General features: G+C 34.0%; 3 protein-coding genes across 3 annotated transcripts; 1 reads left to right on the top strand and 2 right to left on the bottom strand.

Annotated features, from left to right (window-relative positions):
* The first annotated feature begins 10,093 nt into the window (after nucleotides 1-10,093).
* LOC142230264 (CIMIP2 protein GA14893) lies at nucleotides 10,094-13,301 on the top strand. The gene is made up of 4 exons (XM_075300916.1): nucleotides 10,094-10,251; nucleotides 10,309-10,720; nucleotides 10,783-10,948; nucleotides 12,785-13,301. The coding sequence occupies exons 1-4, from the start codon at nucleotides 10,211-10,213 to the stop codon at nucleotides 13,090-13,092; spliced, it is 927 nt and encodes a 308-aa protein (XP_075157031.1). The 5' UTR covers nucleotides 10,094-10,210; the 3' UTR covers nucleotides 13,093-13,301.
* Nucleotides 13,302-17,332: 4,031 nt separating this feature from the next.
* LOC142231328 (glutamate [NMDA] receptor subunit 1-like) lies at nucleotides 17,333-27,353 on the bottom strand. The gene is made up of 3 exons (XM_075301941.1): nucleotides 26,986-27,353; nucleotides 26,386-26,923; nucleotides 17,333-18,319 (listed from the first exon to the last, which is right to left on the bottom strand). The coding sequence occupies exons 1-3, from the start codon at nucleotides 27,351-27,353 to the stop codon at nucleotides 17,333-17,335; spliced, it is 1,893 nt and encodes a 630-aa protein (XP_075158056.1).
* A 2,699-nt stretch (nucleotides 27,354-30,052) lies between these two features.
* LOC142231327 (uncharacterized) lies at nucleotides 30,053-44,661 on the bottom strand. Its single transcript, XM_075301940.1, has 6 exons — nucleotides 44,294-44,661; nucleotides 43,690-44,227; nucleotides 33,882-34,068; nucleotides 33,172-33,821; nucleotides 30,830-31,122; nucleotides 30,053-30,221 (listed from the first exon to the last, which is right to left on the bottom strand). Exons 1-6 carry the CDS (start codon nucleotides 44,659-44,661, stop codon nucleotides 30,053-30,055), a joined length of 2,205 nt encoding a protein of 734 aa, XP_075158055.1.
* Between the last annotated feature and the right edge of the window lie 27,428 nt (nucleotides 44,662-72,089).

The raw sequence follows: 72,089 nt of genomic DNA, 5'->3' as shown, positions 1-72,089 counted from the left end.
ACAATATTGTTTGGGAGAATTTTTTTTAAGCATATAATATTTTTGGGTGCAAAATGCTTCCAAACATATTATATGTTCACATAATAACATATTGTTTTTTGGAAGACAACATTATTGAATTTGGATGCAAAAATACAAAATGTTTGGAACTTAGACTACCCAAACATATATTGTTTAGACCAATATGCTTTCAAACATATTATATATTGGAAGAGATCAAACATATAAATGTTTGGACAATACCCAAAAATATATATGCTTGAAGCAAAATATGTTTGGGAGTATATGTTACAGAAGCGATTTTTTGTGAGCGTGTAGAGACAAAATATTTTAATTTGTAAAATATTGCTTGTTTCCAATGACAAGGATGAACAAATGTGAGCCAAAACAGTTCAATTATATCAAAGCTTAGCTAAAATGTTTTCTTTGAATCCGCAACATGACAAAGATACATTTCGAAGCTCATAGGGAACAAGCGAAATCCAAAGCCTTAAAGCCCTTACCTGAAAAGAGCGCTGTATGACTAGTGATCGGAACAGAGGCATAACAAGGGCAAAAGTTCTAACTGAATTGCAAAAAACAAATTTAGGGCTCAAATACAGAGGGCTATCGAACTTTATGGTTCTGTACAACAATTGGATAACTCTAAGGTCGATATATTTCTGGAAAGAGCAGCCAAGGCAATAATGCTCAGGGTGGGCCCTTGAGTCGATCTAGCCATGTACGTCAGTCCGTCTGCCTGTGAATACATTTTTGTGATCAAAGTGTAGGTACTGAAAAAACAGTGAACTCACCAGGAAGAAAACTTTCGGTTAATTTTAGAAAATTTTGAATATTTGTAGAAAATTTTAACCAAACAGTATTACAAACGTTGGCATCACCCCGATGTCATAAAAATAAGTAAATATTTTTCGACAAATTCGAGAAAATTTATTAGACATAACAAAATTTTTTCACTTGTTAAAGAAAATTTTGTAGTTTGAAGGAAAAATTTAGAGTTCAAAATTGCAAGAATGTCTTTAGTGACATATGAAGTTCATGATGGACGCATATTTGGTAAAATGTACAAATTTAAAGAAATTCTGAACTATTTTGTGGAAAACACGAATTTAGTTAATCTTTATGCTTCATTTGAGTATATTTTTTTCCTCGGTTTTAGTTAATTCAAAGCAAGTAAACAAAAAATTATTAGAGTAAAGGAAACTTTCTCCAAACATAATAAAAATTCCATGAACTAAAATAAAGTTAAATTGGCTTTAGTGCACTGAAAAAAAAGCATGCCCGGTTCCAAAGATTTTGTCTTTACTTTAACAATTTTGGTATTGATTCCGAGCCAAAGAAGAGGAGAATAAAAGTAAGGATACTTTTAAGATACAATTTTCTTTTAAACTTAGGTTTTGTGTACTTGCTTCTAGGAAGCAAAATTTTTTCGTTTTTTTCAGCTTCATATGCTATCAAAGTCCATTAAGAACGAGGTAACGACAACTTTACTTTCCACATTCAGACTCGACTTCCAGTAGAAATTATGCTATGTTTCAAGTAAAGAACGTCTTTAAAATAAAGTGTCGAAAAACATGACCTATTTTTGAACGATTTTTTGCTTTGTAGACAAGATGCAAAAAATTAAAGACAATTTCATTAATGTTAAAGAATTTTTCTTAATTATTAAAGTCAAGTTGGCCTTACCTCAAAAAATTTTTCTTTCATCTTATGATACCCATTTTTAAGTCAAATCACTTAATTATAAGGACAATATGACTTCATTGAAAAGTTTATCGCCTTTTGGACAAGGAAAAAAACTTTATATTAGAGAAATGCATCTTCTATGCTAAGCTAAATTTGCATTCGTATTTTAAAAACATGATATTTTAAAAACATGATAGAGAGTTCACTTTTTTTTAGTGTAACAGTTCTAGTCTAATTGACTTCAAATTTGGCACAAGTATGTGTTTTGGTTCAGAATAGGTTAGGTTAGGTGGCTGCCCGATGTATCAGGCTCACTTAGTCTATTCAGTCCATTGTGATACCACATTGGTGAACTTCTCCCTTATCACCATGTTAAGCTCAATGACAAGGGACCTCCATTTTATAGCCGAGTTAGAGAAGCTTTGAAACCCTCAGAAATGTCACCAGCATTACTGAGGTGGGATAATCCATCGCTGAAAAACTTTTTGGTGTTCGGTCGAAGTAGGATTCGAACTCACGACCTTGTGTATGCAAGGCGGGCATGGTAACCATTGCACCACGGTGGCTCCCTTGGTTCAGAATAGAACCCTCTTGATTTTGGAAGCTATCGCTTCAGATTTATATAAAGCTCCCATATATATCTTTCGCTTGATATGTACTTATATGCCCCAGAAGCCAAATTTAAGTTAGTTAGATCACTACCCCAATCGTGCTTCTCCAGAGTACTCAAGTTTAGAAGTATTTGGAGTAGATCTAAAACCTAGTTCCAAACATAATTTCGATGTGGATAAAATATGCTTACCACAGGGTTCCCCCCAAATGGGGGGCACCCTGGAACCTCGTGGTGCCCCACATTTGGGAAGCGCTGCAAAAAAAAACTAACCAATTTTAATAGGAAATATTTTGCTAAAATGTCTTTCAGTGTACGAAGCTTAAAGATAGTAAGTGAATATTCTAAGCATTAAATATGCAACACGCCCAGCGAGATAAAAGGAAGAACGATATATAAAAGTCTTAAAATTTATATCGTCCTTGAAGGTCGGATTCGTGCTATGCGACCAAACTTTGTAGCAGTCTTCTGAGGAAATTCCCAATTTTCTACGATACAAAAAAAAGAGTCATCTTTTTGTTGTAGCTACCATTGACTATCACTCATTACATGACCCTTAGCATTTTATTTTAATGGAAATCTTATCATGAAATAAATCTACTTGTATAACTTATAATTAGAATTGAGTTAATTTACTAGCAAAAAGTTTATGAATTTGAGTAATGTCATTCCTTAGCCCATAACCAAATACCATGTAATTTTGAGACAATTTTCGTGAAGGCGTTGCTAATTTTAGGTGTAAATTTATATGATAAATGATACATTTGTCATGCCATTCACTAACAGTTATAAAGGGGCGAAACTTTTGATATGCCTGTGAGTCTTGTATAAAGGAAATTAAGTTAGTATAAGAATAGTTGAAGTGAAAGTAAGACGTTTTGTGGAACCTATAGTCTGTGTGGATAATTATGAAAAAATGTGAAAAAAAAAACAAAAGAAAGAAACAAATATTAGGTGTTCTAAAAAGAAACGCATTTAGTTCCACTAGATAGTGTTATTTATCTGTATTTCGCGTTGTATAAGTCCATTCGGATATGAAGGTTGCACACTAGCAACGAAAATATGGCATATTGTATAGTTTCATGGATTCCCAGCAGAAAAAGCTTCCAAATCAGTAGTTTGGATCCCCAACATGCTATTTGGAAGAAGGGCAAATTTTGATCACCTGAATTCTGCTTGGTCTTATCATAGTACTCCATTTTGAAATCCTTTGTATTGCTTGGGAAATTAGGTATTTATAAATGGGTTCAACCAAATCTGTTTGACTTTTTTATTTTCACCAACTTTTCTTTCTTACATTTTTATTTTATTTGTTTTGTTTTGTTATTGTTGATTTATTCTTCAATAATTTTGTTATTTTTGATTTCAGCTTAAAACCATGCATTGACTAAACTACAAGTGTAGTTTAACCAACAGAGGAAAAGAATGATTGTCAAATTTATTTCTATAGACTGCAAGATGGTTGGATGGACGCACGTTCCGGAATTACCACATTCCTCATCAGCATCCTCTACTTGCAGAAAAACTATCAACCAATTATCAGAATAAATTCAGGCAGTTCACTAAACCCAAAGTGAACCACACTTGAACCTTCCGAAAAAAGGTTTATGATAGCCGGCCTTTGCCGAAATAAATTTGTACAAACATATCAATTATAACATAACTTAAAACAGTAAAATCTATCAAAAAATGTCATCTCTTTTAATGTCCATCAAAAAATGCTCTTCCATAGATGGGTTTACTTATAACTTCAGAAGAACCCAGCAAAAAAAAATTTGATGTTCTTCCAAAGACACAGCTTTAAAAGCACCCAGCAAAAAAAATTGGAAGTTCTTCCAAAGGCACAGCTTTAAAAGCATTTCCAAAAGATATACTCCCAAAGATATTCTTTATTTTAACTACACAGGAAGTTCTTTTAATTCAATTATTTAAAACTCGCTTTTTTCTTATTTTTAATGGGTAAATTTAATTTTTTTTTTGTTTGAAAAAGGTTAAAAATAAAGTATTGTCGAAAAAAAAATTCTAAATCCATTCAGGAAATATGGCGAATTTTTCGAAGTATTTTAATTCAAACGTTTCGCCCAAGCTTTAGATCATAAAAAAATTATAAAAATTTTTTATTTGGTAAAATATGACAAAATTTTTTAATTCACACCAAAACATTGAATTCGAATCACAGCGTAGGAAGTGATGCAAATTCAGTGTTGTTGAAATGGTGGACATCCATCCTATGACAAGCCCATGTTAAATCCATCGCTTCTGCGCCAATTTTGCACTACTTCCGTATCCAAAAGGAACATTTTCACTACATTTGTGGCGACGCTTGTTTTGCTGGGAAGTTGTTTTGAGCTTATATATAAAAATAATTTTTTAAGCATTTTTCATAATAACTTAAAATTTTCTAATCTTTACTGCATAAAAAATACAGCAATGATAAATACAATAATGGAAATTCCCAGAAAAAATTGATAGTGTTCCGATCCAATTCATGACAGACGTCAAACTTGCCATAAAATATGCAATATTGAAAGTGAAAAAGTAAATAAAATTTTTATTTTTGTAAGCCTTTTTTTTAAAATAGAGTCCGAATTTAAAATTGAGCCCGAAAAAGCGTCATATCTTAAAAATGAATACAAAACCAATGCAGCAAATGCTTAAAAATATGACTTCTGACCCAGGACAAACCTGTGTAAATCCCAGCGAAAAAAATCGTCGGCAAAAAAGTAGTGCAAAAATTTAGAAAGTAGTGAACATGTTCGGAAGTGGTGCAAAATTGAAAGTGAAAATTGAAAGTGAAAAAGTAAATAAAATTTTTATTTTTGTAAGCCTTTTTTTTAAATAGAGTCCGAATTTAAAATTGAGCCCGAAAAAGCGTCATATCTTAAAAATGAATACAAAACCAATGCAGCAAATGCTTAAAAATATGACTTCTGACCCAGGACAAACCTGTGTAAATCCCAGCGAAAAAAATCGTCGGCAAAAAAGTAGTGCAAAAGTTTAGAAAGTAGTGAACATGTTCGGAAGTGGTGCAAAATTGGCACAGAAGCAATGAATTTAACAACGGCTTGTCATAGGGCCAATGTCCACCATTTTAACAGCACTTGCATTGAATTTGTTTCACTTTTAAATGTATGATGCAAATGTGATTTAAACCATTTTCTGATATTTTAACAAATAATTTTTATACCCACCACCATAGAATGGTGACGGGGGTATAATAAGTTTGTCATTCCGTTTGTAACACATCGAAATATTGATTTCCGACTGTATAAAGTATATATATTCTTGATCAGGGAGAAATTCTAAGACGATATAACGATGTCCGTCTGTCTGTCTGTCTGTTGTAATCACGCTACAGTCTTCAATAATGAAGCAATCGTGCTGAAATTTTGCACAAACTCGTCTTTTGTCTGCAGGCAGGTCAAGTTCGAAGATGGGCTATATCGGTCCAGGTTTTGATATAGTCCCCATATAAACCGACCTCCCGATTTGGGGTCTTGAGCTTATAGAAATCGTACTTTTTATCCAATTTGCCTGAAATTTGAAATCTAGAGGTATTTTATGACCATAAAGGGGTGTGCCAAAAATGGTGAGTATCGGTCCATGTTTTGGTATAGCCCCATATAGACCGATCTCCCGATTTTATTTCTTGGGCATCTAGAAACTGTATTTACTATGAGATTTGCCTGAAATTGGAAATCTAGAGGTATTTTGGGACCTTAAAGAGGTGTGTCGAAAATGGTTCGTATCGGCCCATGTTTTGGTATAGACCGATATCGCGATTTTATTTTTGGGCTTCTAGAATCCGTAGTTTTTATCCACTTTGCCAGAACTTGGAAACCTAGAGGTATTTTATTACCACAAATATGTTAGCCGAATATGGTGTGTATCAACCAGGGCTGTGGAGTCGGAGTGTGATGATTTTGCTGGAGTCGGAGTCGTAAAAATTTTGCTCGACTCCGACTCCGGATAAACTATTTTTTTTAAAACACTTCACATTTTTGTAACTAAACAAGTTTTTACGCAAATTAGTTTCCATTGAGTTATTCATTAGATCAATGCACGGTATGACTGTAAGTGAAAAGCAACTTCCAATTACGGAGATCATTTTATGTTTCCTAGAATGTAAGGCTAGCAGATGGGCTGAATCGATCCATTTGAATGCCCACTACCAATTATTTGAAATATTTCGACCAACCGATTTCATTTTTTTTAATTTTATTTTAAGACCATATACCTATATACATATGTCGAATATTGAAAGAAAATTTGTTCAAAAATTTATTTCTATAGAAAATTTTGTCAAAATTTTTTCTATAGAAAATTTTGTCTAAATTTTTTCTATAGAAAGTTCTTGTAAAAATTTATTTCTATAGAAAAATTTTTCAAAATTTTATTTCTATTGAAAATTTTGTAAAAATTTTATTTTTATAAAAAATTTAGTCAAAATTTTATTTCTATAGAAAATTTTGTAAAAATTTTATTTCTATAAAAAATTTAGTCAAACTTTTATTTCTATAGAAAATTTTGGAAAAATGTTATTTCTATAGAAAATTTTGCAAAATTTAATTCTACAGAAAATTTTGCAAAATTTTATTTCTATACAAAATTTTGCAAACTTTTATTTTTATAGAAAATTTTGCAAACTTTTATGTCTATTGATAATTTTTTCAAAAAATTATTTCTATAAAAAATTGTCAAAATTTTATTTCTATAAATATTTTGGTCAAAATTTTATTTCTACAGAAAATTTTCGCAAAATTTTATTTCTATAGCAAATTTTCTCAAAATTTGAAGTATTTGAGATTTTATCGAAATGTAGATCTAAATACAAACTTGTGCAGAGTTTATTATAGTCGACCCGTCCAGCTTCAGACTTTCCTTATTTGTTTTTTACTAAAATTGTATTTGCAAACTTTTATTTCTATACAAAATTTTGCAAACTTTTATTTCTATAGACAATTTTGCAAAATTTTATTTCTATTGAAAATTTTTTCAAAAAATTATTTATATAGAAAATTTTGTCAAAATTTTATTTCTATAAAAAAATTGTCAAAATTTTATTTCTATAGATATTTTGGTCAAAATTTTATTTCTACAGAAAATGTTCTCCAAATTTTATTTCTATAGCAAATTTTCTTAAAATATGAAGTATTTGAGATTTTATCGAAATGTAGGTCTAAAATACAAACTTGTGCAGAGTAAATATATTATAGTCGGCTCGTCCAACTTCAGACTTTCCTTATTTGTTTTTTACTAAAATTGTGTTTCGTCCCATAACGTTAGATTTAAATTTTATGTACATAGATTTTGTACAAGTGTATACAATTTTGTCTAAACCGGTTCAGGTTCAAATTCATGCATGTGGGAATATAAACCTTTAAATAGCTCGCATTAACGGTACCCCCCACAATAGAAGTACAAATTAGTGGTATTAAAATGAAATTTAGTTATATTACCCGGAGTCGGAGTCGAGGCTTATGACAAATGCTGGAGTCGGAGTCCAGCAAAATTGGCTCGACTCGACAGCCCATGTTTTGCTGCCCTCCAAATAGACCGATCTCCCGATTTAACTCCTTGGGCTTCTAGAAACCGCAGTTTTTATTTATTTATTTAGTGATGGGTACTTAATATTCTACCCGACCGAACTAAATTTTTTATAAAAATAAAATTTTGACTAAATTTTTTATAGAAATAAAATGTTGACTAAATTTTTTATAGAAATAAATTTTTTTGACAATTTTTTTATAGAAATAAAATTTTGACAAAATTTTCTATATAAATAATTTTTTGAAAAAATTATCAATAGAAATGCAATTTTGCAAAGTTTTCTATAGAAATAAAAGTTTGCAAAATATTATAGAGAAATAAAATTTTGCAAAATTTTCTATAGAATTAAATTTTGTAAAATTTTCTATAGAAATAAAATTTAGACTAAATTTTTTTAGAAATAAAATTTTGACAAAATTTTCTATAGAAATAAAATTTTGGTAGATTATTTTTGGTGGCAACCATGTGGCAACCATGATTATGAACCGATATACACCAATTTTTGTGTGATTGGGGATCAGCTATATATAACTATAGACCGATATGGACCAATTATGGCATGGTTATAAGCGGCCTTATGCAAATTTCAACCGGATCGGATGAATTTTGCTCCTCCAAGAGGCTCCGGAGATCAAATCTGCGGAACGGTTTATATGGGGGCTATATATAATTATTGACCGATATGGACCAATTCTTGCATGTTTGATAGAGACCACATTCTAACACCATGTTCCAAATTTCAACCGGTTCGGATGAATTTAGCTCCTCCAAGAGGCTCCGGAGGACAAATCTGGGGATCAATTTATATGGGGGCTATATATAATTATGGACCGATGTGGACCAATTCTTGCATGGTTGTCAGAGACCATATACTAACACCACGTAACAAATTTCAACCGAATCGGATGAATTTTACTTCTCTAAGAGGGTCCGGAGGTTAAATATGGGGATCGGCTTATATGGGCGCTATATATAATTATGGACCGATATGGACCACTGTTGGCATGGTTGTTAGAGACAATATACTAACACCACGTACCAAATTTCAATCGGATCGAATGACTTTTGCTCCTCTAAGAGGCTCCGGAGGACAAATCTGGGGATCGGTTTATATGGGGGCTATATATAATTATGGGCCAATGTGGACCAATTTTTGCATGGTCATTAGAGAACATATACCAACACCATGTACCAAATTTCTGCCGGATCGCTTCTCTTAGAGGCTCCGCAAGCCAAATCGGGGGATCGGTTTATATGGAGGCTATATGTAAAAGTGGACCGATATGACCCTTTTGCAATACCATCCGACCTATATCAATAAGAACTACTTGTGCCAAGTTTCAAGTTGATAGCTTGTTTCGTTCGGAAGTTAGCATAGTTTCAACAGACGGACGGACGGATGGACATGCTCATATCGACTCAGAATTTCACCACGACCCAGAATATATATACTTTATGGGGTCTCAGAGCAATATTTCGATGTGTTACAAACGGAATAACAAAGTTAATTTACCCCCTTCCTATGGTGGAGGGTATAAAAATAAATCAAAAATATGAAAAAATTGTAAAAATTCAATGAAAAGAATTTCATGAGTAGTAAAAATAAAAAACATCCTTGGAACGATATTTTTGGAAGTACTTTTAAATTTTTGCTGGGATTTTTTTTTGCTGCTGATCCAAGTTTGCTCACACTTGTTCACACTTTAATTGCTGGAAAATGATGCATGAGAACGTCAATTGAAATGTTTGTGAAATAAAAGTGTAATGTGACATGAAGACATAACATTCTAAGTACTTATGAAAATGTTCTTTTATAATGATGAACCTGTTAAAAATTGCACCCCTGTGACCACACAAAATCTTGGAGATTGTCACAAAAAAAAATTCCAAAGTGTCGATTATCTTAAAACGACGCTTCGCCGGGAATGGCCCAAAATAATGCGGAACAGATTTGTGTCTCGTGCTAACAAATCTCAACTGATTCTGAACTTTGATTTTATTTCTAAAGTTTTTGCTTTTGAATAATAAAATGTGTATTTTGTTGCATTACATACCAGCCATCCTGTAGTTGGCTTCAACCGATGTATGCCCTTCAAGATTGTGAATTTTTAATAAAATTTCTTTTTTGTTGCATTACATACCAGCCATCCTGTAGTTGGCTTCGTCCGATGTATACCCTTCAAGATTGTGAATTTTTACTGCAATCCCTATATGACAAAACAGTTAATTGTCAATGTAACAAAACAATGAAATGTCAAATATTGTAGTAAATTCATGAAAGAATCGAAATTTTAGTAAATTCGAAGAAGATATTAAAAAAATATTGTAAAAATTTAAAGAAATTTTAGTAAAACCTCAAACAGAATGGATTTGGTTATAACTCCTGAACCGCATTACATTCCCGGGTAAGAAGCATTAAAAGCCAAATAAACTTCCCTTTTCTATAGAAAATTCTCTTGCAGCTACACCGGCCATTGCCCACAACTCGCCTTCCGAGAGGGTAAAACATATGCAAAATTGACACATAAACTTCTTCTTGATCCTTGTGCCAAACATGCAGAAAATTTAATATTGTCAACACCATCACAAACTCATCCCGTGCAAGAACCATCAGCGGAGGAAATAAAAGCCTTAGAGGATCGTTCATATTTTATAGATTCCATTTATCACCATCCCATTATTCCAGGTTATGAGGGATTTATCCCAAATCTGAGCAGTAAAATTGGCAAGCGTTATATTGCTGCAGCCACATCAGGTTTGGCAGAACATGAATCTTTAGCTGAACGTTTGCGATGTGAGAGTCGTTCAATGCAGCATCAAGATCTACTAGAAAGTGGTAAAGGTTTATTTGAGGCAAAATTACGTGAGAGAATGGTAAGAGATTTTTGTAAGAAATTATTAACTTTGTGATAGAAAATTGATGCACTTCCATTTAGATGCCCATGACTGTATATCATTCGCCCCTGATACCAGTCCGACCTAGGAGTGAAGCTATTAAAATGGAAGATTGTAATGATTTACGAGAGGAAAAGCTGCCTTATTCTAAATTTACCATTCCACATTTTATGAACAATGACAATGAAGAAAAATATATTGTAAATGGTAAGGAATTTCTAAAAATATTTTTGTATTGTATACAGAAAAAACAAGTAAGGAAAGTCTAAAGTCGGGTGGGGCCGACTATATTATACCTTGCACCACTTTGTAGATATAAATTTTCGACACCATATCACATCCGTGTTGGGGGCTATATATAAAAGTTTGTCCCAAATACATACATTTAAATATCACTCGATCTGGACAGAATTTGAAAAGACTTCTACAAAATCTATAGACTCAAAAGTTAAGTTGGCTAATGCACTAGGGTGGAACACAATATTTGTAAAAAATATGGGAAACATTTAAATCTGAAACAATTTTAAGGAAACTTCGCAAAAATTTATTTATGATTTATCGCTCGATATATATGTATTATAAGTTTAGGAAAATTAGCGTAATTTTTACAACTTTTCGACTAAGCAGTGGCGATTTTACAAGGAAAATGTTGGTATTTTGACCATTTTTGTCGAAATCAGAAAAACATATATATGGGAGCTATATCTAAATCTGAACCGATTTCAACCAAATTTGGCACGCATAGCTACAATGCTAATTCTACTCCCTGTGCAAAATTTCAACTAAATCGGAGCAAAAAATTGGCCTCTGTGGTCATTTGAGTGTAAATCGGGCGAAAGCTATATATGGGAGATATATCTAAATCTGAACCGATTTCCACCAAATTTGACACGCATAGCTATAATGCTAATTCTACTCCCTGTTCAAAATATCAACTAAATCGGAGCAAAAAATTGGCCTCTGTGGGCAAATGAGTGTAAATCCGGCGAAAGCTATATATGGGAGCTATATCTAAATTTGAACCGATTTGCCTGATATTGTGCAAGTTTTTCGAGACTCATAAAATATTCGGATGTACGGAATTTGAGGAAGATCGGTTGATATACACGCCAATTATGACCAGATCGGTGAAAAATATATATGGCAGCTATATCTAAATCTGAACCGATTTTTTCCAAAATCAATGGGGATCGTCTTTGAGCCGAAACAGGACTCTATACCAAATTTTAGGACAATCGGACTAAAACTGCGAGCTGTACTTTGCACACAAAAATACATCAACAGACAGACAGACAGACAGACGGACAGACAGACAGACAGACGGACATCGCTATATCGACTCAGAATTTAATTCTAAGACGATCGGTATACTAAACGAAACACAAACTTATTATACCCTGTACCACAGTAGTGGTGAAGGGTATAAAAATTATGGTCATAAGACCAAAATACGAATGTCATTTTTCCGTAGAAGATGTACTTTCCTGATAGAAAGATTTTTTACTTGAAAAAAGTAATTTGATAAACTGTCCCAGCAAAAAAATTTAGAAGTTCTTCCAAAGGCACAGCACTTCCAAAAGACGTACTCCCAAAGATGTTCTTTATTTTAACTACACAGAAAGTTCTTTTAATTCAATTATTTATAAGAAGATTTCGAGCCCAATGTGAATGAAGTAAAAAATGAGTCTTCCCTGCAGAGACCCTTCAGGTTTACCCTACAGATGCGTACTCACTTGGTTTTCCAAAAAAAAAAAAAAAAAAAAAACTCAGTAGTTTTATAATCATTCATTCATGCATTTTGGATATTGTCATATATATTTTTGTCCCATTTTAAATTATTTACGTAGCAACATAAGTCAGCATATTCCTTCTCCCCAGTGGTGTCACTAAACTAATTTGAAACATTTATTGTATTTCCTATTCATGGTGAAACTTTGACCCAAATCTTGTGGCTAACAATTACACCATTCCCCGAACTAATTTTTCAAATTGACCACGGATACCGGCTAATACTCCACCGTACTCCCCACCTCGCGCCAACAGGTTACGCTGGCCACATACCAATGGCAATGACACGTTTCGGTCAAAGCAGCAAACAACTAACGAACAGTGCCCTAGCCGAATTTACCAATAATTATCATCATCGACAGAGTGCCGAATGGTGTCCCATGGAGATGACTGGTGTTGCCAGTTCCTGTCCAAATATGGGCCAGTTTGTCATCTATCATCGAACAATTGGTATGATACCCAGATATGCGGGACATGTTCCGGGAGAGGCATTTACGATTGGTCGGACATTTGGCAATGCAACAGTTAATGCCAAACGTTGGCTGGCATTGCACAAAGATTGACCGTTGGGATTTGTAGAGACGAGAGAGAAGTGTGCTGTCATATGGTTGGTGCCTCCTTTGGTGTTCCGTGGAGATGAAAGAATGGGTAAAGGAGTATATAAATTTTGCGTATTTAAAAAATTGTACTTAATTTTTTTTTGAAATTTAAAAGAGATACATAGTTATAAAATTTTATCATAATGCATAATATATGAATATTGCAACAAAAATTAATTTAATTATTATTTCTAATGATACCCACAATATAACTTTAACACGGGAATGCCATTGGGGGAAAGTAATTGGATTGCGTGCACAGTTCTACTAAAAACTGTCTTCCGGAAATGAATTACTTGGTTTGCGGTAATATTTGCGGATGAAAATTCATACAGTAGGTAACGGGTATAAGTAAGTCAGAAACTACCAAAATCTTTGTAATATGCGTTTTTATACCCTTCACCATAACACATCGAAATATTGCTCTAAGACCCCATAAAGTATATATATTCTGGGTCGTGGTGAAATTCTGAGTCGATCTGAGCATGTCCGTCCGTCCGTCTGTTGAAATCACGCTAACTTCCGAACGAAACAAGCTATCGACTTGAAACTTGGCACAAGTAGTTGCTATTGGTGGTCGGATGGTATTGCAAATGGGCCATATCGGCCCACTTTTACGTATAGCCCCCATATAAACGGACCCCCAAATTTGGTTTGCGAGGCCTCTAAGAGAAGCAAATTTCATCCGATCCGGCTGAAATTTGGTGCATGGTGTTAGTATTTGGTCTCTAACAACCATGCAAAAATTGGTCCACATCGGTCCATAATTATATATAGCCCCCATATAAACCGATCCCCCGATTTGGATTGCGGAGCCTCTAAGAGAAGCAAATTTCATCCGACCCGGCTGAAATTTAGTACATGGTGTTAGTATTTGGTCTCTAACAACCATGCAACAATTGGTTCACATCGGTCCATAATTATATATAGCCCCCATATAAACCGATCACCAGATTTGACCTCCGGAGCCTCTTGGAAGACCAAAATTCATCTGATTCAGTTGAAATTCGGTACGTAGTGTAAATATATGGCCTCAAACACCCATGAAAAAATTGGTCGATATCGGTCTATAATTATATGTAGGCCCCATATAAACCGATCATCCGATTCGGTTGAAATTTGGTACGTGATGTTAGTATATAGTATCCAACAACCATGCAGGAATTGGTTCATATCAGTCCATAATTATATATAGCCCCCATATACACCGATCCCCAGATTGGACCTCTGGTGTCTTTTGGAGATCTGGTTGAAATTTCGTACGTGGTGGTAGTATATGATATTTAACAACCATGTCAAAAGTGGTCCATATCAGTCCATAATCACATATAGCCCCCATATAAACCGATCCCGAGATTTGGTTTTGGAGCCTCTTGGAGGAGCAAATTTCATCCGAGTCAGTTGAAATTTGGTACATTGTGCTAGTATATGGCCGTTAACAACCATGCCGAACTAGGTCCATATCGGTCTAGAGTTATATATAGCCCTCAGATAAATCGATCCCCAATCACAAAATTTTAACAAAATTTTCTATAGAAATACAATTTGGACAAAATTTTCTATAGAAAATTTTTGACAAAATTTTCTATACAAATAATATTTTGACAAAATTTTCTGTAGAAATAAAATTGTGACAAAATTTTCTGTAGAAATAAAGTTTTGTCAAAATTTTCTATAGAAATATTATTTTGACAAAATTTTCTGTAGAAATAAAATTTTGACAATAGAAATGAAATTTCGACAAAATTTTCTATAGAAATAAATTTTTGACAAAATTGTCAATAGAAATAAAATTGTGACATTATTGTCAATAGGAATAAAATTGTGACAAAATTTTCTGTGGAAATAAAATTGTGATACAATTTTCTACGGAAATAAAATTTTGACAAAATTTTCTCTAGAAATGAGATTTTGACAAAATTTTCTATAGAAATAAAATTTTGACGAAATTTTCTATAGAAATAAAATTTTGACAAAATTTTCTGTAGAAATAAAATTTTGACAAAATTTTCTTTAGAAATAAATTTTTGACAAAATTGTCAATAGAAATAAAATTGTGACAAAATTGTCAATAGAAATAAAATTGTGACAAAATTTTCTGTAGAAATAAAATTGTGATAAAATTTTCTATAGAAATGAAATTTTGACAAAATTTTATATAGAAGTCTTTACAAAATTTTCTGTGGCAATAAAATTTTGGCAAAATTTTCTGTAGAAATCCAATTGTGACAAATTTTCTGTAGAAATAAAATTTTTACAAACTTGACAAAATTTTCTATAGAAATAATATTTGGTAGAAATCTATAGAAATCAACTTAAAAAAAATCTATAGAAACAATATTTTGTAGAAATAAAATTTTGACAAAATTTCCTATAGAAATAAATTTTTGACAAAATTTTCTATAGAAATAACATTTTGACAAAATATAGAAATAAACTTTTGACAAAATTTTCTATAGAAATAATATTTAAATTTTCTATAGAAATAAAATTTTGGCAAAATTTTCTATAGAAAAAAAATTGACAAAATTTGTTATAGAAATAAAATTTCGACAAAATTTTCACCACTGTGGTATTACAATGGACTGAATAATCTAAGTGAGCCTGAAATATCGGGCTGCCACCTAACCTAACTGATATAGAAATGAATTTTTGAGAAAATATCTATTGCAATTCAATTTTGACAAAAAATTTTATAGAAATACACTTTTTACAAAATTTCCTAATTGATAAAATTTTGAAAAACAATTTCTGTGTAGAAATAAAAGACAAAAAATATTTTTTAAAAATTTTCTATTTTTTTAATAAATGCCAAAATAATGAAATAGAATCGCATCTGAATACCTAATGTGAAAGCAATGCAACGGATGCTTAAAAAGATGACTTCCACCCTATAAAAAGCCTATGTAAATTTCAGTGCTTCTAAACCAAACTTCATTGCTTTTTTTGCTACTGTTTCTTTTTCTGGGAACTTAATAAACAACGGAATTCAAATCTGGTGATCATTTTATATGGGGAATATTGTAGTCCGATACGGGCCATTTGCTTATACATTAATAACTACTTAATAACTATTCAAGTTGATAGCTTGTTTCGTTTGAAACGATTTCAACAGACGGGCGGGCGGACATCGCTAGTTCGACTCAGAATTTCACCACGACCCGGAATATTTATATTGTATAGGGTCTCAGACCTATATTTCATTGTGTTACTATGGCTGAATGATTTACATTGTTGCATTACATATCTATCAACCTGTAAGTGATCATTGTTCAATAAAATTTGCAAAAGAAAACATGCATTAAAATTTCAGAAACTCTTATTTATTTTTGTTACGGCCATTTTCATGTAGCTCCGTTAGGCTTTAAGTAATTTGCAGTTAACAGAAAGTAATTTGCAAGTAATTTAACAGAAAGTAATTTGCAAATATCTTTTCTCCGATTAACTTTAACTGAAAAATTTTCATCAGTTAAGTTCATAATTGGTATATGGAATACATAACCATGATGAGAGATATATCCACAGTACGGTTTAAAAGTTCGTTAGCTAACGAAGCACGAACGGAGCTTCATGAAAATGGGGGTTAGAAATATTTACAATTTACAAACCATAGTTTTACATTTCGATGTCACCATTCAAAAGTACGCTAAGTTTAAAAAGTGAATTTTACAGGAAACAATTTCAAAGTTTTTTTTTTTTTTTTTTATTTCTCAAAAACCGTATATGTTATAAATACACTTTTTTCGGTCTTAAAATTATGTTTATTGTAGATTTTTTTAGTATATACGAATTTAATTTTATAATGATAATAGAAAATGGCTAAAAATTATTTAGACCACTTTTTGCCCTTTTTGGATAAGAAATTTTTAAAACTTTAATCACAGGCTACGTACAATATGAAGTACAATGAAGTGTCCAATAAATTCGAACTTTTTGACAGGATGCAATTCACATCAATCCGAATAAAAAACAACGAACTCCATCAAAAAAGCGCTAAGTCGACTTAGCGTACTCTGGAATGAGGACATCGATTTTCGTATACATTGTTCAGCTCTGTGACGGGGTAAAGTGTTGTCCAGAACACCTGCTAATCGTGACACCTCATGAAAGCGACATATGTATGCACCAGAACCGGCACAATTAATACACGTAATGAAAAATGACTCCTTTAATCTCTTAAAAAGTCAACTATATCTTTTATTTTTTATATACACATAACAGCAACAACTTCTAGGATAAAAACACCCATGCAGATTAACACAAGTATGCCATAAGTATAGAACAGACCCATAAGAACATCCAAAGAAAGTTTTGAAGGTTCTGCATATCTACCATTCATACTATCTGCAACATAATCAAACAAAATTTTGTAGCGTCTCATTAGTCCAGATTGATCCATTTTCAGAATGAACATTGAAGATCCCAACTCCAGATAACTATGGCGAGGCATATAGTAAATCATCGGTGATGATATCACATGCTCAGGTAAAATTTTAACTCTTTGCCTTGGATTCATACGATTATAATATTTTATATGTATATCCGATATACATATGGCAATCCTCTTCATATTCTTGGGATCTGCAATTATTTCCAATAGACTGTTAATCTGTCTCAATGTATAAAGTGGTCTCATATTTGCCTTCGGTTGTGTGTGGCGAATGACATCCGCTATCGAAGTAAATGTATAAATGGTATAGTTTTCATCTACAATATCCTGAATGGTCCTGGCATCATTGTGTGCCCTTCCATCGTGAAGAATTCTAAAGAGTTCACCCGTGTATACCGATCTCATCACAAAGGTATATATCATCCATAGAGCCAAGAGATAACGAGCGAATTTTCCATTTTGTACTCTATAGTTAATCGGTATGCCAAATAAAGTGGATAGAAGATTTGTAAGAGGTGTTCGACTGGATTCACCCAAAACTAATTTAAGTAGACCTTTTTTTCCAAAGAATCGTAGGAGGTAAATCAATATCACCGCAATGAGTAAAGAACAACCGAAACATATCCAAAGGTTACGATGAAACGGTTTTGCCAGACGTTCGAAGGGTGTCAATTTTTTACCAGGTGGTATACCAAGCACATATCGAGTTGTAAGATAACTGCTACTAGCCAGCATCACATCAGCCCGTTCTTTATTGTAAACATACGCCAAGATCGTAATGTTGCCCTCTTGGTTTACAATCTGAAATAATAATAGATGTTGAAACATTACACATAAATTAGTGTGAAATTGATAGAATTTAAAATGAGATTGTTTGTTAGAATGTTCTGTCCGTCTGGCCGTCTGTCTATCGGTTGTAATCATGCAACAGTCTTCAATAATGGAGCTGTCGTCCTGAAATTTGGCACAGAATTTCAGGACGCAGACCAAGTTCGAAGATGGAAGTCCAGGATTTGATATAGCTCTCATATAGACCGATCTCCCGATTTTATTTCTTGGGTTTTTAGAATCCGTAATTTTTATCCAATTTGCCAGAAATTGGAAATCTAGCGGTATTCTAGAACCATAAAGAGGTGTGCCGAAAATGGTGAGTATCTCTCCCGATTTTACTTCTTGGGTTTCTAGAATCCGTAGTTTTTATCTAATTTGCTTGGAATTGGAAATCTAGCGGTATTCTAGAACCGTAAAGAGCCGAATATATTGTGTATCGGTATAGTTTTTGATATAACCCGTTTATAAACCGACCCTCCGATTTGGGGTCTAGATTCCAGAATTACAATTAGATGTGCTGAATATTATGTGTATCCATCCATGTTTTTGGCATAGCCCCTATTACACCGATTTCCCGATTTAACTCCTAGGGTTTCTCGAAATTTTAGTTTTTATTCGATTTTAGACCCACATGATTTAGTTTTTATTGGTCCATTTGGTAAGGCCTCCATACAGACCGATGTTAGATCTTGAAGGTGCACTGATCATTAAAATTTCTTGAAACTGAATGAAAATTTCTAAATTTTACCTCTCGCAATCATTTAAATATTTGGGGTAAAAATCTACAGATTTTAGATTTAAAATCAATGCGGTCAGACACATAGATGGCGTCGCTAGTATTAAATGCATATATTATTTTTATACCCTCCACCATAGGATGGGGGTATATTAACTTTGTCATTCCGTTTGTAACACATCGAAATATTGCTCTAAGACCCCATAAAGTATATATATTCTGGGTCGTGGTGAAATTCTGAGTCGATCTAAGCATGTCCGTCCGTCCGTCCGTCTGTCCGGCTGTCCGTCCGTCTGTGGAAATCACGCTAACTTCCGAACGAAACTAGCTATCGACTTGAAACTTGGCACAAGTAGTTGTTATTGATGTAGGTCGGATGGTATTGAAAATGGGCCATATCGGCCCACGTTTACGTATAGCCCCCATATAAACCCATCCCCAAATTTGGCTTGCGGAGCCTTCCGGAGCAGCAAAATTCATCCGATCCGGTTGAAATTTGGTACGTGGTCTAAGTATACGGTCTCTAACAACCGTGCAAAAATTGGTCCATATCGGTCCATAATTATATATAGCCCCCATATAAACCGATTCCCAGATTTGACCTCCGGAGCCTCTTGGAGGGGCAAAATTCATCCGATCCGGTTGAAATTTGGTACCTGATGTTAGTATACGGTCTCTAATAACCATGCAAAAATTGGTCCATATCGGTCCATAAATATATATAGCTCCCATATAAACCGATCCCCAGATTTGACCTCCGGAGCCTCTTGGAGGAGCAAACTTCATCCTACCCGATTGAAATTTGGTACATGGTGTTAATATATGGTCTCTAACAACCATGCAAAAACTGGTCCATATCGGTCCATAATTATATATAGCTCCCATATAAACCGATCCCCAGATTTGACCTCCGGAGCCTCTTGGAGGGCAAAATTCATCCGATCCGTTTGAAATTGGGTACCTGATGTTAGTATACGGTCTCTAACAAGCATGCAAAAATTGGTCCATATCGGTCCATAATTATATATAGCTCCCATATAAACCGATCCTCAGATTTGAACTCGGGAGCCTCTTGGATGAGCAAAATTCATCCGATCCAATTGAAATTTAGTACGCGGTGTTAGTATAAGGTCTCTAACAACCATGCAAAAATTGGCCCATATCGGTCCATAATTATATATAGCTCCCATATAAACCGATCCCCAGATTAGACCTCCGGATCCTCTTGGAGGAGGATCCGGAGGTCTAATCTGGTCCGATGCGGTTGAAATTTGGTACATTTCGTTAGTATATGGCCTCTAACAGCCATGTAAAAATTGTCAAATTTTATTACTATAGAAAGTTTTGTCAAAATTTCATTTCTATAGAAAGTTTTGTAAAAAGTTTATTTCTATAGCAATGTTTGTCAACATTTTATTACCATAGAAAATTTTGTCAAAATTTTATTTCTATAGAAAATTTTGTCAACATTTTATTTCTATAGACAATTTTGTCAACATTTTATTTCTATAGAGCATTTTGTCAACATTTTATTTCTATAGAAAATTTTGTCAACATTTTATTTCTATAGAAAATTTTGTCAAAATTTTATTGCTATAGAAAATTTTGTCAACATTTTACTTCCATAGAAAATTTTGTCAACATTTTATTTCTATAGAAAATTTTGTCAAGTTTTTATTCTATAGAAAATATTGTCAAAATTTTATTTCTATAGAAAATTTTGTCAAACTGAATTATAGACGTACTTAATCGGCCTTTTTTTGTTTAATATATACCCCTTATGGACTAACTTACAATTTAGAAGACAGTGCTAAAAAGTTTTACGATACCTTGCCATCGGCAAGTGTTATCGCAACCCAAGTAATTCGATTGTGGATGACAGCCTTTAGTAGAAGTTCCTACGCAATCCATGGTGGAGGGTACATAAGATTCGGCCTGGCCGAACTTACGGCCGTATATACTTGTTATATACTACCACCCTTCAAATGATTCTTGTCAAAATTTGACGTCTGTAAGTCAATTAGTTTGTGAGATAGATCGTCTTTTGTGAAGCAACTTTTGTTATTGTGAAAAAAAAAAATGGAAAAAAGGAATTTCGTGTTTTGATAAAATACTATTTTCTGAAGGAAAAAAATACTTGGCTTGATAATGAGTTTCCGGACTCTGCCCCAGGTAAATCAACAATAATTGATTGGTAAGCAAAATTCAAGCGTGGTGAAATCAGCACGGAGGACGGTGAACGCAGTGGACGCCCGAAATAGGTGGTTACCGACGAAAACATAAAAAAAATCCACAAAATGATTTAGAATGACCGTAGAATGAGATAGCAGAGGTCTTAAAGATATCAAAGGAACGTTTTGGTCACATAATTCATCAATATTTGGATATGCGGAAGCTCTGTGCAAAATGGGTGCCGCGCGAGCTCACATTTATTTGACCAAAAACAACAACGTGTTGATGACTCTGAGCGGTGTTTGCAGCTGTTAACTCGTAATAAACCCGAGTTTTTCCGTCGATATGTGACGATGAATGAAACATGGCTCCATCACACCATTACAGAATTAGTAATCATAAGATTTTGTGGAGTAACATATAGGTCTGGGAGATAAACCGCAGTTGCATATTTACAAAAATTAAGGGGTACATGTCTATGGGTGCTTTGTGTCAATCTGACTATAGCTCATAGTCAATGTTGCCATGGAAAATGTTCGGTTTACCCTACAAGGACAAAAAAATTTTCCTACTTTCCCATACATTCCCAAACAATTTTCCATACTATATTTTTCGTTAAATTTAAAAAATTTTACAAAACAAAAATGGTTCTAAGTACTTTATTATTATCGTTATTATCGTATATAACTTAGAATATAAATTTGTATTACCACCACGGTTGCCACAGTTGATAGAATTCTACCCAAATTAGTAATCTTTTTTATTAAATCTCTATAAAAATAAAATTTTGGAAAAAGTTTCTATAAACAAATTTTTGTGAAAAATTTTTCTATAGAAATAAAATTTTGACAATAAATTCTATAGAAATAAAATTTTGAAAAAAAATCCACAGAAATAAAATTTTGAGAAAATTTTTTATAGAAATAATATTTTGAAAAAAATTTCTGTAGAATTACAATTTTGACAAAATGTTCTATAGAAATAAAATGTTGACAAAACTTTCTACAGGAATAAAGTTTACCACACATTATTAAAGATCAAGCCTTGCCGGCTTCTAATTTCCTCCTCTAGAGCCACCAAAATGTAAAAATTATTACAAATTATGTTTAGTGAAAATGTCCTACATTGTGGCCCTACGTCCCTACAAGATGCTAAATATTAGATAAACCCTACATATAGGGAATTTCACCTACTTCTAGCAACACTGGCTGTGTTGATATTGCACCTACGGATTTAGTATGCCACTAATATTTAGCCCATTATTAAAAAAGAGAATTTATCAACCGATCTTACTAAAAGTTGGCTAGATCCAGTCCTCTATAGTACTAACTATATGTGAAAAACTTCATCGAAATCGGTTCAGATGTCGATATAGCTCCCATATATGTATCACCCGATTTTGAAAAATAACCTTATGTTTGACCATACAGGCCTCATTTCTTAACCGATCTTACTCAAATCTTGCACAAGGTAACCTTTTGTGGTATTAATCAAACCCGCAAAATATTATGCAAATTGGTTCAGATTTAGATATAGCTTCCATATATATGTATCGCTCGGTTTTCCCAAATTTGGCCATAGTACTCTTATTTATTAACCAATGTTACTCAAATTTCAAATTTTTATGTACTAGCCGATCGTACTAATACGTACTTGTAGCTCTTACATAAGAATATTGCTCGATTTTTACAAATTTGTATTTATTACCCACACTAATTTAACGATTTTCTCTTTTTTAATAATGGGCTCAATATTAGTGGCATACTAACTCCGTAGGCGCAATATCAACACAGCCAGTGTTGCTAGAAGTAGGGGAAATTCCCTATATGTAGGGTTTTTCTAATATTTAGCGTCTTGTAGGGATGTAGGGCCACAATGTAGGACATTTTCACTCAACACAATTTGTAAAAATTTTTACATTTTGGTGGCTCCAAAGGAGGAAATTAGAAGCCGGCAAGGTTTGATCTTTAACAATGTGTGGTAAACTTTATTCCAGTAAAGAATTTTGTCAACATTTTATTCCTATACAACATTGTCAAATTGTATTTCTATAGACATTTTTTTCAAAATATTATTTCTATAAAAAAATTTCTCAAAAGTTTATCTCTGTGGAATTTTTTCTCAAAATTTTATTTCTATAGAATTTATTGTCAAAATTTTATTTCTATAGAAAAATTTCTCACAAAAATTTGTTTATAGAAACTTTTTCCAAAATTTTATTTTTATAGAGATTTAACAAAAAAGATTACTAATTTGGGTAGAATTCTACCAACTGTGGCAACCGTGGTGGTAATACAAATTTATATTCTAAGTTATATACGTTGCAAATTCATGTTTTAAGATAATAAAGTACTTAGAACCATTTTTGTTTTGTAAAATTTTTTAAATTATAATTAATTAAATTATAATAATTTTAAATTATTAAAATATAGTAAGGAAAATTGTTTGGGAATGTATGGGAAAGTAGGGAACTTTTTTATTCTTGTAGGGTAAACCGAACATTTTCCCTAGCAACACTGACTATGAGCTATAGTCAGATTTAGACAAAGCACCCATAAACATGTACCCCTTAATTTTTTTGAATATGCAACTGCGGTTTATCTCCCATACCTATATCAATGTTACCCCACAAATGCTTATGTTTGCTAATTCAGGAAGTGTGGTTTAACGTATGATATAGTCGGCCCCGCCCGACTTTGGTTTTATGGCCAAATTTAGAAAAATCGGGCGGTACATATATGGGAGCTATAGCTAAATCTGAACCGATTTCGATGATTTTTTGCACATATAGTTAGTGCTATAGAAGATTATATTTAGCTAACTTTAAGTAAGATCGGTTGATAAATAAAGGTTTTGTGGCCAAATTTGGGAAAATCGGGCGATACATATATATGAGAGCTATATCTAAATCTGAACCGATTTGGATGAAATTTTCAAGGCTTGAAGGGTGATGGAAAAGATTACCTTCTGCCAAATTTGGTGACGATCCGTTTGAAAAAACGCGCAACGTGACCTCATTTGTCGAAATCGGGCGATACATATATGGGAGCTATATCTAAATTTGATCCGATTTCTTCCAAAATCAAAGCGTTCGTCCTTGTACCCAACAAACTCCCTGTACCAAATTTCATCAAAATCGGTTAATAATTGCGACCGGAATCCTGTGAACAACAAATACATGGACAGACGGACGGACGGACACCAAGCGCTAGATCGACTCAGGAGGTGATTCTGAGTCGATCGGTATATATTTTATGGGGTCTAAAATCAATATTTCTGGTAGGCACATTTTTTGGCCGATCAAACTTATTATACCCTGACCACTATGTGGTTTAGGGTATAAAAAGAGAAAATCGTTAAATTAGTGTGGGTAATAAATACAAATTTGTAAAAATCGAGCAATATTCTTATGTAAGAGGTACAAGTACGTATAAGTACGATCGGCTAGTACATTAAAATTTGAAATTTGAGTAACACTGGTTAATAAATAAGAGTACTATGGCCAAATTTGGGAAAATCGAGCGATGCATATCCATATATAGCTATATCTAGCTCTGAACCAATTTGCATAATATTTTGCGTGTTTGATTAATACCACAAAAGGTGCACAAAAACCTTGTGCAAGATTTGAGTAAGATTAGTTAAGAAATGAGGCCTGTATGGTCAAACATAAGGTTATAAAGGCGAATTTTTCAAAATCGGGTGATACATATATGGGAGCTATATCTACATCTGAACCGATTTCGATGAAATTTTGCACATATAGTTAGTGCTATAGAGGACTGAATCTAGCCAACTTTTAGTAAGATCGGTTAATAAATAAGGGTTCTATGGCAAAATTTTGGAAAATCGGGCTATACATATATATGGGAGCTATAGCTAAATCTGAACCGATTTCGATGATTTTTTGCAGACTTGAAGGGCGATGGAAAAGATTACCTTTTGCCAAAGTTGGTGATGATGCGTTTGAAAAAACGCGCAACGTGACTCCATTTGTCGAAATCGGGCGATGCATATATATGGGAGCTATATCTAAATTTGATCCGATTTCTTCCATATTCAATAGCGTTCGCCCTTGTGCCCAAAAAACACACTGTACCAAATTTCATCTAAATCGGTTAATAATTGCGACCGGACTCCTGTGAACAACAAATACATGGACAGACGGACGGACACCAAGCGCTAGATCGATTCAGGAGGTGATTCTGAGTCGATCGGTATATATTTTATGGGTTCTAAAATCAATATTTCTGGTAGGCACATTTTTTGGCCGATCAAACTTATTATACCCTGACCACTATGTGGTTTAGGGTATAAAAAGCTTTCAAGAAGTAACAATGCATTACCGCATATCCCATAATTTACTAGTTTCTCTAATAATATACTTTGATCCACAACATCAAATGCTTTAGAAAATCCAAGAAAAGTTCTCCTACACCAACCATTCCATCATCTAATGCCATACATACAAGGTTCACAAAGTTCACAACGTTCACTTCTGCTTCCTCCGTACCACATCCCTTCTTAAATCCGTACTGTAACTTGTACATAAGATTGGTGGAATCTAAAAAGTTCATTAATTTTCTCTTTCGACATAAAAGATATTGGTCTATACTACTCAACTGGTAAGGCATTGATACTTTTCGTTATTGGTAATACAATCCTACTTATTTTCAAAACTTCAGGGTAACTTGCGGTCCGAAATATTTTATTTATGATGGTCACTAATAAGGCAACTATGATGCCCCTAAATTCTTTCACAACATTCACTGGAATCATATCATAGCCTAGAGGGGATGAACATTTGAGCGCATTTATAGCATCATAAATATCAATATCCGCGACAGAATCTGAACTAAATCTACATATCGTTTCACGCAAAGTGTCGATATTATTCCAGTGGTCATCTGGATTCGCAATAAAATTCTGCTTAATATCACGAACTAATTGCGTGATACAATCCTCAAAAAAAATTTTAATTTTAGTGATAGAATTTTGTTTTGATTAAACTCTACACCAATTAAGCTTTCAATCAAAAATTGTTCTTTTCGAATATAATTGATTTTTGTTGAGGTATTATTCTGTGTATGTATTGCCTATTACTCATATAATTTATAATTGCACTTACCATTCCCATTGCTCCGGTTACAGTTCCATTGCGGTAAACTTCTCCAACATTATATTTGGGAACCTTCTTTATTCTTATGGTAAAATTCATTTTGTCCGACATCGTTTGGATCAACGAACCCTCAACACCACCCAATGATAATTTACGAGTTTCCAAATCACGCTTGACAAACACATATGGAGGATAATCCCAGGTTAATATGGTCATAGGGCAGGCATTCATATTCGCAATTTTATCACTAAAGACAGTCTTAATTTCACTGAAATCCCGATTGTTTTCAATACCACCAAATGACATGAATAATTCTGGCTCCGATGAATGACATTTCTCGGCTCGAAATGGAAAATATGTATAAATGTAGGCATTTTTGCCGACCATAACAAGGATGTTAACATTGATCACATACAAATAGAAAAGTCTGCGGAAGATGTTTCGACTTATGGACATAAAATCCCCATGTTGGCCGGTGTAAATTAACAAGAAAAAACCATTCCGTTGATAGGGTCTGTGATCATCTAACAGATTTTTTTCAAAGTTTCTAAAAAAATAAAATTTTGAAAATATCACATTTTAAAAATGTTGCGAAAATTTGTATCTTACATGTAAGCCTCCAGACTATCTATGAACCATATGGATTTTTGTCTCCTGGTATAGAATTTAAAATATCTCTCTTGTCTCTCTTTTTCACTCATAAAATCTTCTACATTATCAAATCCATATGTTTCACCTTCAACCATATAGCTGATTATTGGATGAGGACGATTCAGGGTCCTCTTAAGGATTTCATCGATTAATTCATGTTGTATCCAACGATTGGCGGGAGTGGTAGAAAAATGGCCAATAGTTATGGGTGAGACTGTATAAACGGCAAAGTCATTTTTCACTATCCATACAGTGGCCAAAATTAATGGTAAATTTAATATTGTCCCATTGGTGTTGGCTACTAGAGAGTCGAATAATTTACCCATGAAATTGGTGCTGGTGGCTCTTCAGTTTGAAGTTTGATCTAGTCGAGGTTGATATCTCTGATACAGTTTCCGTGGAATAATATATATTTTTTCACTTTTATATTGGCCTGATTTAATGGCTGAATGATGTTTGATGTTGAACTGAGTCATCATTTTTCAAACGATTTATTATAAAAAATTTGGTGAAGCTTAAAAAAAGCAAAACTATCTTCCCATGTTTGGCATACATTTATTTTGTAATAGCTTTTAAATTACACGAATAGTGTTAAATGACCATTAACATGATATTCTGGAGGATATATCTCCACTATCATTCTGATTGTAATCATATACTAATAATTGGAACCACAATGTTACAAAATTCTTAGTTTCGTGAAAGAGTGTTTCTGCGTATTCGTTTTAAATGAAATTTCGATGTCATCAAAAATATTTTAAATATATATGGAACATTGTTGTAGCTACCCAGCAAAAAAATTTGGAAGTACTTCTAAAGGCACAACTTTAAAAGCACTACCAAAAATGTCCTTCCGAAGATGTTCTTTTCTTTAGTAAAATTGAATTAAAAGAACTTCGTGAGTTATTTACATTTTGTCGAAAAAAAAATGCTAAATCCATTCTACAAAAACTGCGAATTTGTGAAAATATTTGAGGTCTAGCGTTTAAGACAAGCGTAAGAATGTATTAAAAATCATAAAGAATTTTAAAAATTATATATTTATCAAAATATCACAACATTTTTAAATTAACATCCAAAACAATGAGTTCGTATCATACCTTAAGAAGTGATGCATATTCCGTGCTATGACAAGTCCATATCGCTTCTGCTCTAATTTTGCACCACTTCTGGATCCAAAAAGAACATTTTCAGTACTTTTTGGCGACGATTTTTTTGTTGGTTATTTCTGGAAATTTACTAATGTTATTAAATTTCGCACGGAAATTCATTGCTCGTTGATATGACTGTCAACGACACCTACCAAATCAAAATATGAAAAGAGATCTGAATTAGGGGCCGGCTACTTTTGGTTTATTGGTGTATCTTTTCATACTGCGTTGATTCTTCGAAAGCTTTTTTTCTGAAATGTCAACAACAACAAATGTCAGTGAGAACTAAATCTAGAAATTAGTAAGATAGTCGAATACTTGGTTAGAGCACCTGAAGCAATGTAACTTATAGCGATTTCGATTGGGAAAAAAAGGTGCAACATTCTCGAAATTGATAGCAAAATATGAAGGACACTGTAATGGATTTTGGATCATGTATCTCTCACAATATTAGGAATTAACAATAACTTTGGAATGACGCTATCATTTGGTCGAAAATGCAATGAGGAAAAAAGTAGGGTAACACCAAGGCAACATATTTTTGGCGAATCGAAAACGCCATTAGGCACAGGGACTGGTAAATTGTGGTCAACAGTGAGAGCCTTCTCGAACCCCGCTACAAGGGATGATGGGATTTCAGTCACCTTTGGCGACGTGACTGTGACTGATCCGAAGAGATGCGCCAAATACTTCAACCGACTGTTTGTCGAGCATCCCGAGAGTGATAGAGCGAAAAGGAGAGCCACTCGTCGCATACGTCGTGGAGAATTTTCCAGCTGCCCACCATCAACATGGATTCCATAAGGTACACAGTACGACGACGGCCTTACATGTCATTCCGACACATATCGATAGGGGACTTAACCAGCCCAAGCCGTGTCATAGGACGGTCCTCGTGGCGCTTGACCTATCGAAAGCGTTCGATACGGTCAATCATGCCACATTATATAATTCAGAACGCACAGCGTTGGGTTCTGAATTATATGTGTGGACGCCAGTTGTACGTGGAATTCAGGGACAAGAAGTCAAAACCCCGTAGAGTTAAATAGGGAGTTCCCCAGGGCGGGATGATATGTCCGGCACTGTTTAACCTCTACCTGTCCTCGATTCCACTCCCTCCTGACGGCGTCGAGATTGTGTCTCATGCAGACGATTCCACAATCATGGCATCCGGGCCCATTGTTGATGACATTTGCGATCGATTAAATGTCTACCTCGCTGATCTTACCAGTTATTTCACTGCAATAAATTTGAGGATATTTCCACCAAATCCTCAGCCACACTATTCACTACATGGACGGCGGAAATACGCATGCAGTTGATAGCGAAACAATTCCGACAACAAATTACCCCAAGATTCTCGGGGTCACATTCGACAGCCTTTATAAGTCGTCCGCCCATGCCACTACAATTTGTGATAAGCTCCGCGGTTATAACATTAACTTTCGAACCAAAGAACTGAAAGTCTCTGTGGAGGGACGCTTCAGAATTGGAATTGTAGTTACGAAGGTCTGAGTGTGGGTACTGTAAGTATGAAGAAGTAAGTGGTCTTGAAAGTCTCAGTGTGTCCAAAAGTCACAGCCCGAAACTGTTTGTCCGTTACAGGTTTCAGCGAGGGAAATGAAAGTACTGAGGTCTTAATGGAGGACTGTAAGTCCGATAGTTTCGGTGGAGGGCTCAGTGGAAGATCCGAAAGCTTGAATATATCTCTTTAGTCTCCAAATCAATGAAATTGTACTGCAAACTACTTTTTTAGTTGCTCAATTTTTGAACTTTATGTCTAAAAGTCTCACCGTGGAAACTCTATGTCCGAAGGTGTTAGCGTGCGAAATGAAAGTACTGAGTCATAATGGAGGACTGTAGGTGCGAAAGTTTTAGTGGAGATCTCTGTGGAGGATCTGTAAACTTGAATCTATCTCTTTGGGGCATGTAGGCCTGCACAAAGCAGTGGTAAAACTGTGACCGCAAATATCGCAGTGGTGAAATTGTTGTCCTGAATTTGCCAATGGTGTAACCGTAGTCCCAGAGGTCTGATTGGGGGAACTGTAACCGCAAATGATATAGTAGTAACTGTAGGACCGACGGTCTCAGATGGTTACCTGCAAGAGATCTCTGTGGAGGATCTATAAACTTGAATCTATCTCTTTGGGGCATGTAGGCCTCCACGAAGCAGTAGTAAAACTGTGACCGCAAATATGGCAGTGGTGGAATTGTTGTCCTGAATTTGCCAGTGGTGTAACCGTAGGCTCAAATGTCTGATTGGGGGGACTGTAACCGCGAATGTTATAGTAGTAACTGTAAGGCCGACGGTCTCAGATGATTATCTGCAAGTCCGAACGTCTCAGGGGTGGGCTAGGTGTTGCAAATATACCAGGTGCGGAATTTTAGGACCCAACGACTTAATAATGGAGCTGTGGGCAGAAAGGTCTCAGTGGTGACATTGTGACAGCAAAGCTCTCAGTGATGGAACTGTTGTTCAGGATGTCCATTGTACATGTCCAATAACGGGGAACTGTAGCCTCCAATGTCTTAGTGGTGGAAATTTAGAGCCGACGGTCTGAGTGGTGAATCTGCAAGTCCACAGGTCCGAATCTGTTATTGCAAAGTTAGCAGTTGACGAAATACAGTCCAGAAAGTCTTAGTAATGGTACTGTGGCCGCAAAGCTCTCAGTGGACAAACTGTGACTGCAAAGGTCCCATTGGTGGAACTGTTGATCTGTGGATCTGCACGTCCGTGGGCCTGTTTTCGTGAAGCTACCATATAAGGAATTGTAGGTCCCGAAGGTCTATGCGGTGAACTTGTATGTTGACACTGTACGCCCGGAGGTCCCGACCTGAAGGTCTCATTGGTGGAAACTGTAGTTCCAAAAGTCTCAGTCGGAGGACTGAGGGGCGAAGAACTGATTGTGGGATCTGTAGATACTGTAGATGTCAGTGGTGTAATCTGGAAAGTATCCGAGGTAGAACTTTAGACCCAAAGGTCTCACTTGTTGATCTGCAGGCGCATAGGACTAATTAATGCACCTCATGTTTTTATTGGTCAAACTGTTGTTCTGAAAGTTTTTGTGGTGGATGCTTAGACCCGATGACCTAGGTAAGAGAATTGTAGTTTCGGAGTGGGTTGGGAGTAATCGCGAAGCTTCTAATTAGGAAACTAGTACCTAATGGCATAGTGGGGGCCAGCAGGATCAAAGATATAGATATGAGTGCGGGGTCTATAGACACTATGTTCTCATGTCTAACACCATGTTCTCAACAAGGATGAACTGTAATCCTGAGAGTCTTATTGGTAGAACATTGGGACCGAAGGTTTCAGTGATGGAACCATAGGTAAGTAGAACTAAATGATTGATATTTGGTCCCGAATTTATTAATGGTGCATCCGGGGGTCTAAAGATCTAGTTTAGGGAACTGTAGTCCCGAATGTTTCAGTGGTGGTAGAAAGTTTCAAGGTTGGAACTGTAAATGCAAAGGTCTTAGTGGTGGAAATGTGTGCCCAAGTGTGTCAGTAGTGCATCTTAAGTCGGAAGGTATCAGAGGTGGGACTGTGGTCGCAAAGCTACCAGTTAAGGAAGGTCTCAGTCGAAAGACTGTTGTGGCTAAGCTCACTGTTGGGCCGTTGTAGTACCGAAGGCTTCTGTGGAGGAATTGAGTGCGAGAAGTTCTTAGTAGACTCGTCATTGATCTTAACATAGAATCGGACAGCACTCAGTGATAAGAGAGAATTTCACCACTGTGGTATTACAATGGACTGAATAGTATAAGTGATCCTCAAATATCGGGCTGCCACTATACCTAACCTAGTAGACTCGATGGTTTTAGTATTAGGGCTGCAGGCCCGAAGATCTGTTTATGGGATGTGTAGACACTATGGTTTCAGTGGAGGAACTGTAATCCTGAAAGTCTCATTGGCTCAACTTTATACTAGGAGGACTCAGTTGTGGAACTGTAGCCGCGTAGGGTTAAGTGATGGTTTATTTTAACGGTGGAACTCATATCAAATCAAATTATAGTTCCAGAAGTCTCAGTTAGTGGGATGTCGCGTTTCCAGTATTGGGAATTTTTCCCCAAATTGGGGATTTTCGTAGATGGGGACGAACATTTTGAGTTGGGGACGTAAGGATTTGGTGGGGAATTTCCATTAATTTTGGGATTTTTGTGGGGATTTTTTTGAAATCCGTCCAGTATAATAAATCAGGTTTGCAATAATGATTTTCATGCAGCAGGCTGGTATGGTAATAAATTTTATATATATTTTATTCAATTTTTAAATTATTACCGATATTCTACCGCATAGCCTATTTCATTATTATTTTCATAAAAACTAGTCAAAAATTTATTGAGAATTGTGAGGAATTTTGATTTAAATTGGCGATTTTTTGGGATGAAAACATCCTAATTTGGGGAGAAGAGCCAGAAAAATACTGGCAACACTGGTGGGATGTTATCGCGCAGTTTCCAATTGGGGAACTATAGTCCTGAAAGTCTTAGTGGTGGGTGAAATGTATTTCCGGATGCTCAGCACTGTTATCACGAAGCTCCCAATTAGGGACCTGTAGTCCCAAATGTTAGAATGTGGTGAAGCTATTGCCTCGAAGTCATTAGTTGAGAAATACTAGACCCGTAGGTTTCAATGGTCGTATTGTAGTCTCGCAAATCTCAGTGGTGGTAAAAGGACTCAACGGTGAAAAGTTAGTCGCGAGGGCTCCAGTTGTACAACTCTCGCGGTTTTTATTTATTTAAACATAAGCTGTATTTGCGTTCATATTCGCCAATAAAAAAATCGATTGCAATAACAGAGTTAAAAATTTTACCCATACACATTTATTGAACACACATTTACTACAAAAATTAAAAATGATTTGTTTTAATAATTAAAAAAATCAACGAAAACTTTTATATATTTAAAAGACTCGCCAACAACTTCTAGAAATAAAAAGCAGAGGCAGATTGTCAAGAGCGCACCATAAATGTAAAACAGACCCATGAGTACTTCCAATGAAAGTTTTGTAGGTTCAGCAGGTCTTCCATGCATGCTACGTGCTGAAGTAAAACCAACCAAAGATGTGTAACTTGTCATGAGACCTGCTTCTGTTGTTCCCAAAATCAAAAATGATGTTTTCAATTTCAGATAACTATGCTTAGGCATGTAGAAAATCAATGGTGTTGATATCACAGGTTGAGGCAGAACCTTAACCCTTTGCCTTGGATTCTTGTGATTATAATACTTTACATATAGATCCGATAGACATACAGCCATTCTTTTCTTATTATTGGGATCTGCAACTCTTTCCAATAGACTGTTAATATTTAGCACAGAACCGATTGGTTTGATTCTTGCCCTAGGTTCTATGTGGTGAATGACATCCGCTATTGAAGTAAATGTATAAATGGTATAGTTGTCATCTACAACATCCTGTATGGTCTCAGCATCATTGTGGGAACTTCCATCGTGGAGAATTCTAAAGAGTTCGCCCGAGTATACCGATCTCATCACAAAAGTGTACATCATCCATAGAGCCAAGAGATAGCGAGCGAAGTTGCCATGTTGTATTCTATAGTTAATAGATATGCCAAATAAAGTGGATAAAAGATTTGTAAGAGGTGTTTGACTGGATTCACCCAACACTAATTTAAATAGACCTATTTTCCCAAAGAATCGTACGATGTAAATAAATATCACCGCGATGAATAAAGTACAACCGAAACATGTCCAAAGGACACGGTGAAATGGTTTTGTTAGACGTTCGAAGGGTGTCAATTTTCTACCCGGTGGAATGGCAATCACATATTTAATTGTAAGATAACTATCACTGGCCAACATTATGGCGGCTCGTTGGGTATTGTAGATATACGAAAGGACCGTAATGTTGCCTTCTTGATTTACAATCTGAAAAATACAAAAAATTTAATTTCAAGTTGATATACTTTGTAATGGAAAGAACCTATAACACAGAGAAATTGTTAGACCATAGTGTGTGTATGTGTGTGTCAGTCAGGGTTGGCCTGTCACAAACTGTGACTTTTGCGACATACATTTGCGACGGTATAATACGTATGTCGCAAAAGTCGTAAACCTACTGTAGAAAACCAAATTTTGTATAGAAGAAATTCTGAAAATTTTTTTAATTTAGTTTGACAGCATTCGCTGTGAGTTTCTGCAGAAATTTGTGAAAGTTTTCCCATGGTCAAGCCTATTTTCTTAGGTGGTATCGAAATTCCCGTTGGTGAGTGTGCAAAATACCTTGGGGTTATATTGGACAGGAGACTGAACTTAAAGCAAAGAAAGGACGAGAAAATCCACGGTTACCATGTACTAGAGGTGTGCGCGTGAGGGATTTTTCACGCACACTCACGCACGCTCACAAATTCAAAATGTCATTCACGCACGATCACGCACGCCTGTTTTAGAATTGCTCACACTCACGCACGCTCACGAATGAATTCGTAACATTCACGCACGATCACGCATGCCCGTTTTTGAATTGCTCACACTCACGCACGCTCACGAATGAATTCGTAACATTCACGCACGATCACGCACGCCCGTTTTTGAATTGCTCACACTCACGAACGCTCACGAATGAATTCGTAACATTCACGCACGATCACGCACGCCCGTTTTTGGATTGCTCACACTCACGCACGCTCACGAATGAATTCGTAACATTCACGCACGAAGGTTTTTATTGATTCACGCTCACTCACGTTCACGAACCAAAATCCTGCAAAGATAAACACTCACGATTGCAGAATAGTGACTACCGCACGCCCACGACGGGATATATCAACTCACGCACGTTCACGAACAACAAACTTATTCACGCACACTCACGATTCGAAAAAAAAACTACTCACGCACGTTCACGAACAATGAAACGTACATCCACACACTCACGATTCATAAAAAACTATTCACGCACGCTCACGATGTAAAATGCAACTCACGAAGGTTCACGATTTAGCGATGTCCGTCTGTCTGTTCGATTTAGCGATGTTCGTCTGTCTGTCTGGCTGTCTGTCTGTCTGTCTGTCTGTCTGTCCGTCTGTCTGTCTGTTCATGTATTTTTGTGCGCAAAGTACAGGTCGCAGTTTAAGTCCGATCGTCCTCAAATTTGGCATAGGGTCGTTTTTTGGGACAAAGACAATCGCTATTGATTTTGGAAAAAAATCGGTTCAGATTTAGATATAGCTGCCATATATATTTATCCCCGATCTGGTCATAATTGGCGTATTTATCAACCGATGTTCTTCAAATTCAGTACATCCGAATATTTTATGAGTCTCGAAAAACTTGCAAAATATCAGCTAAATCGGTTCAGATTTAGATATAGCTCCCATATATATCTTTCGTCCGATTTAGACTCATATGAACAAAGAGGCCAAAGGTTACTACCGATTTTCGTGAAATTTTGCATAAAGAGTAGAATTGACATTCTACCAATGCTTGGTAAATGTGATTGAAATCGGTTCAGATTTTGATATAGCTCCCATATATATCTTTCGTCCGATTTGCACTTATATGCCCTCAAAAGCCAGAGTTTTGCCGTGATTTAGTTCAAATTTTGCACAGGGAGTACGTTTAATAGTATCGATAAGTGTACCAAATTTGGTTGAAATCGGTTCAAATTTAGATATAGCTCCCATATATATCTTTCGCCCGATTTATACTCAAATGACTACGGGGGCCAAAGTTAAACACCCATTTACGTGAAATTTTGCAGAGATAACTGAATTATTATTCTAACTATGCATGTCAAATTTAGTCGAAATCGGTTCAGATTATATATAGCTCCCATTATATGTACACCAGAGTTGGGGAAATATGGTAGACTGTTTCATATTTTAGACCTATTTTCAATGAGATTTTCCTCTAATTGACTGGATAGTTTCCTCAGAGAATATATTTAATATGATATTTAAGAGTGTCAAGTTTGATCTAATTTGGTTCAGATTTAGATAAAGCCTCCATATATTCGTTTTTCCGGTTTATACAAATATGGCAAAAATTCCCACACTTGACACAAAATTCTGTGATGATTTCCCCATATCTTAGTCATATCCTAAACACTGTAATGCCAGAATTTCCACAGAACGTTTGAGTTTTAAATAAGGCTCCAAGTCGCCCAACTTGACCAAATAATATATCATAACCCATACTTGACTATATATCTTGGCGAGATCAAACCAATATCCCTGTAAAGTCGCCACTGCTAAGTATAAAAAATTGTAAATATTACTAAAATTGCCCTATATCTCGAATACATATGTATCACCTGATCAATCATAAATGCTCTTTTGTATAATTGCATTAAAATTTCTCTCGCTTCATATTTCTCATATTTTTTTACTATGTTAACATTGTGTTTCATCCCAGGGCGTTAGCCGATTTAAATTGTAATTCTAGAGTTTTTGTAAAAGTACAAAAAATTGTCTCCATTAAAAGTATTTGTATCTGGAAATGCAAACCTTTATATAGCTCCCAGCAAATTTGAAGTGGTTGAGAGTCTACATAGTGGTGAAGGGTATAATATAGTCGGCTCCGCCCGACTTTAGACTTTACTTACTGTTCATACATAATTTTTATCGTGAGCAAGACGTTTTTGTAAATATAATTTTTGTCGTGAGCGTAAATAGGCTCGTGAACATGTCATTTCTCGTGAGGGTGAATTATTTCGTGAATGTGAATTTTTTCGTGAACGTGAATTTCATCGTGAGCGTGAATTTTTCGTGAATGTGAGTTTCTTCGTGAGCGTGAATTTTCTCGTGAGCGTGAATTTTTCGTGAACGTGAATTTTTTCGTGAACGTGAATGTCATCGTGAGTGAGAAGTTTTCGTGAATGTGAATTTCTTCGTGAACGTGAATTTCTTCGTGAGCGTGAATTTTGTCGTGAGCGTGAATTTTTCGTGAATGTGAATTTTTTCGTGAACGTGAATTTTGTCGTGATCGTGATTTTGAAAAAAATTTACTCACGCACATTCACGAACAGAATTTGATGTTCACGCACGATCACGCACGACACATTTTTGTTCAGTCCCATTCACGCACATTCACGTGATTTGGTCAAAATTTCATTCACGAATCACGTGACTCACGCGTGAATCACGCGTGTCACGAAAATTTCGTGTCACGCGCACACCTCTACCCTGTACTCGTGCAAAAGGCAATAGGAAAAATGTGGGGACAAAAAAACCGAAAATTGTGAACTTTCCTAAGAATTGCAACTTCTTCGCACATACCATCGTCTTGAATATCATCGAATTCGCTGCCTAGCTGACGCGACTAAAGTATTTTGAGTTTGCGACTTTTGTTACTTTTTCTACATTTACGACGCGTCTGTGACGTTTACAACTTTGCGACAGTCGCAAACCTAAAAATGTTTGATACAGACCATCTCTGGTGTCAGTTTAAAAGATGTGTTTGGACAGCTTCACTTGTCGAAGAAAATATTCCCTACGGGAAATAGATCAAACGCAAGACCGGTACATGACCAGTCCCAGGTATAAATGGCCCAGTCCTAGTTCTGGTCAAAACGTATGTAAAGGAACGATAATTTATCATGAGTTTTTCATTGACGGGGTAAGTATACACTTTAGGATACGACATGGAATCATTCCAAAGGATACGTACACCACTATATGTCTTCATCAACCAGTCTGGGAAAAGCTTCCGTTTCATTTTGAGCACCAGTCAAGAAAAAATTTTGGAATATGTTGACTATTTTTATAATTATATTCCACTAAAAGTTTTCCTCCCACAAGATTTCAATATCAAGAGATGATATGAAAATGCAATAAGTTATATGAAAATTGCGACGAACTGGGTGCTATACAAAACCATTGATCAATATAACTCAAAGTTGGTACATGTTTTGGCGATTAACATACACGGGTGCCACTTGTGCGAAAAATAATCTACCAAAATTTTAAGAAAATCTACCAAATATAAACAATCTAATTTTGAAGTTTTTGATCAATTTTTTGTGGTTATTATGAAAAAAAAAACGTATTTTTCGAAAGAACTGATTTTCTTTTTAGAAGTTCATTTCAGTATTTGAAATTTTCCTTTGAAAATTGTTAAATGTGTAAACGATAGGTAGAAAGGGAGAACTTATCCACAATGGGCTTTGACTTATTTCTAAAGATTATTTCTATAGAAAATTTTGCCAAAATTTTATTTCTTATATTTCATGTTAGCCTGATAACGAAACAGGCAATTGACGTCCAAATGCATTAAATCTAATTATACAATTATTTTTCGAGCTTTATGGACAGATATAGATTAAGGAACCTGGTTATTAGAGCCATTGAAAAGAAAACGCCAGGCGTGTATAGATTTGTATCTGGCGTTTTCTTTTCAATGGCTCTAATAACCAGGTTCCTTAATCTATATCTGTCCATAAAGCTCGAAAAATAATTGTAGAATTAGATAAAATTTTATTTCTATAGCAAATTTTTTCAAATTTTTTTTCTATCAACAATTTTGTAAAATTTTTTTTCTATAGAAAATTTTGTCAAAATTTTATTTCTATAGAAAATTTTGTTAAAATTATATTGCTATAGAAAATTTTGTTAAAATTTAATTGCTATAGAAAGTTGTTTAAATATATTATTAATATAGAAAATTTTACAAAATTTTATTTCCATAGAAAATTTTGTCAAAATTTTATGTCTATAGAAAATTTTGTTAAAATTTTATTTCTATAAAAATTTTTGTCAAAATTTTACTTCTATAGAAAATTTTATCAAAATTTTATTTCTATAGAAAATTGTGTCAACATTTTATTTCTATAGAAAATTTTGTCAATATTTTATTTCCATAGAAAATTGTGTCAAAATTTTATTTCCATAGAAAATTGTGTCAAAATTTTATTTCTATAGAAAATCTAGTCAAAATTTTATTTTTATAGAAAATGTTGTCCAATTGTTTGTTTCTATTGAAACTTTTCTATAGAAAATTTTGCCAAAATTGTATTTTTATAGCAAATTTTGTGAAAATTTTATTTCTATAGAAAATTTTGTCAAAATTTTATTTCTATAGAAAATTTTGTCAAAATTTTATTTCTATAGAAAATTTTTTCAATATTTTATTAATATAGAAAATTTTACAAAATTTTAAAGAACAAACCCAACAATAACAAAACAAAACAAATGGAAAAAGAAGAGGAGGCACGCTCAAAATAAACCCAGCCATGTGAATTCAAAGCGATGATTTGACAGTGGTATAGGAAAAGAGATATGTTTGTTTCGAATTTATTTCGGCATAAGCCGGCTATCAATGTAAAACCTTTTTTCGGAGGGTTCAAGTGTGGTTTTTGTTGGGTTTAATAAACTGCCTGAATTTATTCTGATAATTGGTTGATAGTTTTGCTGCAAGTAGAGGATGCTGATGAGGAATGTGGTAATTCCGAAACGTGCGTCCATCCAACCATCTTGCAGTCTATAGGGCTTTGCCCAAATAAATTTGACAAACATTCTTTTCCTCTGTTGGTTAAGCTACACTGGTAGTTTAGTCAATGTATGGTTTTAAGCTGAAATAAAAGACAACAACAAAATTTTATTTCCATAGAAAATTTTGTCAAAATTTTTATTTCTATAGAAAATTTTTTTAAAATTTTATTTCTATAAAAAATTTTGTCAAAATTTTACTTCTATAGAAAATTTTATCAAAATTTTATCAAAATTTTATTTCCATAGACAATTGAGTCAAAATTGTATTTCTATAGAAAATTTTGTCTATATTTTATTTATATAGAACATTTTGTCAAAATTTTATTTCCATAGAAAATTGTGTCAAAATTTTATTTCCTTAGAAAATTTTGCCAAAATTTTATTTCTATAGAAAATCTAGTCAAAATTTTATTTTTATAGAGAACTTTGTAAAATTTTTTTATTTCTATAAATTAACGTTTCTTCAAGCTCGAGGTCTTGTTTTTAAATATTTTATTTATTGTTCCCAATACAAAAAATATCTTTATTAAAATTTTAAAATTTTGCATTGTGGAGAATGGATACTTTACGTATGACGACAAAATATACACGCAAAGAAAAAAAACGTTTGGAAAACGTGTACCGAAAACGTTTTTCTTTTGTTAGAGTTTTTTGAATTGCTTCGAAAATTTTAAACTTTTATCACCAAAAAAATTCGTTTGTTACAAAGTTTTTATTTTTTCAATAAAAAAAGTTATTTTTGAAACAACAACAGAGTCCATTTCGTTTATATCAAACACTGTTCTTTTCTGACTTTTGGTCTTTAATAAAACACATTTTACAGTTCAAAATTTAATATAGTACAATGTAATGTTGAACATTTTTTTCGGAATCTTCCGAACATATGTAGAATGTATGTAAAAAAAAAAAAAAAAAAACTTTGGCCGAAGCAGGGATCGAACCCACGACCCTTGGCATGAGAGTCAGACGTAGCAACCACTGCTCCACGGTGCCAAACTAAATGTTTGTTTCTGTTAAATAAACTTTGTTTATTCGGTTCGTGGGCGCCGCAAGCTATGTTATATAAATATAACTTATATGGATATTTATCTATTGATGACCATAACAGGTACATAGCTCAGTGGTTAGTGTGTTGGCTTACAAAGTGCATGGTCCGCGGTTCGATTCTCCGTCCAGGCGAAAGGTAAACAAATTTTAAAAATTTATAAAATCGTATAATTTCTTCTACATTGTTTGTATTACAGAAAAAGGTGTTAAGAACTAAAAATCTTCGTGGAAGTGAGAAAGATGTGAGGGAAAATGCAATTAGCCAGAAAAATTTTTTTTTGAGTTAGTCTTTATGAAATTGTTTTTACATCCTGGAAAAGAATAAACGTTTATCACAAAAAGTATATACTTTTCTTCCAAATACACTTCCTTACAGCGAAAAGCAAATGAGAAACGAACTTTGTTTGTCTAAAATTTCGTTTGGGAGGAAAGAATTATTTTTTTGCGTGTATAAACAAAAGAGAGGATTACACATGGGATCATCCGCTTCACCTATTGTAGGTCGACCAAAAATCAAATAAAAACTAATTTTTTTATTTCTATAGAAAATTGTGTCAAATTTTTTTCTACAGAAAATTTTGTCATAAATTTTTTTTTCTATAGAAAATTTTTTCATAAATTTATTTTTATAGTAAATTTTGTCAAAATTGTATATCTATTGAAAATTTTGTTAAAATTTTAGATCTATTTGAAATTTTATCAAAATTTTATTTCTATTGAAAATTTTATCAAAATTTCTGTTTCGACACAAACATGAATTTTTTAAATTTTTGCTACTTAGCAGTGGCGATTTTACAAGGATATGGGCTAGATGTCACCAGTATTCACCACCTGGGATTTGAGACAATATTCTGGTCAAATTAGGCGACATTTACATAAGTCGGAGCTTTATATAAATTTAACCACTGTGTGATATTCTACTCACAGTATGGGGGAAATCATCACTAAAATTGTATGTATTCTCGCCATATTTGTCTAGATTGAAAGATCTTATATATGGGGGCTTTATCTAAATCTGAACAGAATGGGATCAAATTTAATACTCTTGTATAGAATGCTAACTCATATCAAATCAATTGGAGCAAAATGTCATTGAAATTGGGTGGAAAATATGAAATGTTCTACCATGTCTATACAATTTATAGCAAATCGTTTTTGTATGGTTCTAATGAAGACATACTATCAATTTAATTTATTGATCATCTATTTTTAATTTTTTTTTATTTTCCTGAACCAAAAAAACATTCCTTCCTTTAACGGTAAATAAATTTTTGTTTATTGGACCCGTTTGCCTTCAACGATTATAATAAATTAAAATTTTGTTCATTTTCTACATATTTATCTCTAAGGTTTCTGTATTTGGATCGTATTTCGATTCACAAGGACACGACTCTCAGATTTTAAAATTTGTAGTCCGCTATTTAAAAATTGGAGATTTTTTATAGTAAAACTAAAATAAATAAAGCCTTTCGCAATATCATTTGATCAACATACAATTATGGCTATAGGCATCCACGCATACAGTCAAACAGTTATAATTATATAGCATAGTTTTGGGCGCCCACGAGCCGATGATAAAAAACTTCATTTAACGGAAACATACATTTAGTTGGCCATCGTGGAGCAATGGTTAGTATTCCCGTCTTGCATACAAATGGTAGTGGGTTCAATCCCCACTTCGACCGAATACTAAAAAGTTTTTTTTTTTTTCATATATTCCAAAAACGATTGGAAGATTCCGAAAAGATTTTCGACATTACATTCTACTATATTAAATTTTTACTATATGAAACTTCAAAATGAATCTTATTAACTACTTAACTTGTCGTTCTTGTGTATGGAATTACCTGTCCAACTTCTGGCCAAAATGATAGAATTTTATTTCTATAGAAAATTTTGTCAAAATTGTATTTGTATAGAAAATTTTATTTTTATAGAAAATTTTGTTAAAATTTTATTTCTATAGAAAACATTGTCAAAATTGTATGTCTATAGAAAGTCTAGTCAAAATTTTATTTTTATAACATTTTTTTTGAAACTTTTTATTTCTATAGAAAATTTTGTCAAAATTTTTTTCTATAGAAAATTTTGTCTTAATTTTATTTTATAGTAAATTTTGTCAAAATTTTATATCTATTGAAAATTTTGTCAACATTTTATATCTATTTGAAATTTTACCAAAATTTTATTTCTATTGAAAATTTTATCAAAATTTTAATTTCATTTCTTTTTTTTTAGAAAATTTTAGTATCTGTTAGTTAGAAGAAGCTGGTCAATTTAAATTTTATTTCTATAGAAAATTTTGTCAAAATTTGATTTGTATAGAAAATTTTTTTTTTATAGAAAATTTTGTTAAAATTTTATTTCTATAGAAAACATTGTCAAAATTGTATGTCTATAGAAAGTCTAGTCAAAATTTTATTTTTATAACATTTTTTTTTGAAACTTTTTATTTCTATAGAAAATTTTGTCAAAATTTTTTTCTATAGAAAATTTTGTCTTAATTTTATTTTATAGTAAATTTTGTCAAAATTTTATATCTATTGAAAATTTTGTCAACATTTTATATCTATTTGAAATTTTACCAAAATTTTATTTCTATTGAAAATTTTATCAAAATTTTAATTTCATTTCTTTTTTTTTAGAAAATTTTAGTATCTGTTAGTTAGAAGAAGCTGGTCAATTTAAATGGGTTCTATATCATACCTGGACCGATGCAGCACTTTTTTTCGACTTTAGATACATAAGACGAACCTGTGCTGGGTTCTATATAGTGGCAACCCATTATTTTAGAATCACTTAGACTATTAAGTCCATTGTGATACCGCAAATGCTGATTTGGTTTTATGATTGAAACAATTTGAAACAAAAGATTAATTGAATCAATTATGATTTTTATTACCCCCTCAATTATATTTTAATTGAGGGGGTCAGTTTCAATTAAAGATTTCAATTAAAAAATTCTTGTTTGTTGTTGTTAATAGTTTCTCTCATTACTAATAATGATACTTACCATTTTCAATGCTCCCGTTGCAGTTCCATTGCGGTAAACATCTCCCACATCCCTTTTGCGGGCTCTCTTTACTTTTATGGTAAAATTCATTTTTTCCGCAATTAAGTTAATTAGTGAACCCTCAATACCACTCAATGATAATTTACGAGTTTCCACATCACGTTTCACAAATACATAGGGATGATAATTCCAGGTTATTATAGTCATAGGACAGCGATGCATATTGTCCACCTTACTGTAAAAGACCGTCTTAATTTTACTGAAATTTCGATTATTTTCAATGCCACTAAATGACATATATAGTTCTGGGTCCGATGAGTGACATTTATTAGCTCGAAATGGAAAGTACGTATAAATGTAGGCATGTTTTCCGATCATTAGAAGAATATTGACATTGGTCACATACAAATGGAAAAGTCTGCGGAATATATTTTGACTTATGGGCCTAAAATCACTATGTTGGCCAGTATAGACCAATAAGAAAAAGCCATTGCGTTGATAGGGTCTTCGATCATCTAAAAGATTTTTTTCAAAGTTTCTAAAAAATCAAACTTTCAAAAATATCATCAAATTCTGGCATGCAACAATTTATATGGTATCTTACATGTAAGCCACCAGACTATCTATGAACCATATGGATTTTTGTCGACTGGTGTAGTATTTAAAATATCTCTTTTGCCTTTCTTCTTCGCTCATAAAGTCTTCTATATTATCAAATCCATATGTTTCACCTTCAACCATATAGTTGATCATTGGATGAGGAGAATTCATGGTCCTTCGTAAGATTTCATCGATTAACTCGTGTTGTATCCAACGATTGGCCAGACTAGTGGAAAAATGGCCAATAGTTATGGGTGACACCGTATAAACGGCAAAGTCATTTTTCACTATCCATACAGTGGCCAAAATCAATGGTAAATTTAATCTTGTCCCATTGGTATCGGCTATTAAAGAGTCGACTAATTTACCCATGAAATTTGTTTTGGTGATGACCGTAGTTAGAGTTTGATGTCGAGTCGTGGTTAATGACAGTTAAAATTACTAAGCGCAAACAGCCCTCGCTTGCATATCGTTCGTCCGTTTCGATGATTGAATGCAATTTTTAGGACTAAGCCATAATTTTAGTAATGATCAGATTATCAACAATTTTGTGACATATGTATGTACATATAAAAAAAATTTAATTTTTATATTATTGTTTGGGGACACATTTATTATTAAATACTTTTCAAACTATATTACATGAATTATATTAAATGACTAAATGCATAATATACCAAAGGACAGTGGAGAGATTTGTTGTGAATGCGATTGTACTCTAAAGGAGGCATGCTTACCATTCTCCAACGCTGATATAAGAGGCCTTATTATTGCAGTGACTTAACCTCATTTTTTATACGTGCAAGTAGAGTATGGAGTGAGTTTTACGTGGCAATAACTCAGTCCAGAGTTTTCTTGAGGTCCTCTGTCAAAACACCCTTTGATCTCCGTGGCCTATGTGAATCTATAATTAGATCAATGCCGATTTAATACGGCATTATCTACAATGTCCTGGTACCCAATAAGTTTTGGCGATGAAGACCATTCATGTATACTTTATGAACCTTGAGGGGTATGTAGCCATGGATTTTGAGAATGTACATCCAACCTTTAACGCCGTTCGTATGTATGGACACGAACGGCGGTGGCCCAGTAAATGTATGTTTCTGTTTAATGAAGTTTCTTATCATCGGCTCGTGGGCGCCCAAAACTATGCTATATAAATATAACTGTTTGACTGTATGCGTTGATGACTATAGCCATAATTGTATGTTGATCAAACGATATTGCGAAAGGCTTAAGTTATTTTATTTTTTACCGTAAAAAATCTCAAATTTTTAAATAGCCGACGACAAAGTTTAAAATCTGAGAGTCGTGTCCTCCACAAAAAAAAAATTCTGATTCAATCACGAAATTAATTGATCCAATTAATTTTTAATTGAAATGTCTTCAATCACAGAAATGATAGTATCAATTAAAAAATAAATTGAAGGTCAATTAAAAAGTTAATTGATCCATTTAAAAAATTAATCGATACTATTATTTTTGTGATTAATTTTTGTTTCAATTAAAAAATTTGTTGAATTAATTAAATTTTTAATTGAATATTTTTTAAAACTCAATTAAAATTTTAATTGGAAAAGTGTTCGTGAAATTTTTTTGTGTGTCGTGAATCGAAATACGATCCATAATTGTTTATTTGAAGCCAAAAGTTCGTTGAAAGCAAACGGGTACAATAAACAAAAATTGATTTACCGTTAAAGGAACATCTCTTTCACCAGAAGAAAATTTCGTTGGTCTAAAATTTTGTTTCGGAGGAAGAATTTTTTTTTTGGTTCAGGAAAATTAAAATAGATGATCAACAAATTAAATTGATAGTATGGTCCAAACTTCTATATATAGGAAGGATTTTGCTCTTCCAAGAGGCTCCGGAGGTCAAATCTGGGGATCGGTTTATATGGGGGCTATATATAATTATGAACCGATATTGACCAATTTTTGCGTGATTATATATATATTTTGCTCCTCGAAGAGCCTCCGAAAGTCATATCTGGGGATCGATTTATATGGGGGTTATATACAATTATGGACCTTTTCGCTCTATGGCGCATAGTTTCGGGGATATGAACAAAACAAGTTTTTCATATAAAAATTTCAAGTTTTTTAAGGATTTAGATAGAATTTACGATTTTTTGGGGGGTGGTCATGAATTAAGCTCCTTTTCGCTCTAGAATGCATAATTTAGGAGATATGAGCAAAACAAGTGTTTCATATAAAAAATTCAACTTTTTCAGGATTTGGATGGAATTTTCAAGTTTTTGGTTGTGGTCATGAATTAAGCTCCTTTTCGCTCTAGGATCCATAGTTTAGGAGATATGAGCAAAATAAGTTTCTCATATTAAAATTCCAATTTTTCAGGAATTGGATGGAATTTTCGATTTTTTGGGGGTGGTCATGAATTAAGCTCCTTTTCGCTCTATTACGCATAGTTTAGGAGATATGAGCAAAACAAGTTTTTCATATAAAAAATTCATTTTTTCCAGGGTTTGGATGGAATTTTAGATTTTTTGGGGGTGGTCATGAGTTAAGCTTCTTTTAGCTCTAGTTTAGGAGATATGAGAAAAGTAAGTTTCTCACATAAAAATTTCAATTTTTTCAGAATTTGGATGGAATTTACGATTTTTTGGGGGTTGTCATAAATTAAGCTCGTTTTCGCTGTAGGACGCATAGTTTTAGGAGATATGAGCAAAACAAGTCTTTCATATAAAAAATGCAATTTTTTCAGGATTTGGATGGAAATTTCGATTTTTTGGGGGTGGTCATGAATTAAGCTCCTTTTCGCTCTAGGACGCATAGTTTAGGAGATATGAGCAACACAAGTTTTTCATATAAAAATTTAATTTTTTTTCAGGATTTGGATGGAATTTTCGATTTTTTGGGGGTGGTCATGAATTAAGCTCTTTTTCGCTGCAGGACGCATAGTTTAGGATACGATACGAGCAAAACAAGTTTTTCATATAAAAAATTCATTTTTTTCAGGATTTGGATGGAATTTACGATTTTTTGGGGGTTGTCATGAATTAAGCTCCTTTTCGCTGTAGGACACATAGTTTTAGGAGATATGAGCAAAACAAGTTTTTCATATAAAAAATTTAATTTTTTCAGGATTTCGATGGAATTTTAAATTTTTTGGGGGTGGTCATGAATTAAGCTCCTTTTCGCTCTAGGATGCATAGTTTAGGAGATATGAGCAAAGTAAGTTTCTCACATAAAAATTTAAATTTTTTCAGGATTTGGATGGAGTTTTCGATTTTTTGGGGGTTGTCATGAATTAAGCTCCTTTTCGCTGTAGGACGCACAGTTTAGGAGATATGAGCAAAACAAGTGTTTCATATAAAAAATTCAATTTTTTCAGGATTTGGATGGAGTTTTCAATTTTTTAGGGGGTTGTCATGAATTAAGCTCCTTTTCGCTCTAGGATCCATAGTTTAGGAGATATGAGCAAAATAAGTTTCTCATATTAAAATTTAAATTTTTTCAGAATTTGGATGGTATTTTCAATTTTTTTGGGGGTGGTCATGAATTAAGCTCCTTTTCGCTCTAGGTCGCATAGTTTCGGAGTGGATGAATTTTGCTCCGCGAAGAGCCTCCGGAAGTCAAATCTGGGGATCGATTTATATGGGGGTTATATATAATTATGGACTTTTTCGCTCTATGACGCATAGTTTCTGAGATATGAACAAAACAAGTTTTTGATATAAAAATTTCAATTTTTTCAGGATTTTAATGGAATTTTCGATTTTTGGGGGTGGTCATGAATTAAGCTCCTTTCCGCTCTAGGACGCATAGTTTAAGAGATATGAGCAAAGTAAGTTTCGCACATAAAAATTTCAATTTTTTCAAGATTTGGATGGAATTTACGATTTTTTGGGGGTGGTCATGAATTAAGCTACTTTTCGCTCTAGGAAGCATAATTTAGGAGATATGAGCAAAACAAGTTTTTCATATAAAAATTTAAATTTTTTCAGTATTTGGATGGAATTTTCGATTTTTTGGTTGTGGTCATGAATTAAGCTCCTTTTCGCTCTAGGATCCATAGTTTAGGAGATATGAGCAAAATAATTTTCTCATATAAAAATTTAAATTTTTTCAGGAATTGGATGGAATTTTCGATTTTTTGGTTGTGGTCGTGAATTAAGCTCCTTTTCGCTCTAGGACGCATAGTTTAAGAGATAGGAGAAAAAACAAATCTTTTATATAAAATTTAAATTTTTTTCAGAATTTGGATGTTATTTTCAATTTTTTTGGGGGTGGTCATGAATTAAGCTCCTTTTCGCTCTAGGACGCATAGTTTAGGAGATATGATCAAAACAAGTTTATCATATAAGAAATTCAATTTTTTCAGGATTTGGATTGAATTTTCAATTTTTTGGGGGGTGGTCATGAATTAAGCTCTTTTTCGCTCTAGGACGCATAGTTTAGGAGATAAGAGCAAAACAAGTTTTTCATATAAAAAATTCTTTTTTTTCAGGATTTGGATGGAATTTTCGATTTTTTGGGGGTTGTCATGAATTAAGCTCCTTTTCGCTGTAGGACGCATAGTTTTAGGAGATATGAGCAAAACAAGTTTTTCATATAAAAAATTTAATTTTTTCAGGATTTCGATGGAATTTTAAATTTTTTGGGGGTGGTCATGAATTAAGCTCCTTTTCGCTCTAGGATGCATAGTTTAGGAGATATGAGAAAAGTAAGTTTCTCACATAAAAATTTCAATTTTTTCAGGATTTGGATGGAATTTTCGATTTTTTGGGGGTGGTCGTGAATTAAGCTCATTTTCGCTGTAGGACGCATAGTTTAGGAGATATGAGCAAAACAAGTTGTTCATATAAAAAATTAAATTTTTTCAGGATTTGGATGGAATTTTCGATTTTTTGGGGGGTGGTCACGAATTAAGCTCCTTTTCGCTCTAGGACGCTTATGGACCAATTCTTGCATGGTTGTTACAGACTATATACATACTCCACCTACCAAATTTCAACCGGATAGGATGAAATTTGCCCTACCAAGAGGCTCCGGAGGTCAAATCTGGGAATCGGTTCATATTGGGGCTATATATAATTATGAACCGATATGGACCAATTTTTGCATGATTTTTAGAGACCATATACTAACATGACGTACCAAATATCAACCAGATCGGACGAATTTTGATTTTCCGAGAGGATCCGGAAGTCAAATCTGGGCATCGGTTTATATGGGGGCTATACGTAAAAGTGGTCCAATATGGCCCATTTCCAATACCATTTAACCTACATCAATAACAACTACTTGTGCCAAGTTTCAAGTTGATAGCTTGTTTCCTTCGGAAGTTAGCGTGATTTCAACAGACGGACGGACGGACATGCTTAGTCGACTCAGAATTTCACCACGATCCAGACTATTTCGATGTGTTACAAACGGAATGACAAAGTTAATAAAGTTAATAATTAATTAATGGTGGATGGTATAAAAATGGAAAGAGGAAGGATTTTAGATGTTATCATAATTTTGGCCAACAAATTGTTGAGGGCTATAATATATTCGGCACCGCCGGTCTTTTAACTTTCATTACATGTTTTAAAGTGTAACAATTTTTCTTGGAAGGAAATAATATTTTTTGACGTGTATATAATCTGGTAATCAATTGCTTTCAAAAACAAAGGTAACAACTATTTCGTAAACTACTTTGTTGATATTAAAATTAACCCACAGTGTCCCTTTTAAAGTTTTCCCTTAGATCGATTTGATTTCAGCTCACACAAAGCTATTAAAAATAATTTTATTTGCTTATAACACACATGACTCTCACACTATTACACTCACTCTATTATTAAATAAAGTTATTTGGTGCAACTAATATAGCATTTGTGCAAAGTAATTGGACAATTTTCGTGTTTTTTTCTCCCTTTAAAAATTAAAAAAATCTATGACAATTTTAGCCCAACGAAATTTGCCAGATACCATCTCTAGGAGAAAGACAAAAAAGCAAAGAGCTATAAAAATTCCATAAACTATGAATATACCCAACAGAATATCCAACGATAAGCTAATGGGTTCTTTGTTCACACGTGGTTCGCTAACAACAGCATATATGGCCAAACTTCTGAGACGTTTCATTAAACCAGCGGCAACCATTTGCAGGATTAGGTCACTAGTTTTCGATTGCAAATAACTGTGGCGAGTCATATAGAAGACCACCGGAGAAGTATTCACCGATTGGGCCAGCTTCTTGACACGGCGTTTGGAATGTTTTTGATTGTAGTACTGTATGATAAAATCCAATGAACACAAACCAATTTTCTCGATGCCACTGGGATCCGATATTCTGGCAAAAAGTTCCTCCTGTTTATGTTCTCTATCGGCAAGTTTGACAATACGGCCTTCAGGTAAGACATTTCTGATAACATCGGCCAATGTGCCAAATGCATAAATCGTGTAGTTATTCTTAGCCACCTCTGCCAGTGTCTTCATATGATTGTGGGATTTTCCGTCCTGTAGAATTGTGAAGAGTTCACAGGAATAAGCAGCTCTTAGCCAAAATGTATACATCATCCACAGGGTCAAGATATAACGAGCGAAATTTCGAAATGGTCCATCGGTGGATATTGCACCACCATACAGTGTTGAGAATAGATTTGTGACAGGAATACGATTACCTCTACCCAAGATGAAATCCAATACATGCGACTTGCCCAAATATCGAATGCTGTATAGGAAACTGATGGCAAAGAGTACACTGGAACTGAAGCATATCCAAACCACATAATGTAAGGGCTTTATCAACCTCTCAAATGGCGACAAAGGTTGGCCCAATGGCAAGGCCATATAAAATGTTGTAGTGTGATAACTATCACTGGCCGTTAGTATGGCAGATCGTTTTGAATTGTAGATATATGCATGAACGGTTATATTACCCTCCGCATCCAGAATCTGAAATGAAACAATAAAAATTATTTTAGACGTTCAACGGGGGAGGGAAAAGGGTAATAAAATTTAGTAAAAATTAAATAGGTTCCCAAGGGATGAAGCTAAAGTACGCTAAGCTACTGGGATGGACACACAACGGCGTAATTTTTGATTTAGATATTGAATCTACCAGTACTTCAGTCTACGCAAGGTAAAGTTTTTATAAATAAACAAGTATATACGGCCGTAAGTTCGGCCAGGCCGAATTTTATGTACCTTCCAACATGGATTGCGTAGAAACTTCTACAAAAGACTGTCATCCACAATCGAATTACCTGGGTTGCGGTAACACTTGCCGATGGCAAGGTATCTTAAAACTTCTTAATACCGTCTACTAAAATGTAAGTTAGTCCATACGGGATATATATTAAACAAGAAAAGGCTGATAAAATACGTATATAATTCAATTTGACAAAATTTTCTAAAGAAATAAAATTTTGACCAAATTTTCTATAGAAATAAAATTTTGACAAAATGTTCTATAGAAATAAAATTTTGACAGAATTTGCTATAGAAATAAAATGTTGACAAAATTTTCTATAAAAATAAAATTTTGACAAAATTTTCTATAGAAATAAAATTTTGGCAAAATTTTCTATAGAAATAAAAATTTGACAAAATTTTCTATAGTAATAGAATTTTGACAACATTTTCTATAGAAATAAAATTTTGATAAAATTTTGATAACATTTTATATACAAATAAAATTTTGACAAAATTTTCTATAGAAATACAATTTTGACAAAATTTTCTATAGTAATAAAATTTTGACAAAATTTTCTATAGAAATAAAATTTAGATAAAATTTTGATAACATTTTATATAAAAATAAAATGTTGACAAAATTTTCTATAGAAATACAATTTTGACAAAATTTTTATGGAAATAAAATTTTGATAAAATTTTCTATAGAAATATAATTTTGATAACAATTTCTATACAAATAAAATTTTGACAAAATTGTCTATAGAAATAAAATTTTGACAAAATTTTCTATAGAAATACAATTTTGACAAAATTTTCTATAGAAATAAAATTTTGATAAAATTTTGAAAACATTTTATATAAAAAAAATTTTGACAAAATTTTCTATAGAAATACAATTTTGACAAAATTTTCTATAGAAATAAAATTTTGACAAAATTTTCTATAGAAATAAAATTTTGACAAAATTTTCTATAGAAATACAATTTTGACAAAATTTTCTACAGAAATAAAATTTTGACAAAATTTTTTATGGAAATAAAATTTTGATAAAAATTTCGATAGAAATGTAATTTTGATAACATTTTCTATACAAATAAAATTTAGACAAAATTTTCTATTGAAATAAAATTTTGACAAAATTTTCTATAGAAATAAAATTTTGACCAAATTTTCTTAGAAATACAATTTTGATAAAATTTTCTATAGAAAAAAATGTTGACAACATTTTCTATAGTAATTAAATTTTGACAAAATTTTCTATAGAAATAAAATTTTTACAAAATTTTCTATAGAAATAAAATTTTGACAAAATTTTGTATAGAAATAAAATTTTGACAAAATTTTGTATAGAAATAAAACTTTGACAAAATTTTCTTTAGAAATAAAATGTTGACAAAATTTTCTATAGAAATAAAATTTCGACAAAATTTTCTATAGAAATAACGTTTTGACAAATTTTTCTATAGAAATAAAATTTTGACAAAATTTTCTATAGAAATAACGTTTTGACGAAATTTTCTATAATAATAAAATTTTAACAAAAAATTTTTATAGAAATAAAGTTTTGACAAAATTTTCTATGGAAATAAAATTTTGATAAAATTTTCTATAGAAATAAAATTTTGACAAAATTTTCTATAGTAATAAAATTTTGACAAAATTTTCTTTAGAAGTACAATTTTGACAAAATTTTCTATAGAAATAAAATTTTGACAAAATTTTCTATAGAAATAAAATTTTGACAAAATTTTCTATAGAAATAAAATTTTGACAAAATTTTCTATAGAAATAAAATTTTGACAAAATTTTCTTTAGAAATAAAATGTTGACAAAATTTTCTATCAAAATAAAATTTTGACAAAATTTTCTATAGAAATAACGTTTTGACAAAATTTTCTATAGAAATACAATTTTGACAAAATTTTCTATAGTAATAACATTTTGACAAAATTTTCTATAGAAATAAAATTTTCTATAGAAATAAAATTTTGACAAAATTTTCTATAGAAGTAAAATTTTTAAAAAATTTTCTATAGAAATAAAATTTTGACAAAATTTTTTATAGAAATAAAATTTTGATAAAATTTTCTATCGAAATAAAATTTTGACAAAATATTCTGTAGAAATACAATTTTGACAAAAGTTTCTATAGAAATTTGGTAGATTATTTTTGTGTGATTTGCGATCGGCTATATATCACTATAGACCGATATCTATCTATCTATCGCAATGTACCAAATTTCAACCGAATCGGGTGAATTTTGCTCCTCGAGTTTCCGGAGGTCAAATCTGATGATCGATTTATATGGGGGCTACCTGTAATTATGGACCGATATGGACCAATTTTTGCATGGCTATTAGAGACCATATACGTACACCACGTACAAAATTTCAACCGGATCGGATGAAATTTGCTTTTCCAAAAGGCTCCGGAGTTCAAATCTGGGCATCGGTTTATATGGGGGCTATGTATAATTATGGACAGATATGGACCAAGTTTTGCATGGTTGTTAGGTACCATATACTAACACCACGTACAAAATTTCAACCGGAGGTCGGTTTATATAGGGGGTATACGTAAAAGTGGTCCGATATGGCCGATTTGCAATACCATCCCACCTACATCAATAACAACTATGCCAAGTTTCAAGTAGATAGCTTGTTTCGTTCGGAAGTAATCGTGATTTCAACAGACTGTCGAACGAACGGACATGCTTAGATCGACTCTGAATTTCACCACGACCCAGAATATATATACTTTATGGGATCTTAGAGCAATATTTCGACGTGTTACAAACGGAATGACAAAGTTAAATACCCCCATCCTATGGTGGAGGGTATAAAAACTGTTAGGCTATGTCAGCTATAGTGCACCACAACATAACAGGTAAGTAATGCACCCATATTGAATTATAGGGTAGCTCACACGATCATAGCAAAGCAAGGTTAGACCAAAAAATCAAAGGATTTGCTGCGTTTACCCAAACGAGGTAAACATCGAGTCTCTGAAAGAAAAAAAATGAAAGCACCTTCGAAATAGTTTTCCACCTTAAGTTTTATTTGGTAAGTGCCAGTACTCATGAAAATCTATTGTATGTTAACCCAAGTTTCTCTAAGCGGTTTCACCTTAATAAAAATAGCATATCTTCGTCTAGTGACCACCCTTAACTTTGGCTGCCAATTTTAAGCAATTTTTGAAATTTACATATTATTATTACAATTTAAGTAAGAGCTTATTGGACATGAAAGATTGAGGAATTGATTGATTATGAAGTTGTTGAAAAGAAAACGCCAGATACCCACAAGCTTGACTACACATATGTTTCTTTGCTGGCTAGGTTTTTTCCTACATTTAAAAAAAGTAATGCAAATGAGAGGTCCCCTCCCTTATTAAATATCGAAAAGCGAACAAGCGGATCTCTGTCAAGACGCCGACCCAACCCTTCCATTAAAATTTCGAGGAAATCGGCTATCTTAAATTCAACTGTCAAAAAGTCGGGTAAGGGGGAAGTCACAATTTCCCTTCATGTTCTCTGCACATTTCAATTAAATTAAAGGGAGGTCCCCGTGGGCGACCAAATACCAAAAAATAAAGTAGCACATCTGTGTTCAGAAATGGTGGGGAAGGGGGAAGTCCCCCTCCTCATTAAAATATCAAACAATCAGATACCCCACATTAGTTTCATAACCTTCTCCCACGTCCTGTGTCCTTTTTAAAATACTTAAAATTCATACAAAAGGGGGTCCCCCTCCGCGACAAAATATCAAGAAAGTAGAGTAGCGGAGCTTTGTCAAAACACCACCCCTTAGAATTTGGAGAATAGGGAAGTCCACTCGCACTCCATATATTAAACAGGTAAGGAAAGTCTAAAGTCAGGTGGGACCGACTATATTATACACCATGGTGCTGTTTTCTTTTAGCACTCTAAGCCGTGAAGGATTAAAAGAAAACAGAGTACTCATTTATCCAGGACATCTCCAAAAATATGCAACACTGTCATCAGCTGTTTAAAAACAATTGAAATCTTACATTTTTAATGTATGAACTGCTCCAATTTGTAATAAATATTTACTGCTGCGATTATTTATGACACTGTATCACTTTGAATTTCATGTTTTTCGATAAAGTAATCACAATAAATTGCTATTGTGTATCGAAGAAGTGTCAAATACAAATTGCTATTGTGAATCGAAGAAGCGTCACGTTATCAAAATACAATCTGGCAACATCGGCGCGACTTGCACTGATGAGATGTTCTGTATAGAACACCAGTGCAACGATGTTCTGGATAGCCCATGCAAATGTTGCATCCAGTGCTAAAAGAAAACAGCCCTTATGTTAGTTGTACTCCCTGTGCAAAATTTCACGTAAATCGGATTTTAACTCTGACCTCTGTTGTCATATGACGGAAAATCGGGCAAAATATATGTATGGAAACTATATTTGAACCGATTTCAACTAAAATTGGCATGTCTAACCAAAATCTTATGAAGAAAATCGGAGTAAAACGTTCGCCTCTGTGATTATATGAGTGTAAATCGGGCGAAAGATATATATGGGAGCTTTATCTAAATCTGGACCGATTTCAATAAAATTTGGCATACTTTACTATAGTACCATTTGTTCTTCTTGTGCAAAATTTCAAGCAAATTAAAGTAAAACTCTGGATTCTGGCATATCGGACGAAAGATATGTATGGGAGCTATATCTAAACCGATGTCTTCCAAAATCAGTAGGGTTCTATTCTGAGCCAAAACAGAAACTTGTGCCAAAGTCGATTGGACTAAAACTGAGACCTTTGATCAGAAAAATGTGTTCACAGACAGACAAGACTATTTTGACTCAGGGACCCGCCCTGAGGGAGTATTCTACTTCCTGTGCAAAATTTCACGTAATATTCTAACTTTGCCTGCCAAATTTGGGTTAAATCGGTTCAGATTTAGATACAGCTTACATATATATCTTTCGACCGATTTAGACTCATATAACCACCGATTTACTTGAAACTTTACACATTATACTATGTTTCAAGAAACGTCTTTAAAATAATGGGTTGAAAAACATGTCTTATATTTGAACGATTTTTTGATTTGTAGTCAAGATGCAAAAAGACAATCCTTTTTAAAACAATTTCATTAAATTTAAAGAATTTTTTTGAATTATTAAAGTCAAGTTGACCTTAGCCCAAACATTTTTTCTTTCATGTTATGATACCCATTTTTAAGTGAAATCACCTAATTATAAGGACAAAACGACTTCATTAATAAGTTTCTCGACTTTTGGACAAGGAAAAAACTTTATATTTGCGTAATGCGTCTTCTATGCTAAGCATTCATATTTTAAAGACATGAAATCTTTGACCTCATGACAACATTTTTTTCAGTGTATGACCACAGAGGTCAAAGTTGTAAAAGGGCACAGGGAGTAGAATTAACATAATAACTATGCATGTCAAATTTGTTTGAAATCGGTTCAGATTTTGATATAACTTCCATATATATATGTTTTTCCGATTTGTGCAAAAATGGCCAAAATACCCACATTTTCCTTATAAAATCGCCACTACTAAGTCGAAAACTTGTAAAATTCATTTGAATTTGCGTATAATTCTAATACATATCTATCGAACGATAAATCATAAATAAACTTTGTCGAAGTTGACTCATAATTGGTTCAGATTTAAATGTTTCCCATATTTTTTACCAACATTAGGGCATTAAATGTCTCCCATATTTTTTACCAGGGCATTAGCCGACTTAAAGTATAAGTCTATAAATTTTGTAGAACTCTAACAAATTTTGTCCAGATCGGGTCAGATTTAAATATATGTATATGGGAACATAAATCCTTATATATGAGCATCCAACACATTGGACGAATTTTATATGATATCGAAAATGTGGATCTAAAAAATGGTGCAGGGTATAATATAGTCGGCCCCGCCCGAGTTTAGACTTTCCTTACTTGTTTTCCTTAAAGTAAAGAAAATAATTTTTAATTTAATGAAATATTCTTTGAATTAACTAAGTTATTGGATCTTTGAATTAAAGATAAAAATTTTGAAAAATATGCTAAAATTATTTTGTTAATTTTGCATCGTTGGTTTATTGTTTTTGTCTTAATAAAATAATAAAATCATATAAATATTTTTGTATAAATAGGTTTTTTAATATATCGCAAAAAATAATTAATATTCGATGAATGTGATCTGCATCCTATTTTTAATGTTATATAATAAATTTCATATATAAATAAATATATAGTGCTATATAAAAGTCCCTATTTTAAATTAGTCGTATATTAAGTTCGAAATCAATACCGAAATCCTTAAGGATAGTCATAATCTTTGTATCCAAGTAGTTTTTAGCGTTCACTCAAAAAAACAGTGAACTCTCTATTTCACTAAAGCCAATTTAACTTTATTTTAGTTCATGGAATTAATTATTATGTTTGGAGAAAGTTTCCTTTACTCTAATAATTTTTTTTCATGTTAGTTAACTTAACTAAAACCGAGGAAAAATATATACTCAAATGAAGCATAAAGATTAACTAAATTCGTATCTTCCACAAAATAGTTCAGAATTTCTTTAAATTTGTAAATTTTACCAAAAATGCGTCCATCATGAACTTCGTATGTCACTAAAGACATTCTTGCAATTTTGAACTCCAAGTTTTTGCTTCAAACTAAAAACTTTTTTTTTTAAAAGTGAAAAAACTTAGTTATGTCTAATAAATTTTCTTGATTTGTCGAAAAATATTTACTTATTTTTATGACATCGGCGTGATGCCAAAGTTTGTAATACTGTTTACTTAAAATTTTCTACAAATATTTAAAATTTTCTGTAATTAGCCGAAAGTTTTCTTCCTGGTGGGTTCACTGTTTTTTTCAGTGTACCTAGTATAATTCCTTACGATGTTTGATCGATGCTATCAACTATTAAATATTTGGAATAAATTCGGAGTTTTCGGAGAACAAGACTCTATATCTATTTTACAATTGAATATACTCCAAAAAAAAGTGAAAACTCCAGATCAAAAAAATTATACTCAAATAAAATCACTCATCAATTCATTCACAATTTCTTTAAATTCGACATTTGCCAAAATGCATTGACCATGAGCCTTGTAAAGACATTTTTGCACTTTCTAACTCCAATATTTTTCCATCAAAATGCGAAATATTCTTTAACAATAGAAAATTCTGTCTAATGAATTTTCATGAATTTGTGGAAAAATATTTACTTTTTTTTTGGTGATATTTTTGTAAAACAGCTTAATTAAATTCTTTTAAAATTAACCTACCATTTCCTTCTTTTAGTGTAGATTTGAATGGAATTTGTATTCTTAATAAGTGCAGTTTTAAATATAGATAAAATTGCCTTTGAATCAATGCGAAAATCTTTAAAAGAAAATCAACATTTTTTTTCCTGTATAGAATTTTTTTTTTTGTTAGAGGGGTTTTAGACGATGCAAATGGTTGCGTGCAATTTTTTGTATTCTCTTTTAAAGTTGCTTCTTAAAAACTTCAGCATTTATACGTTGAAATTTTTCATGCAATCGCTTGAAATTTCAAGTTTCAGAAATGTCAAAAAATTGCAAGAGGAACGGAAAACATGAAATTTTTTCTACCCCCTTTGCTTCTCTACCCCGTTTGCCTACAAACAAGAATTGCGTGCAATTATTGCATGCAATTATTGCATCGTCTAAAACCCTTCTTACATATTAAAAAAATCTATAAAAATTCTAAGCAATGTTGATTTTCTTGAGAAAATCTCTAAAGTAAATATCAAAAAACAAAATATCATAAATACCCCATAGATATAAAATGCACCAACTAGAGCATCAAATGAGAATTGTATGGGTTCACTATAGTGGCGAGGTGCTTTCAATGGGGCATAAACTGCAATCTTTCTCAATCTCTTCATTACTCCCACTGCCACAAAATCCAAAACCAAGTCATTCATTCGTTGTATAAAATAACTATGACGAGATGTATGAAAAACCAAGGGAGAATTTATCACTATCTCTTCAAGAAGATCAACCCTACGGGTAGGATGCAATTGATTGTAATATTTTATGGTAAAATCCAAAGTACAGAGAGAAATTTTTTCATTACTCTCCGTATCGCTTATGCGCAAGAGTATAAGTTCATGGGTGTTCTCGGCTTCGGTTAATCCAATAACATTGGCTTTTGGCAATATACCCTGAACAATTTTCGATAGTACGGGCGTGGCAAATATGGTGAAATTGTATTTAATGATATCGTTGAGAGTTTTCATGGTGTTGTGTGAGTCTCCATCATGCAAAATGTGATAGAGTTTCCCCGAATAAGCCGTGCGCAATACAAACGTATACAACATCCAAACTGTCAGTATATAGCGAGCAAAATTCCTGTAAGGCAAAGAGGAAACAAAAAGAGGTCCACCAAATAAGGTAGACAATAGATTTGTAATGGGTATACGATTGCGATGGCCATATATAAATTCCATTAGCTTAGATTTTCCCACAAGACGTATGGAATATATTAGAGTGATTCCGGATAACAGAGTCAATCCAAAGTATATCCAAATTTTATGACGAAAAGGTTTTAGGATTCGTTCTAAAGGTGATAACAGCTCACCTTTTGGTATAGCAATGAGATAGGCTGATGTTGTATAGCTGTTACTAGCAGCTAGTTTTGCAGTTCGAGGTGAACTGTATATATAGGCGTACATGGTAATATTCGCTTCACCCTCTAGAACCTGAAATAAATTAAACAGAATTATATTATATTATCGAAAAAAGTATTCGTACAAGCACTTTATCCCTGTAGGAAATTGAGTTGACTTTAAGTTAATAAATTGTTAGTCATAACTGAGTCACAGGTGACTCAAAACCTTACTCATTTCCCATGTAAAATCCTATTCAGTTTTAACACGTGTTGTCATTGGAACGAGTCAGTCCTCACTCAAACCTGCATAAGCTTCAGCTAACCAAAAGTTAGCTCAAAGTGAGTTAGCTTTAGGCTGATAATATATGAGCATACTATGAGTTAGCTCCTAACTGATTAGTCTATGGTGAGCTCTTTGTGGATAATAAAATATTTTGTTTTTGTTTTATTATTTTTGATTCATTTTATTTTGAATTAATTAAAAAATAATAACAATTCAGATTTTTTAAAATTATTTTACAATAAATAAAATATAACGTAAGTAAAAATTCGGATAATATTAGTTGAGTTCATCTTGTCTTGAGTTTGAGTGTTGTGTTAATTTTATTGTTTAACTCATAGGGAGTTGTACCTACTTTTGTAATGACGCACACTGAATGGAAGTGGCATTCGTCAGGGAAGTCCAAAAGGCTTAAGTGTATTTCCCAATATCTTCATCCTCAAACAGCCATTTAACACTTTTATTCGAAGTTTCCATTTATTCCTTCACTGATAATGATGGGTTCTAGTGGAAATAAGGAAATTTAATTATTAAATTGCGTTTGAATTATGTATTTCTATGCTACTTACCGCTAACCGTGACAAAAAATTACAAAAGTTCTCTGAAAATAAAAGCTAAATTGAAAAAAATATAAAAAGCCAAATCCAAATTGACAGTTATAGAAGTCAATACATATTTTTTGTTTGTTTATTTGAATTGTTTCCATGACTTTACTTCACTTAAATATGCATCAGCTTAGAATGAGTAAAAAGGTAACTCATTGCTGATCGAGAAAAAGTGAGTTTGGGAAAAATTCAACTGACTCAAGACTGCATAAATAATGAGTTAGCTAAAAGTCGCCTCAAATTAGTTAGTAAAAAGTTAGTTTGATTTTGAGTGAGTTCGAGAAATTCCTACAGGGATATTTTATGAAAACGTTTTATATACTACAACAGAAATGAAAAAAAAAACTAAATTAATTTCAGCAGGGCCGAATAATAAATATCCAAATCGTAATGAACAAAAATATAAGAGTTTCCTTTGAAAATTCTTCGTCGTCGTAACGGGTTACTTGAAAACGTATAGAATTCCAGGAGGTTTTGATGACAGATACTTTCAGTTCAAATGATACAATTCCCAAACATGGAGTCTACATCAATTTGTTTTGTAGTATCAAGTACGCTAAATTTTTATTTAAAAGAAAATTGTTCAATTTTTCCATCCGTCTGGTATGGAGGACTTGTACATCTTTCAGTACGGAATATTACAAATAGTTCTTTTTTTAAAGATCATAGATTCAGTGTCCATGTCGTTTTGAATTCGTTTAAAGAAGTACATTATTCCAGCTGCCTATCCAACATTCGCTACTACAATTTGGTCAAATGATTTATTCTGCTCATAACTGTGAATAACTGATGAGATTAAGGTAAGTACCCGAAAAACGGACAAACTGGCCAACAGTTAGGGATTCGTCCTCTATCAGGACAATGCTAGAACCCACACATCGCTGATCACTCGGCAAAAACTGGATGAGATTGGATGGGAAGTTTTGACGCAGCCACCGTGGTGCAATCGTTAGCATGCCCGCCTTGCAAGGTCGTGGGTTCGATTCCTGCTTCGACTGAACACCAAAAAGTTTTTTAGCGGTGGATTATCCCACCTCAGTAATGCTGGTGACATTTCTGAGTGTTTCAAAGCTTATTTTAAAGGTTTCACTGCAATGTGGAACGCCGTTCGGACTTGGCTACAAAAAGGAGGTCCCTCGTCATTGAGCTTGACATGGAATCGGGCAGCACTCAGTGATAAGAGAGAAGTTCTCCACTGTGCTATCACAATGGACTGAATAGTCTAAGGGCGTTTTCGATTCGCAAAAAATATGTTGCCTTGGTGTTACACTACTTTTTCCCTAATTGACATTTCGGCCAAATGATAGTGTAATTCTAAAGTTATTATTAATTTATAATATTGTGAGGTATAAAGTATCCAAAATCTATGATAGTGTCCTTGATATCTTGCAATCAATTTCGAGAATGTTGCACCTTTTTTCCCAATCGAAATCGCCATAAGTGAGCCTGATACATCGGGCTGCCACCTAAGCTAACCTTTGACGCATAGTTTTCTTAAATATTGTGTCTCTAGATGCAAATAAATATTAATTTTGAAATTTCGTATAAACATATATATGTTTAGAAACATCAGAGTTTTTGAGATGTTTTTTGAACGTTTGCTGTGAAATGGGAATTACTTTTAATTTGAAAAAAAAAATCTAGCTTTTGTACGAAATATCGACTATTTGGGTCGTATTATTACCGACGAAGGAATATTACCCGGAGATATATAGAAACGCAAGCTATTGTAAAATTTTCGAGACCAAGTAATGTGAGAGAAGTAAAGGAAGTTTTTGGGTTTTACAGGATATTTCAGAAAATTCGTTGAGAACTTTGCCAAAATCGCTTATACTTTGGTAAAGAGTAATTCAAATTTCGAATGGAAGGAAGAACAGGAAAAGGCTTATTAGTTGTTAAAACGAAAGGTGTCGAAAAACCGGTATTGGTAATTGACTATCCTGAAGATAATCACAAACTTCACACAAATGCGTCACAACATGGTCTGACCGGTGTGTTAATTCAAATATGTTCTCGAGGATTTAAATGGCCTGTCGCATACTTCAACAGACAGGCCAGTTAATGCGAGAAGAAATATCATAGCTACGAATTAAATACACTTGCAGTCGTTGAATGTTTGCAAATGTTTCGATTTTACTTGCTAGGAAAACACTTTAAGGTTGTAATCCGTTATTGCAACTCTTTGGAAGACACACCGAGTAAACAAAATTTAATTCCCAGAATTGCAAGATGGTGGTGGAGAATACAAGAATTTGATTTTGAGTGTATACACAGAATTGGAAGCCAAATGGCACATGCTGAGGCTTTGAGCAGAAATTCAGTTGATAGTACTGTTGAGTTGGATGTTGCTGGGTTTGATGTGTTTATCATTGGAATGGATGAACCAGATTGGGTAGCGACTTTACAGAGACAGGATAAATCATGCAATGAAACTATTGAAATACTTTAACGAAAAAGAATATATTGTCAAGAATTGTTGTACCCAAAGATATAAGATAGAAGATAATAAAATCTGCACATGATGCTGTAGGTCATTGTGGTTTTGAGAGAACATGTGATCGTGTGAAACGGCTATACTGGTTTCCGAAAATGAGAAGAATGTCAAGAAATATTTAGACTTGTATGTACAATGTTTGTACAACCACAGATCAAAGGATGAGACAAATTACAACATACATCCCAGGGAGCCACCGTGGTGCAATGGTTAGCATGCCCGCCTTGCATACACAAGGTCGTGGGTTCGATTCCTGCTACGACCGAACACCAAAAAGTTTTTCAGCGGTGGATTATCCCACCTCAGTAATGCTGGTGACATTTCTGAGGGTTTCAAAGCTTCTCTAAGTGGTTTCACTGGAATGTGGAACGCCGTTCGGACTCGGCTATAAAAAGGAGGTCCCTTGTCATTGAGCTTAACATGGAATCGGGCAGCACTCAGTGATAAGAGAGAAGTTCACCACTGTGGTATCACAATGGACTGAATAGTCTAAGTGAGCCTGATACATCGGGCTGCCACATAACCTAACCTAACCTAACCTAACATACATCCCAGAGAAAAAGTTGCGATTCCCTTTTATACTATTCGTATTGATCATGTTGGTCCATATCCCAAATCAACAAAGGGAAATCAATATATATTTGGAATCATCGATTCATATTCAAAATTTTTAATATTGCGTCCTATCCGGAATACATCTGCTAAACCGGTAGTACAAGTTAAGCTTGATATTTCACAAGGAGAAGGGAGATGCTCGAGATTGGGATCAACATGTCGCGTCCATGCAATGGGGTAGCATAATAGGTTGGCTGATAAGTCCCCGGTCTGACACATAGATGGCGTCGCTAGTATTAAATGCATATTATTTTTATATAGCACCAACCTTCAAATGATTCGTGTCAAAATTTGACGTCTGTAAGTCAATTAGTTTGTGACATAGAGCGTCTTTTGTGAAGCAACTTTTGTTATTGTGAAAAAAATGAAAAAAAAGGAATTTCGTGTTTTGATAAAATACTGTTTTCTGAAGGGGAAAAATACGGTGGAAGCAAAAACTTGGCTTGATAATGAGTTTCCGGACTCTGCCCCAGGGAAATCAACAATAATTGATTGGTATGCAAAATTCATCAATATTTGGATATGCGGAAGCTCTGTGCAAAATGGGGTCCGTGCGAGCTCACATTTGACCAAAAACAACAATGTGTTGATGATTCTGAGCGGTGTTTGCAGCAGTTAACTCGTAATACACCCGAGTTTTTCCGTCGATATGTGACAATGGATGAAACATGGCTCCATCACTACACTCCTGAATCCAATCAACAGTCGGCTGAGCGGACAGCGAGCGGTGAACCATCTCCGAAGCGTGGAAAGACTCAAAAGTCCGCTGGCAAAGTAATGGCCTCTGTTTTTTGGGATGCGCATCGAATAATTTTTATCGATTATCTTGAGAAGGGAAAAACCATCAACAGTGACTATTATATGGTATTATTGGAGCGTTTGAAGGTCGAAATCGCGGCAAAACGACCCCATATGAAGAAGAAAAAAGTGTTGTTCCACCAAAACAACGCACCGTGCCACAAGTCATTGAGAACGATGGCAAAAATTCATGAATTGGGCTTCGAATTGCTTCTCCACCCACCGTATTCTCCAGATCTGGCCCCCAGCGTCTTTTTCTTGTTCTCAGACCTCAAAGGGATGCTCGCAAGGCAAAAATTTGGCTGCAATGAAGACGTGATCGCTGAAACTGAACTATTTTGAGGCAAAACCGATGGAGTACTACCAAAATGGTATCAAAAAATTGGAAGGTCGTTATAATCGTTGTATTGTTCTTGAATGGAACTATGTTGAAAAATAAAAAGAATTTTGCCGAAAAAATGTGTTTTTCTTTGTTAGACCGGGGACGTATCAGCCAACCTCTTAGAGCACAAAGTAACATGTCAAACACCTCAGAAGCTACTTTTCACATTTCCACCTCGAAATTATTTGGGAATTCAATTAAGCACGCGATTCATAATGATATTGAAGGTGAAGAAGACGACATTCCTATAGAAAATCTGAAGTTAAAAATAAAACCAGGTCTTGACAAAGAAGCAGAACAAAATGCTAGGCGTTTTAATGAGAACCATCGTCAACCTAGAAAATATGTGGAGGAGGATTTATTCCACATAAAAACTGAACATGCTACTTTTCACATTTACACCTCGAAATTATTTGGGAATTCAATTAAGAACTGCGATTCACAATGATATTGAAGATGAAGAAGACGACATTCCTCTAGAAAATCTGAAGTTACAAATAAAATCAGGTTTGACAAAGAAGGAGAACAAAATGCTAGGCGTTTTAATAGAACCATCGTCAACCTAGAAAATATGTGGAGGAGGATTTATTCCTCATAAAAGCTGAACGTGGTCATTCGAGGAAATTGTTGAACAGGTCTAAGGGGCCTTATACAGTAAAGAAGGTCTTAGGCGATATTTATTGGTGGACACTGATGTTACTCAAGTGAAACAGTGAAAATACGAAGCTGTTCGCAGAAAAGTTGAAGCCATGGGCAAAATTACATGAATTTAAGGCTGTCGAAGAAAATGGAGGTATGGATATATTTGAATATGAAAATATTTAATTCTCCTACTGGTTGTTATTCTCTGGAAGAATACAAATACATCAAATGTATTTTATTATCACTACAAATTGTTCTCATACTCGAATTGGAATAAATTGTTTTGGTTTCATGCACTTGTGGCGAGGTTGTAAGTATAGCATTGGTTGTTCAATTGGAATTGGGCAGGCTGAACAAAAATGGATTTCCTGGATGTATTCCAGGACGGATGATTTTGGAGTTTGTTCCCTGGTTGTTACTAGGATGAGAGGCTCTGTGGAGGTATTCCACATTGAGCGATGGTTTGTGTAATTTTATTCCCTGGTCGTTGTCAAATGTAGCGGCTCTATGATTGTGGTGCACATTGAGCAATGGTTGAATGGTTCTTTCCTGGGTATTACCAGGTTGAGCGGCTCTGGGACGTTAATTCACATTGAGCGATGATTGATTTTGTGTTCCCTGGAAGTATTCCAGGTTAGGTTATGTTAGGTGGCAGCCCGATGTATCAGGCTCACTTAGACTATTCAGTCCATTGTGATACCACATTGGTGAACTTCTCTTTTATCACTGAGTGCTGCCCGATTCCATGTTAAGCTCAATGACAAGGGACCTCCTTTTTATAGCTGAGTCCGAACGGCGTTCCACATTGCAGTGAAACCACTTAGAGAAGCTTTGAAACCCTCAGCAATGTCACCAGCATTACTGAGGTGGGATAATCCACCGCTGAAAAAACTTGTTGGTGTTTGGTCGAAGCAGGAATCGAACCCACGACCTTGTGTATGCTAGGCGGGCATGCTAACCATTGCACCACGGTGGCTCCAGGTTGAGCGGTTTGTTTGTTCTGTGTCATGATCACTGAGGATAGTGATAGTACAGGATGGCAGAGTTGTCACATGACTACTGAAGTACTTGAAACTGAACAAAACTGAGGAAAATCCTGCCTTATATGTCATTTTCTACTCTATGTAGCTTGTCGTCATTTGTGAAAAGCGTTGAATAGGCAGTAGTAGCAGGCATGGCGATAAGTTACGTTTTTTTTTAAGAGGGAGAGAGAAGAGAGAAAGAGAGCATGAGAGCGTGAGAGACGAAATAGATAAAGAGAAAGAGGAAATAGATAAAGACGGCGACGGAGCAACTTTAATTACATCAAATAAAAGTTCAGGTTGTTGAGTAAACGTTAATGATGGCATATCGACTTACATAGTTTGTGTAACAATAAATATTTGGGGTTTAATATTAAAATACATTACAAACATACGCTTTTATTTATATAAATATAATATATATTTAAGACATTTTTCTGCAAGGAAACAAATGTTACAAAAATGCAATTAACTATTTGGGGCCTTAAGAAAGATATGCTTAGGGTGAAACATAATATCGATGCCCTAATTCCAGAGTACGCTAAGTCGACTTAGCATGTTTTGATGGAGTTCGTTGTTTTTTATTCGGATTGATGTGAATTGCATCCTGTCAAAAGTTCGGATTTATGGACATTTCTAGCAAAATTATGGTTAATATTATACTTAGAATGTGACTAAAGTTTTAAGAAATGTCCAATCCAAAAAGGACAAAAAGCTTTGTTCGGCCTAAAGTGGTCTAACTCATTTTTAGCCATGTTCCATTATAACTATTTTGAGATCGTACATACTAAAAAAAATTATAAAAATTATGATTTTAAGACCGAAAATAAGGGAATTTCTATCTTATACGGGTTTTGAGAAATTTCAAAAAACAAAACTTTGTGCAAGTTTCTTGTAAAATTCACTTTTTAGACATAGCGTACTTTGGAATGTAGACATCGATATGTTTGCACAATATAAACAATTTTTTGTTTGAACAAATTGTGAAAGTATGTATGTCTGTTTGGGTACATGTTATATAGGCGATTTTATTCCATTGAGGGTGTATCTATCATTTGCCATTTTACATATTAAGAAAATCAATTATAGTTCTAAGCCGTGATGATTTCCTTGAGGAAATCTCCAAAATTAAAATAAAACAACAAAATACCAAAAGTATTCCATAGATATAAAATGCCCCCAAGAGCGCATCAAAGGAGAATTTCTTCGGTTCACCATAATGACGAGGTGCTTTCAATGGGGCATAAACCGCAATCTTTCTCAATCTCTTCATTATTCCCACTGCCAAAAAATCCAAAATCAAGCCATTCATTTGTTGTATAAAATAACTATGACGAGAGGTATGAAAAACCAAGGGTGAATTTATCACTATCTCATCAAGAAGAGCCACCCTGTGAGTAGGATGCAATTGATTGTAATATTGTATGGTGAAGTCCAAGGCACACAGGGCAATTTTATCATTCTTGTCAGCTTTACTTATTCGCAAGAGCATGAGATTGTGGCCATTATCGACTTCGGTTACTGCAACAATTTGCGCTTTGGGCCAAATGCCACGCAGTATTTTCGCTAGGACATGCGTAGCATATATGGTAAAATTATATTTGATCAGATCGTCAAAAGTTTTCAAAGTATTATGCGAATTCCCATCTCGCAAAATATCATAAAGTTTTCCCGAATAAGCTGACCGTAATACAAACGTGTACAACATCCAAAGGGTTAGCGTATAACGAGCAAAATTCCTATAAGGCAAAGAACCAAAAGCAGAGCCTCCAAATAATGTTGACAAGAGATTTGAAAAGGGCATACGATTTCCCCGACCATAAACAAATTGCATTAGCTTAGACTTTCCCAAAAGACGAAAATAATATATGACGGTGATGGCGGACAAGACAGTCAATGCAAAGCATATCCAAATTGCATAGCGAAATGGTTTTAGGACTCGTTCGAATGGTGACAAAGGATCACCTTTTGGTACCGCAATGAAAAACGCCGATGTTGTGTAGCTGTTACTCGCGGCAAGCCTCCCAGTACGAGGTGAACTATATACGTAGGCGTACATGGTAATATTCCCTTCAGCCTCAAACACCTGCAAAATATAAGACAAATTTTTTCTTATTATGCTTGATTTTTATATTCAGTATAGTCCCCGAACAACGATTTTGTGTTGTCGGCTGTCTTACGAGAATATTTGATTTTAAAATCACAAAAATGTTACATGGCACCATAATAACCGACTTACCAATGACACCATTTTATATTCTGAAAACTATGGAAATATACCATCTGTAACTTGTAGAGTCAGGCATGTACAAATTTGTATCTGCTATATTTCTTTCAATGACTCGATCATGTCCCATAATATTCTTTGTCCATAAAGCTCGAAAGTTATAAATAAACATGTATATACGGCCGTAAGTTCGGCCAGGCCGAATCTTATGTGCCCTCCACCGTGGATTGCGTAGAAACTTCTACGAAATACTTTCATCCACAATCGAATTAATTGGGTTGTGGTATCTTAAAACTTCTTAACATCGTTTTCTAAATTGTGAGTTAGTTCATACGTGGTTATATTAGACAAAAAATGTAGGTATTAAGGGTGATACGGTCAAAATTTGGTCAATATAAAATAGACGTATTTCTTTCAATTTTGAATTTAAAAAACCTGAACACCCCTCATTTTGAAGGTGTGTGTGTGTAGAATGTTGCTCTTATTTTGATTTTGGAATTCACTCTTCAGTTGTCAAAATGCCATCCAAGCATGAAGAGCAGCGTATCAAAATTTTATTCGCGCATCGCGAAAATCCGAGCTACTCGCACGCAAAGCTGGCAAAATCGCTAAAAGTTGCCAAATCAACCGTTACAAATGTAATTAAAGTGTTTGGGGAACGTTTGTCGACAGCCAGGAAGTCTGGATCGGGGGGAAATCGAAAACCGGAAGCCGCTGAGACGACAAAGAGAGTTGCCGGTAGTTTCAAGCGAAACCCTAACCTCTCTCTCCGAGATGCCGCAAATAAGCTGGGTGTATCGTCTACAACCGTGCATCGAGCCAAATAACGAGCCGGACTATCGACTTACAAGAAGGTAGTGACTCCAAATCGCGATGATAAACAAAATACGACGGCCATAGCGCGATCCCGGAGGCTGTACACGACGATGCTGACGAAGTTTGACTGCGTGGTAATGGACGACGAAACCTACGTCAAAGCCGACTATAAGCAGCTTCCGGGACAGGAGTTTTATACGGCAAAAGGACGGGGAAAGGTAGCAGATATTTTCAAGCACATAAAACTGTCAAAGTTCGCAAAGAAATATCTGGTTTGGCAAGCCATCTGTACCTGTGGCTTGAAAAGCAACATTTTCAAAGCTTCCGGGACTGTCAACCAAGAAATTTACGTGAAAGAGTGTTTGAATAAACGTCTGCTGCCTTTCCTGAAGAAACACGGTTGTTCCGTACTGTTTTGGCCGGATTTGGCATCTTGCCATTACGGTAAAAAGGCCATGGAGTGGTACGCCGCCAACAACGTGCAGGTGGTTCCCCAGGACAAGAACCCTCCCAACACGCCAGAGCTCCGCCCAATTGAGAAATACTGGGCTATTGTCAAGCGGAACCTAAAGAAGACCAAAAAACTGCTAAGGACGAGCAGCAGTTCAAGGCCAACTGGCTTTCTGCGGCGAAGAAGGTGGACAAGGTGGCCTAACCTAACCTAAGGTGGCTGTACAAAATCTGATGGCAGGTGTCAAGCGTGAGGCCCGGCAATTCGGATTTGGAAAAGCGAAAGCCTAACTGAATATTTTTCCTGAATTTTATACTAATTGAACTTGAAAAAGAAATTTAATTTGTTTTTTTAAATAAACGATTTCACCGATTTACACGCGTTTTCCCTTGACCAAATTTTGACCGTATCACCCTTTAGGTAAGTCTACAAATAATTACGAATCGATATGGACTTTTGCACGGTACGTAGAGAGCCAGAATTGAAATATGGGCCAATTTTTGTGTGATTGGGGATCGAGTTACCTGAGGGCTATATATAACTATAGACTGATATGGACCTAGCTAGTCATGGTTGTTAATGACCATATAGTAGCACAATGTACCAAATTTCAACTGAATCTGATGAAATTTGCTCCACCAAGAGCAAATATCGGCATCGGTTTATATGGGGGCTATATATGATTATGGACTGGTATGGACCACTTTTGGCGTGGTTGTTAAATATCATATACTACCACGACGTACCAAATTTCAACCAGATCGGATGAACTTTGCTTCTCCAAAAGGCACTGGAAGTCAAGTCTGGGGATCGGTTTATATGGGGGCTATATATAATTATGGACTAATATGAACCAATTCCTGCATGATTGTTGGATACCATATACTAACATCACGTACCAAATTTCAACAGAATCGGATGGATTTTGCTCTTCCAAGGGGCTCTGGAGGTCAAATCTGGGGATTTGATTATATGGGGGCTATATATAATAATCGACCGATTTCGACCAATTTTTGCATGGGTGTTTGAGCCCATATATATCCAAATTTCAACTGAATCACATGAATTTTGGTCTTCCGAGAGGCTCCGGTGGTCAAATCTGGTGATCGGTTTATATGGGGGCTATGTAACATATAATTATGGACCGATGTGGACCAATTTTTGCGTGGTCATTAGAGACCATATACTGACACCATATACCAAATTTCAGCCGGATAGGATGAAATTTGCTTCTCTTAGAGGCTCTGCAAGCCAAATCGGGGGATCGGTTTATATGGGGGGCTATATATAATAATGGACCGATGTGGACCAATTTTTGCATGGTTGTTGGAGACCATATACTAACACCATGTACCAAATTTCAGCCGGTTCGGATGAAATTTGCATCTCTTTGAGGATTCGCAAGCCTAATTTGGGGGTCCGTTTATAGGGGGCTATACGTAAAAGTGGACCGATATGGTCCATTTGCAATACCATCCGACCTACATCAATAGCAACTACTTTTGCCAAATTTCAAGTCGATAGCGTGTTTCGTTCGGAAATTAGCGTGGCTTCAACAGGCGGACGGACGGACGGACATGCTCAGATCGACTCAGAATTTCACCACGACCCAGAATATATATACTTTATGGGGTCTTAGAGCAATATTTCGATGTGTTATAAATG

Source organism: Haematobia irritans, chromosome 3, assembly GCF_050003625.1.
Source record: "Haematobia irritans isolate KBUSLIRL chromosome 3, ASM5000362v1, whole genome shotgun sequence".
In the NCBI taxonomy this organism is placed as follows: domain Eukaryota; kingdom Metazoa; phylum Arthropoda; class Insecta; order Diptera; family Muscidae; genus Haematobia; species Haematobia irritans.
This window is presented reverse-complemented; position numbering and strand designations above follow the sequence as displayed.

Excerpts from the sequence above, each read along its gene's own strand:
- LOC142230264 (XM_075300916.1), top strand. The coding sequence starts at position 10,211 with ATGGATTTGGTTATAACTCCTGAACCGCATTACATTCCCGG. Across the intron at positions 10,252-10,308 it reads GAACCGCATTACATTCCCGG|CTACACCGGCCATTGCCCAC; the intron begins GTAAGAAGCATT and ends ATTCTCTTGCAG. Across the intron at positions 10,721-10,782 it reads CAAAATTACGTGAGAGAATG|ATGCCCATGACTGTATATCA; the intron begins GTAAGAGATTTT and ends ACTTCCATTTAG.
- LOC142231327 (XM_075301940.1), bottom strand. The coding sequence starts at position 44,661 with ATGGGTAAATTAGTCGACTCTTTAATAGCCGATACCAATGGGACAAGA. Across the intron at positions 34,069-43,689 it reads CAACGGGAGCATTGAAAATG|ATTGTAAATCAAGAAGGCAA; the intron begins GTAAGTATCATT and ends TGTATTTTTCAG. Across the intron at positions 31,123-33,171 it reads CTACAAAACTTTCATTGGAA|ATTACACCACTGACATCTAC; the intron begins GTACTCATGGGT and ends GATACTTTCCAG.
- LOC142231328 (XM_075301941.1), bottom strand. The coding sequence starts at position 27,353 with ATGGGTAAATTATTCGACTCTCTAGTAGCCAACACCAATGGGACAATA. Across the intron at positions 26,924-26,985 it reads GATAGTCTGGAGGCTTACAT|AAACTTTGAAAAAAATCTGT; the intron begins GTAAGATACAAA and ends TTATTTTTTTAG. Across the intron at positions 18,320-26,385 it reads TAACCGGAGCAATGGGAATG|ATTGTAAACCAAGAGGGCAA; the intron begins GTAAGTGCAATT and ends TTATTATTTCAG.